This window comes from Monomorium pharaonis, chromosome 7 (assembly GCF_013373865.1).
Source record: "Monomorium pharaonis isolate MP-MQ-018 chromosome 7, ASM1337386v2, whole genome shotgun sequence".
NCBI lineage: Eukaryota > Metazoa > Arthropoda > Insecta > Hymenoptera > Formicidae > Monomorium > Monomorium pharaonis.
In genome coordinates, this window is record NC_050473.1 from 24,186,849 (window position 1) to 24,247,255 (window position 60,407).

Below are 60,407 nucleotides of genomic sequence, written 5' to 3' on the forward strand. Positions count from 1 at the left end.
TGTGTGTGTGTGTGTGTGTGTGTGTGTGTGTGTGTGTGTGTGTGTGTGTGTTCGTGCGTGCGCGCGCGCGCGCGCGCCCCATATGTAAATGTATAACATTGATAAATACTATTATTATATTAATATTATTTTCCTTTAATAAAATAATTTTATTTCAATGTAAAAGATGATTAACAAAAACACTTATTGATAATAAGATTAAAAAATAATATTTTTGTGAGTATTAAAATTAAATAATTACATATCCTACAAATTTACATTATTTTTTACGTTACGCAAAATAAAAGTAACTTCTCTCTTTAATTTCCAATATACGATATTGTTCAATATTCAATTTTTATTTTTGTAATTTATAAAATATATAAAAAAATATAAAATAATATTTACATATACTAGTAGCATTTTATTATAAACTACACACACATGTATGCATGTATATATATATAATATACACCTTAATCAACATATAAATGAATAATGTTTACATTCATTTTTTCTAAATTACATAACATAACTTAATATTAGTCTCCATATTAAAAATCACCCTGTACATAACATAAAAAATATTTCATACGATGCTTAATTGCAGTATTTGCTTCTGTTATACAAAAATGTATTGAATTACACCACATCGTATAATACATGAAAAAGAAAAGTTTTGGTGCGACAGAGAAAGTTTTTAAATAATTCTATATAAAATAATTAAAATAATCAAGTATATAAAATTTGATTCTATATTAAAAAAATATTTATTAATAAAAAAAAAATTCCAGAATAAAAGTTAGAAAAATCGCTTGGGACAATGCTACATGCAAATGGTTCGCGTCGCGAACCCCCTCGACGTCGCCGAAGTCGCCGTTTACCGCGGACGAAGAATTCCCTCGTAAGTCGGCTCGTTAGCTCGTTATTTAGAAGCGATTTACGCGTACCCACCCAGTCTCGTATATAGTTTCGAATCCTTGAGTAATCGTAGCCCTCGCCATTTGACATTTAAATCTGATAATCACGTTTTCCAACGGTGCGCAGGGTAGCCTCGCCTTCGCAAGATGAGGCATACAGTGAGCCGCTAAAAGCCGCCATAGTAATTCACATTCTCTCTTCCATGTTGATTCTTACAAGTGCTGACTGCTAGAGGCTCTTTGTGCGAATATCATCTTTATATCTCAATACAAAAAATCAAGCTCACAATATTTAATTATGGATACGCTATTTATTTTAAAAATTAAATAAGAAAATATTACATTTTTTTATTTTTTAGATTTATCTTTAAAGTGATAAGCTTACTTTACAATATTCATGTATATTTATTATTTAATTAGACTAATATTTAAATTTAATTTTAAATATAAAAATAATTTTTTTTTTTCTCTTAAAATGCATAATGTTCTTTCTATCTTTTAAAATGATTAAACATTTTAATAAAGTTTAGTCTTTTTTTTATATATTAACTTTTTTAAAATATTAACTTTTTTAAAATATTGATTCTAATATTTTTTAAGCATTTTGCGTAAAATAACTCTACTGTTACAATCTCTAATCAAAATTATTACAAATATGCTCATCTGTTTAAATGTCTGTATATCTTGGTAGTCTTCTGAACGATCTTCTGTAATACACATACAACACACATTTATGCCATTATTATCTAGGCATAAAAATCGAGCAATTAAAAATGCGCAATCTTCAATTTTTGTCATTTGCAATTATAATACTCTTCCAAAATGTTATTCAATCTCAATACTAAAAATATCACTTAAAAAGATCAGATATTACACTCGTAATGGCACTAAAGAGGAGAGAAAAATTCGTAAGTAAAAACCATAATCGGAAGGCGCTTCTCTCAAATTCTCGTCACTCCTGCCATCACTCTACCACCCCACTCGACACTTTTTGCATTAATTAAAAGCTCCTGCCTTCTCCAGTAGCACGGCCATCTTGGCAGCAGGCACGCCCCTTCACCTTTGTTTTCGGACTTTTTTAATGATTTCTCAACGTGCAGCCTCAGGACACAGCCTGCCTCTTTCTCTCTATTCTCCCCCCCCCCCCCTCTCTCTCTCTCTCTCTCTCTCTCTCTCTCTCTCTCTCTCTCTCTCTCTCTCTCTCTCTCTCTCTCCCTCTCTCTCTTGTTCTTTTATAAACTCATCCTTCTTTCCTTCTCTTCTACTTCTCCGTTACCAATATGTTCCGTCTTTGTCGAAATTTACGTGGTTACCGTCTCCACCTCTCATGCACGCATTAACATCCGCAACCACGCATCAAGTGCATACCAATGTATAAAAATATGCAGAACGCTTAAATACATGTATGAGTAAATCATCCTCGAGAGGGGTACCGCTACTACCAATTTACGTAAAGTGCACCTTCGATAGCAAAGAAAGATTATAGATCGTGAGACAGATGAAGAAAGAAAAATGCACGAGTAAGTGAAATAATGTGTGAAGAAAGAGAAAAAAGGGAGAATAACAAAGATCAAATAAAAAAAAAGGTTTTAAATGAGAGAGATAAAAAGCTAAGATGGCAAAGAGCTGGAAGAAAGAAGGAAGAGAGAGAGAGAGAGAGAGAGAGAGAGAGTAAAAGTACGCATTTCGAAAAAGTTTATGATTGCTCTCTCCGATAAGCTCTGTTCTTTTCTGCCTTTAGCTTTTGCCAACAATGCGTAGTATCAGTTTACGTACAGTTTACACAGCATTAATATATTCTCCTTGTCCTTTCTCATTTCCCTTTATCTCTTCTTCCTGTACTTGAATGAATCGCGAAAGCTGCTGATTGACGTTCAATACTAGGATGCTGTCATTGGTACGTTTTATTTTTTATTTTTTTTTTTTTTGCTTTTATCTTTTATTTCTTTTCGTATTCGCGTTACTATGTTCCCATACAGAACTTTTACAATTTTTCGTGCTTTATCCTATCATTTAGATTTGAAACCAACAAAGAATTAGATATGATAACGTATTAAATATACAAATATCTCTTGTAAGAAATAATATAAACAATATGAATTAAAAAGAAGATTGAAGAATTTTGTGGAAAAATAACCGATTGGATATCAATAGGAAAATCAGCCGGTAGTTCCTACCAATGTTAAAACGCGTTTTGGCGTATTTCAAAACTTTTGGCACAACGCAAGCGCGCTGCTGAATGAAGCGACGCGATAGTAAAAAGACGAACGAGACATCTGCTCTCGACAATGTTTGGACATGTCGTCGACGACGACACGCAACTTTTGTCCATTGGGATTTCAATGTAGGTGCCTCCACTCAAACTCCGGAAAACATAATAGAATATGTCATAAATATGAAAATCTGAAACGTTCTTTGTATTGGAGAAAGGTGTGATTTGCTGAGAAAAAATATTGAGAAATTTGCGGTACATTTAAAACGTGAATGGCAAACTTAAGCCTTAATGATTTATCAATATTAAATTATTTAAATGTCTAATTACACAAAAGAATAATATTTATGCCTTCCTAGTTTGTCACAATGGCATTAAATCTTTGAAATGGTAGTTTTTGAATTTGTTTTATATTAAGAAATTTAATAAAAATGTATTTTATTACACATAATTTTATTTTATAATTTAATAATGTCCAATTTTTGTTATATTATCTTGCTTGAAAAAAAATTAATATTATATTAATTTTTATGTTAAATATGTAAAAACTTGAATATAAAAATCTAATTTTTTAAAATTTATTACTTATTATTACTTATAATTATATATAATTATATTGTAATTGCTTAGCTTTAATATAAAATGTTTTTAAAAATGTTTTTAAAAAGTTATAAAATATACACAATTTTCTTTATATTAATATTCTACTATTAATAATTCTATAAAACAATATTTTGCATTATTTTGCTATAATGTACTATATATTAAATACTTATGAAATATTTTGAATAAAAAGAAATAAATTTTTAAAATAAATATTTTAACATTTTATAGAGCTTAATATAAATACATTGATTTATCTAAACTTTACTTTGATAAATCTAGTACATATATTAGAAATGTAATACTTATATATGTATTTATAGATTCATATTTGTATATGTGTGTACGTGAACGTGTATTGTTAAAATAGTTATAAACCAATTACATTAATATTCATATATTTAATATATGAAGATATATTATATAAAAAGAATGGAAAAGTTCAATAAATCCTCGTGAATAACATGTAGAAAAGTTTATATAAATTTTAATGTTAACTTTATATATTTTAACATAATTATAATATTGTAATAAATAACCAAAAATATACATATATAAATCCCATTTTTCATATATAAAAATAATACAACTCAAAGCATGCACTTTAGAACCTTCGTTATGCGACGGCACTCGTTAGCCGTCGGCACTGCCGTTACTACATCGTCCATTTCTGTATTTCCCTTTTATTTATAAAATATAATTAACATATAAACATTTAATAATAGATGTTTACTTTGTGTATCAAAGAAGAAAATATCTATGAAATACGGCAAATGCATGCAATAATATTGGTTAAGTTATTCTTCTTACTTGCATTGAATTTATATATATATATATATATATAATTTTAAAAGTTTATAATTAAAATATGTATTTTAATATTGCATATAAATATATTTTAATATATTTTGTATGAATAAAATTAGTTCTCGTTCTCCATGTTCAAGTTTTTAAATAGTACCAAATCTAGTTAATCATAAAATAAATAAAAGATATACTTTATTTAAGTTACTAGTTTAAATATTACTATTACATATGTAATTCTTGTATAATATAAGAATGATAAAAATACCATATAAAATATTTCTTTGCTTTAATATACATATAATTAAATTATTATATACTTAATTCTATCTTTTAGATATTCTGAAATGCACAATATGCTACTTTTGAAAATATTTATTTTGTTCTTAACGTAAAAATTAATAATACTATATAATTTGTAATTAATATTAACATAAACGTATTATAGTTACAAAAATTTTGAGTATTTGTAAAATTTTTGAGAATTATTACGCGTATTATTATAATTTTATAAATACGCAATTCTCTAATAAAATATACTGAATAGTTATATGTAATATGTAATAAATGTCTTTACTGAAATTTTAAACAAGTGATAAAAATTTGTTTTGTGTGAAAGGAATCTAATAAGCTTTCAACCAAGTGGTCCTGAATATTTTTTCTTGCAGCACGCTAAAATTCAATTGTCCAATTTTCCTACCGAGACATTTCGCTTTGCAGTGAGAAGACGTGATTTCATTTATATCAGAACTCGCGATCAGTTTCGATATTTCGGATCAAAAATACAATTTGTATAAACTTGGCAATCCTATAATTGCATTCCTATAATTTATAATTTATTGTATTACTATAAAATTCCAAAAATTTTTTCTTACCAACTTCAAAATTTTATGCACCTTTTTTTAATATTGTACTGTAATTTATATAAGTAATTTTCAATTATTTTATATTAAGCATATGAGAAATAGTAATATTATCTTGTGTGTAGTGAAATGGTTTTCAGTGTGCAATAATACAAGAAATAATACAAGAAATGTATTATAATACAAGAAATGTATTATATAAGTAAAATAATACAAGAAATGTATTATATAAAAATAAAAATATTTTTATATAATACATTTCTTTATATTTTTATTAAAAATGAAATAATGCAAAAAATTTTTTTTTAAGTTATAATATACTACTACTAAAAAATAAAAAAGTTGTAGATAATATAATTAAAAGCATATACAAGTTTTTTGTTCACGAAGCCATCATGTAATATTATGTTTTTTATATGTTATTATACAATGCTTATGAGATTATCGATATAGAAAAACTTATAACAATATTCGTGTGATAACTTTTCAAAAGAAAACAAATTTATCTCATGTTATATAAGTATGTTTGAAAACTAACAAAAATTTGAATCCTTACTTTATTATCGCAGATTACGTGGTAAGCATACCTTTTACCTGACTCGGGAACTACTCTCTCTCTCTCTCTCTCTCTCTCTTCTGTCAATCAATTCAAATCAACAGTACAAAGGTACGCAAGTTCTGCAAATAATTCGATGAAAACGTAGCTCATTCAAAACTTCTCCAATGTACAAGCTAATTTATAGAAAAATTGCATTTTGAAACATGAGCTGTAGAGCCAAATTACATTCTAGGCACCTTCAGAAAAATTGTCACCTTTTCATGTTTGCGTCTTCCCCATCGGTTGGTTCACCATTACTTTCATGCGAGATATTTGATCCCTCGTATTTGTGAAATATTTTGAAATCTTAAATTTTTCTCATATTCAGCGTGACATTGACATGTTTCTTTAGGCGATTCCTCAGACATCAATCAATGAGCTCATCGTCGTCAGAGACATTTTATCGATCAGATGTTTCATAATGATATAACTGAGCATTTTTATACTTTAAGAACCTTAGAAAATACATTATAAAAACGTATTTTTTATTACATATATTGCATGACGGTACACTGAAAAAAAAAAGTAATATATTTAATAAGATATGTTATTGCGAGCTGCCAATTACAGATATACTTAATACAATAATATATGCTATTGCAGTATCAACATTGTACTTGCATTAATAGCAAATATTATTGTATCGAGTATTTTATGTAGTTGGCAGCCCGCAATCACACATGTTATTGGCTATATTAGTTTTTTTTCTGTGTACTATTAAGTTTATTACGCTGTTTCAAAATTTAAAAATGCAAAAGAAGAAAAGAATTACAGAGTAACGATAACTACAATTATAGATGTTAAAAATTGCAGAGTCACTAAAGTAAAAAAAAACCATACATTATGGATATATTTTTGTGAATTAAAACTCGTCTTTCGTGTTAACCTATGTATTTTCGAGACAAAATTCCAAGTCTTTCCGCATGTTTGAGAGAATCGTGCGGTTGCTCGAACAAAGTGCATTCTTCAGAAACAATGAACTCACGTTACATGCGCAACACAGAAAGAAAAAATTATCTGGCTGCCACGTTTCATGCTTGCATAGTAGGAGCATCACAAGTTTTATATTACATGACTAACAATAAAATTGTTCTCATTTAATAGATTCAAGAAATTATTATCACAATTATTCTCCATTGACATTATAATGTTAAAATATTGTTTTCAATTCCACGTAACTTGCTTTTTTTGCACTTAGTCTCTCCCCTCTCCTCCCCCTTACTCTCGCTTAATCTCAACCTTCCTTCGAATGAGCACATCAGGAGTTTCAAGCGAGGAAAACAACGAACCCGTTGTTGCACCTCGTTCCTCTACTTCCTGGGAGTGTTTACCTCGTCGCTACCTGAGAAGCAGATTGGAAGTGCAAAGCAAATTGCGAACGCGAGTCGAAAAGTGTGTTTGCGTCTGTAGGATGCTCGTTGGATTTACTGCTGAGCTCCGAGCGACGGAGTACCGTCGTTTGCGAGCTCTGTGAGTTACAAGCTTATTTCGTATCATACACATGGGCGATGGTAATTACTCCTCGCGGAAGCAAAATTTGTGTTACTATTTTTAACAATAAATTTACTTGTTGCAAGTCTCGCAATGCTTTCAATATTTTAGGCAAAGCAACATCTATGAAAAACATATTCACCAAATAACACAAAATTAACTTCTTAAGATCTTACCTCTTAAGTCGGGTTAGCCATCCTTTGAGCGTTGTTTAGACTTTTTTCAAGTTTTATAATATTTTCCATCTTAATATTTCTTGATTAATTACTGCAGTTTATATTAATAAATAATTGAGAGTAAAAAAAAGAGATTTGTTCCCTTTGTCTTTTTATTATAAAATATTATGGCAAAGTAGATTTCGTAAACTTAATTAATAACAAAATTAATATTTTATTATTACATACACTATTTTCTGTACTTGTTTTCTTTTTAACGCTTTTTCCAATTTACTTTAAAAATTCAGTACAAGAAAGGAGGAATTATAATATAATAAAGAATATAGAGGTTATATCATGCAAAGAATATATAAAAAAGTGAATAATGTTTGCTAAAATCTCCATTAAAAGTAGCAGAATAATCGATCTTTTACACATCACAATTTATATATCTAATTTACAAGTATAACTTTTTTTAACGTTAGATAAATTTATGTCACTATTTTATATATATGTTGTGTGTGTGTGTGTGTGTGTGTGTAAAATAAAAATATATTAACATTATTTCATATTTCAATAATACGTTTACATAATTAGTTAAGTATTGCAATTTTAAAGTAAAAATGTTACTTTTAATGCAGGTTGTTATTTATATTATTACTTTCATTAATAATATAATGAACTAATGTAACGTTAATTAATTATTTAAACAATACATAACCAAATCACTTATTTCCGTGTAATTAATTTTTATTACGTACAGTTGATTTTAAGATATGAGCCAAATAATTCAATCTTAATTCAATTAATATGATGTATTTAATAATCAATTCAAATTGTAACCAACACAATTTTCTACGATTATGTTGATTCTTGATGAAATAAATTAACGGATTTTTTCGTATGTTTATTCCTTTTTCTTTTTCTTTTTTGTTCTTTTACCCTCTTTCACCTCTGCTTTTCTTTCTTTCTTGTTCTTTCTCGTATACCGCTTACATATTTCCATGTAAAGTTTATCTTTGTATCTCGACTATTAACAATCAACTTATTGAAAACGAAGATGGCGTAAAAGAATGGTTGAAGAAACAAAGATGGTTGCTAGATGGTGACAACGGAAAGACCAAGAGATAGGGAAAAATGTATGTGTTGGGCTATTCCAACAGCTCGTGGGAGAGCTCGTTCGATTCTCAGTGTCTGGAAATAATTAGAAGCCGAGGTGGCCCGGGTGTTGCCACGGCAACCGCCAATCACAGGGCAAAGAAAAATTTTTCCCTTTATAACGTGCATTTTTCTGTGCTCGTCTTCGCATGGGCACCCAGCAGAAACGCGCGCGGGGTTCACGACGGTGGCGTTCGTGCGTTTGGCTTGGCGTTGGTACGGGGATCGACAACGACGAAAGCGACAAGTACCACTATGGCGATGAGAGCAAAGAGGAAGCTGGATGGCGAAGTGAAGGGTGGAGGTGGAGATAATGTATGCAGCGGCACGGGCGAAATATACAGATATACAGACACTAAGTTACACCGCAGAATATCAAGGCATCTCGATTGCACGTTTCTACACATGTTTGTCTTCGCGATTTCGATGTCGATGACAATACTACAGATGACGAAAACAATCTTATTTAAAAGAATTCTCAATAATAATAAAAATTAAAATAGTATTTTATATTTAAGGTGATAAAAAATTGGATGACAAAAAATAACTTGAAAATTAGTGCGCTGTTTACTCAAATAATTTATTTCTACTTATCCTGTATTATTATAATTACAAATACGTGCAATTACGACAAATAGATATTAATTTATAAGTATATAATGTAATATAAATGTGTCTATCAAAAAATATTTATTTTTATTAGCTATTTAAACACTACTTTTATCACGTACAATTAAAATATAACAGTGCATACTGTGTATAATGTATGCATGCATAGAAATTATAAATTAATAAATTATTTAACTCATGTTGAACATTTTAAAACATATTGAATTGTTTTTTATTTTTCTTAAAAAATATAAGTAACAAATTATAAACAATACGGATGAATGTGTATAAAGCAAATTGTCAAAGATATTTATACTCTTATCTTGTGCAAAGTCAAAATATACAATCATCTGTTATATTTTTAATAATAATAATTCTTCCCATGTGTGTAAAAGTAAATACGTTTATGTGATATGCTACTGCTTAATTGCTTTGCACTTGCAAAAGAATTATCAAAATTTTTGTAACATACTATTAAAAGACGTGCATCTCAGCAGCCATCTTATCATTAGAATCAAGATGTCGGTTATTATTTTGTTTGCACAAAGAGACATTGCACGTTAAAAAGTCTGCTTTGATGTACTGCTTTTACTCGTAATATCAGCTTTTTCATTTGATGCGAAAGGGAATGTCTTATAGTCTTATAGACACTGCATATTTTACGCTCTCAAAAATTGTGTGCGCACGTATTCGAACGTTTTGCAAGAAATGACAAAGGTATTCTGCATTTTTGGACAAATTTATGATTACTAGTTTATAAAAGTTTATAAAAGTTAATAACATTGTCAATTTCATATTTATACACACAGCAGAAAATTTTGTGTTTTCTTGTTAAAAAATATTCTAGTTAAAACTTTTATGTTAAAATTTAACATATTTGCTTGTTGCTTTAACATATTGCTGTTGTGTTAATTCAAGTAAAGTGTTAAATTATTAGAATAACTAAAAAAAAGTGTAAAAGTAACACAATGTGCACATTATACTTTTAATTTTATATAATATGTTCCTTATTATTAGTGATAGGATTTAGCTATTAAAATTGACAGAAAAAAATGATGAATTTACTCTATAATTAAGTTTTAACAAGAACCATTTCATTTTTGAGGATTTTACTGTCTACCCTGAGATGGCGCATTTCTTGTGAAAAAGATTCACCTATATATTAGGTGAATAAAAAGGGCTCGCTAAGAACAGAAAACTAAGTACGATTGCATTCACATATATTGTAATATTGGACTGGTTCCAATAATACACACAAAATTTTTATCAATGATCCTAGAACAATCTATATGTATGCAATTGTAAAAAATTTTTTCAGTATTTCCAGAATAATTATTATTTAACATATATAATATGTTAAATTAATATATATATATATATAACATGTCAAAGTAATATTATGATTGTGTTAAAATATGTAATATGTTATTGTTACATGTTATATATGTTACATTAACATTATTATAATGTTAAAGTAACATATTACATGTGTTACTTTGACATAATTTTCTCATTAACTTGTTACATAAAAATTATGTCAAATTATAAAATTTACATTTATTTTTATGTTAAAATATAACATAATATTTATGTTGCTATTTAACATATGCTTAATATGTTAAATTAACAGAAAAATTTCTGTGGATCGTTTTGGACATGCAATATCTGTTAAATTTAACACAAATTTTTTTACTATGTACATTTCGATAAAATATTCTGTGAAATATACTTCTGAAATATATTTCTGCAAAATATACCTTATTTAAAGAGATAACATCCAGTGTACGTAAAAATAAATAATTTGTTTACTAGAAATAAAATTATTAAATTCGCCTTATTTAAATAAATCATTTATTAGAGGAAAATAATTAATTTAACTTTATTAGAGCGTAATTAAAATTTTTGGGGGGGAAATAGTGTAGAGAAATATATTTTATTTCAAAAATTTTATTCCTAAGAAATAAACCAATTAATAAGAAAAATGAGATGCATTTTCTAGAAATATATATTTCGTTTTTACAAATAATTTTTTTATAACAAATAAATATCGAAGAAGATCGTTATAAGAAATATTTGGTTCTCAATACTTTGACATTTGTTTCTCAGTGTATTTATTAAACAACTGGTATGATGTAGAAATACTAAAACTTAAGCAAATATATTTTTTAAAGTAACTAGACACCACAGATTCGCGCTTTGCCCTCGCTACTTAACTTTTAACTTTTTACTTTTCAAAAGTAAATTACGACGATAATTGTATAGATAATATCTATACAAATTTGACAGGTGTCAAAATTCACTTGCAGTGACAGCTAATCTTGGAACACGAAGTAAGCGCAGTGAGAGAATCAATTGGTATCGCTAAAAAAAGGCAACAATACATTTCGAGACTTTCAAGTATCGATTTAACATCTCCTTTTTAAGACTCTTTTTTAAGGGTCGGTTGTTCCAACTTCTTTGTAAATTTACCTATCAGGTAAATATATGTTTGTCTTTATTTATTTAAGAAAAGAAATGAAGATAGACTGCACATGCTTACCTGGTAGGTAAATTTTCCAAGAAGTTGAAACAACCGACCCTGAGACTTTTTAAGATAAAAGAAGAGAGAAGAGAAAAGAGACTAGCACGTAGCGCGCGCTTTGCGCGCGCCTGTATTAACTAAATTGTCAAATTACAACTCTCGTAACGAAGTGAATCAAGCATTGCGGAAAACCAATCAGTATTGCGAAAAAGCAACAATACCACTCGACCATGAGCGAACTTCTTGCGTTTTCATGGTCTTTTTTATTATGGAATGGATAGATGGATGAATGAATGAAAAATATTTTTCTTATTTTTTTGAATTATTTTATCTTGGCCTGGTTTTTGTTGTTTAAGTGTATTAGTGTTTTAATTATAGCGCATTTTATTTCACAGTAAGTTACAAAAATATGAAACGTTGAGTACTTGGAAATGTAAGTTGGTAGTCGGTAATGTGTATGCCGCTATCGAAAATATTTAATTGGAGAAAATAATAAATTTTGTTTAGAAACATCTAAATTAATCATGGAATTGAAACAAAATATGCATATTACGAATATGAAGCTTAATATTAAATAAATTTATATTTGTTGTAATCTTTTCGGTAACAAAAAACAAAAAGTATTAATATAAATAATTTGTTCATTATTTATTATTAATTTAATTATTATTAATAAGTTGCGTTCTGTTTATAATGTTATTGATTTGAACGAAATGATTAATAAGTTGTTAATTTTATTTAAGCACTTCTTACATATGTATTTGTTACTTTAAATGTTTTTTTAAATAGAATTTAGTTATAATAAAAATCAAAATGTGCTCCTAAAGCATAACAACATTTATATTTTTAAAATTCTAATAAATTTTCTTGTCATTTATAATTACCTGTACAATTTCTCATGCACTATGACAACATATTTGCTAAAAAATTTTTTTGAAGAAATTGCTACACAGTAAAAAAATTTGTGTTAAATTTAACAGATATCGCATCAACAGATATTGGTCCAAAACGGTCCACAGAAATTTTTCTGTTAATTTAACATATTAAGCATATGTTAAATAGCAACATAAATATTATGTTATATTTTAACATAAAAATAAATGTAAATTTTATAATTTGACATAATTTTTATGTAACAATTTAATGAAAAAATTATGTCAAAGTAACACATGTAATATGTTACTTTAACATTATAATAATGTTAATGTAACATATATAACATGTAACAATAACATATTACATATGTTATTTTAACACAATCATAATATTACTTTGACACGTTTTATATATATATATTAATTTAACATATTATATATGTTAAATAATAATTATTCTGGAAATACTGAAAAAATTTTTTACAATTGCATACATATAGATTGTTCTAGGATCATTGATAAAAATTTTGTGTGTATTATTGGAACCAGTCCAATATTACAATATATGTGAATGCAATCGTACTTAGTTCTCTGTTCTTAGCGAGCCCTTTTTATTCACCTAATATATAGGTGAATCTTTTTCACAAGAAATGCGCCATCTCAGGGTAGACAGTAAAATCCTCAAAAATAAAATGGTCCTTGTTAAAACTCAATTATAGAGTAAATTCAACATTTTTTTCTGTCAATTTTAATAGCTAAATCCTATCACTAATAATAAGGGACATATTGTATAAAATTAAAAGTACGTGCACATTGTGTTATTTTTATACCTTTTTTTAGTTATTCTAATAATTTAACACTTTACTTGAATTAACACAACAGGAATATGTTAAAGTAACAAGCAAATATGTTAAATTTTAACATAAAAGTTTTAACCAGAATATTTTTTAACAAGAAAACACAAAATTTTCTACTGTGTATATTTCGTTTTCACAAATTAATTTTCTTATAACAAATAAATATGAAAGAAAATGTCACAAGAAATATTTGGTTCTCAATACTTCGACATTTTTCTCTCAGTGTAAAGCAAATAATAAGCAAATTTAATCATATTTTCTTGTAGACAAATGTCATCGTTTCTTTAACAATGAAAACCTCACCGTGAGCAACGTGTGGGTGTCACTTGAATGGCTCTTATTTTGATTAAGTTTAGTAGTGAACGCTTTTGTTTTGGACCAAATTGATGAAAGCTGTACCTGTTTTAATTAACTTATTCAAAAGATACCTGAAGCCGGATATGTAATGTCAGCATTGTAGACGTTTAAATGGACGTTTTGAGATACATGTCAGATCATACAGCGATCCCTTATTATATCAGAACATTCAACACGTCGTCGATTGTTTTATTGAATATCTATGTGGCATCTATGCTATGTGGATTTATCAAGGTTTATTTTATAAGAGTAAAATTTATAAAAACTTCTTCATGATTCAAAATACTTAATAATATAAAAAACCAATATTAAAAAGATAAATATTTAATTTATCTTTCAGTTAATATATGTCAGATGTTTTTATTTGCAATTGTTATTAAAGACACGTATTTATATAAATTGTGACTTAACTAAATTAAAACTAAATTAAATTAAATTATAACTAAATTGTAACTTAAACTAAAATGAAATACTAAGCTTGTATAATTTAATATTATTATTTTTTACATGTTAAATACAATATATAATATGTAATATTTTTAAGTATTTGCGTAATATATGTTACAAACAATTAAGCTATTTTCTGACATTTTAATGATTTAGTGATTACAAATAAAACTGCGCTTTAAATCAATCATATTAATAGGTTTTGCTCTAATTTTACACAATTTTATTTGAAAAACAACAAATAATTCTTTTTAAAATTTTCAAAACCTATACTTTTATTGAAGCTTTATTTATACCTAATCCTTCCACATTGATCGTCGATTGACATGATCTCGATACGAATTATAAATCAGAAGTAGAGATCTTTTAGTATCTCAGGTTTCTTGTGGTCAAAATTTCTTCCGGTACTCGCGAGTCGCGCACAAAACACCGCGTAACATGACACGTATCCCTTCTACGCAAGCACGTGGGAAGAAACCGACTGAAGTGTATATGTGCTTATAATAGAATTCAGAAACTGGAACCCAATGAAAAGGATATGTTTCAAAACATGTCAGCCTCAATATCGATCCTAGCCATCGATCCAATTCACGCTCAATAGACAATATTTCACTTCCGATAGCTCAGCACTTCAAATAGGCGATATGTCGCGACATTTTTACGTAATACCTTTATACGTAATATAAATAATAGTAATTCTTAAATAAATTTATATACAAAATCTCTTTATATATAAAAAAATTTAAATTAAATTAGAAATTAAAAATAAGCTTTTTGAATGTTATCTTAATTTCGTGATTCTGTATTAAATCCAACAGTTAATTACTAAACTAACCAATTATTTCATAATTAATTAATGTTGCTGAGATTTATATTGTCCTGTTCCAGATACACATACAATTCACATTTACATAACATTATTAATATACCCGCGTTAATAAAAGCTCTTGGAGTCAACATGTTGCAAATATTTCGATATTCACCAGTGTATGATTTACATTCAGAAACGTATATTTATGCACATTACATTTCTCTTGAAATTTTTAAACAAATTGTATATGTATAGAAATAAGTACATGGCGACTGAATAAACTTGCTTCTCAAACTTCTAAACGATTGCTATGATTTTTGCAGTTCTGGGTAATATGTAATATTTTTAATATTGAATTCTCTCTCTCTCTCTCTCTCTCTCTCTCTCTCTCTCTCTCTCTCTCTCTCTGCTTTCACATTCCCAATCATCACACCACTTCTTTTCGTAACTCTTTCCATCTCTCTGGTATTTACTTCTCGCACTCCCTTCTGCTTGCTATCACCTCTGAGTCTTCTTTCCGTTCTTTTAAAAAGCATTTTCGACTATCTGTACTCACGTGAATGCGCTAATCAACTGCGAGTCACCATGATTGACCTTAGCTCTTGATTGCTCATTAATAGCTACTTATCTTTTTATTACTATTATTATTATCTTCCATTTTTATTATTGCTTTTATCTTTGTTTTATCACTACTGCTCTTTGTTTTTGCTACCCATACAGCACAAAAGCTTGCAGCAACATTGCTGCAACGTTGCAACATTGCATATTGCGATGTAATGTTTTAGAGATATTGCAAAGACATTATTTTACAATATTACTTCAGCAATGATGCAGCAACATTTTAAAATATTATTAAAATAGTGAAAATAGATAAAATTAATATTCAATACAGTTTGAATAAATATATTACAGTAACTTTTCAAAAATAATGTAAAAGTGATCGTTCTATATTATTTAAAATTTTTCATCTATGGAGATACATGCATTCTGGAGTAGTTTTAATTTGTGTGTAAAACTATTATTATGTAGATTTGTGTATAACAGAGTACAAGGTTATTCAAAATTATTTTAAATAACTGTATTTTTTAATTTAACAAGTACAGAGTGATTATAGTGACATCAACCAAACGATCATCCGATCAATTCTAACTATATTTTGAATTTAACAACAGAGTGATTACGTCAACCAAAAGATAAATTTTGTAAGTTTTGTCTCTCTCATCTTATAATGTACTTATATCAGATAAAAGACAAAACTTGCAAAGTTTATCTTTTGGTTGAAGTTTCACTAATCACTCTGTATTTGTTAAATTCAAAATAGTTATTTAAAATTAGATGAATTATTTTAAATAATCTTTTTCTGAATAATATTGCATACATATTTTACTGCAATATTGCTAAAATATTACGTAACAATATTTCTAAAAGCGGACATTTTACCATTGCTGCAATCTTGCAGCAACCTTGCAGCAACATTTCACAACGTTTATGCAATATTGCAATCTTGCGTTGAAATGTTGCCACAATGTTGCTGCAATCTTTCTGTGCTGTATGGGTACTACCTTATGTTCACTCTAGCGTTAACTTTCATTCTTAGTACACTGTGATATGCTACAGCTGCAGTATTATTATTAAGACTACGTCTTGTATTATACCCTTTGTGTTTTCAACACTTATCCAAAGCTTATATTAGTTAAGTTACTCTCGCAGTATCACTTTGTGCATGATGGCTTCCACTTTGACTTACTTTAGTGCTATTACTTTCTGAGAAAAATATCTAATGAGATTAACCAGAATTCTGGCTACACTGAAAAAAATATCTGGTGAGATTAACCAAAAATCTGATCACACGATTATTCACCAGATTTCTGGTTAATTTCACCAGATACTTTACTCAGTGTTAGTTTTAAGTTTACTGTATTCATTTCTTATTTCTTTTTTGCTAGTTATCTAGGGCATTAATAAATTCAATCAATCGTTCCCCCCTCTCCCTCCTTCTCCCTCTACCACTCTCTTTCTTGCTGACGTATGTATGTACGTACACACGCACACGCACGCGCGCACAGAGAGAGAGAGAGAGAGAGAGAGAGAGAGAGCTCCATGTATTCCTCCTCTTCTCTTCTTCTAACAAAAAAAAATTCTCAAAGCTCTATCAAATCACTTCACTCATCTTGCTCCAACGAAGCTTATATAAAATGATATTATTAAATAATAATCAATAATGCATTAAATAATAATTGAGTAAATTGTATATACACTTTAATTTTGTCTGAATAATTAATATCTCCGTAATAATATAATAGTTTCTAATGACTAAGGTTATTAGGTAAGGAAAATGATGACTCTGCATTTTTTAAAATAATTTTAAAAAATGGAGTTAATTAAGTTACACCTGCTTTGATTGACGTTAGGTTTGATATAATTTGCTTTTAACAGCCTTTACCTTTTTAATTTCTGATAGAATTACTATAATAACTAGATATTATAAAGAAATATTAAATATTGTTATTTTTACTTGAAAAAACTTGAAGAAATATAATTACTTAATGCTGATATTTGAGTAACAACTAAGTGTATTATACATATATTATTATAGTATTTTTTATAAAATAAATGTGCTCTATAAAAGCTTCTTAATGTAATAGTAGAGAGAGAGAGAGAGAGAGAGAGAGAGAGAGAGAGAGAGAAGAGGGAAAGTGAGGGAGGGAGAAAGCATAAAATTTAAAAAACAGAGAATTAGATTAATATTATTAAATATTACTAATTTTATTGCCCGGTGCAAATTTCTCAAATTTACAATGTATTCTGTTGTATATCTTCACTTAAGTATTTATTAAAATACTTTAGTAATTTTTAGACTACACAAAAAATTAGTGTGCCTGGATTTAAATCTGTTATAATATTCAGTAAACAATATTCAAATAATTTTAAAAATTAGTTTTTGTATTTTATTTACGTCAAAAATTTATTACAATTTGTAATGTTTGATAATTGATCTCATCTTTTAAAATTTTAAATAGATAGAATTAAACGATGTATACAACAAGCAAAATATCTAAACATGAGCACAGTCATTATTCTGCTAACAAATCCTCAAAAAGCAGGCTGTAATTTCAGATCTTGATAGTTGATTGTGTGAGAAACGAACATCTGCCAGCAGCCATCATAGGTGATCTTTTAGATAAGCATCTTCAGTGACTAACAAAACATTGCATCATTATTTCGAGCTACAAAGAATGCTGTCAGCGGCTTTTAGATTATTCTCGATAAGTATTAAAGGTGTGAAGCGATGCAACGATAATGTTACGATTATCTCTGTGGTTCTTCCGGTCGAAAATCTCATATGAGACCCAAAACTTTTTCTAGATTTAAAAACATTAAGTATACTGTAAAAATTATACTATAACATATATACTATAAAAATTAAAGAAACTTACGTTGAGAAACACATTATACACTGTTATGTTATAACATATAATGCTAATAAATAATTCGTAGAATAATTTATTTTAGTAATAATTTAAATAATCAATAAGAACTAATGCAACAAACTAAATGCAAAAAATTAAAAAGTATTGTTTTTATTAAAAATAAATTGTTTTAAATAACTTATAATAGTATATATTACACAATTATATTCCTCAATTATATATTATGCATTTTTTAATTAAAATTTTTTTTTGGCATTTTATATAAAATTATCTTAAAATAGTGACAATTGCAATAAATGCAGTTAAAACTTCAAAATTTATTGCTATATTTGGAATGCTTTTTCCTTTTTATTTTACTTTTAAACACACGTTACTTTTTTATACGCTTTCTTTATTGTAGTTTTTCTTACATATGTAATTTGTATTGTTAACGTCTACCATTTTGGACAATGCAGGCGTTGTTCTATTTTCGAGGGGTTGGTCTATAGATCCAACCCTTGGTTGACACCCTTCACAGTGTGACATTTATTTAACAAGGTAACGGTGTTAGGTTGTTTGGTCGAATTAGGGGATCCCTCGATGTGAATTCAAAAACAACCAATAGGATTTACTGTTACTAGTCCCATTTTCAGCTGCAACAATTTCTCATGATGGCTACTAGTAGACTTTGTTACATCATCGTGCAAGTAAAAGAATCACTCTTATCTTTTTTAGTTCTTTTTACTTATAAAATAAAAAAGTTACTTTTCATCTTTTTATATCTTCAAAATATATACATTTCTAGTTACCATCCGCATATCTTCTGCATACTTTATAAAAAATATTAATTAAAATATCAATGTATAAATAAATAAGATTATTTCATATTCTAAGTCTATTTTTAATTCATTTTTAATTTCGATACATATTACAACTCTCAGAAAATTGATTAAAAATTTAATCCGCATTTATGTATATTTATCACAGACGAAGAACAACAACGAAGAAACTAAATATATAGAATATTAAGAAAAAAGGTCTAAAAATTTGACTTCGTACATATATGTATCTAACAATCTGTTCTTTGTAGCTGCACTACTAAACTGATGCAATAAGTTAAACTAAGATAAGTATATTTTTTCCTCATTCTAATTTATTACATCAGTTTAGCAGTGCAACTATAAAGAACAAAATTTAAAAATAAAATTGAAGATAAAAAGCAAGTCGAAAAAAGAATTTTATGTTATATTTAAGCCGCAAAAATAATATGCGTCGCATCGGTGCAGGATATCATTATCATTTAATTTCTGCTTTCGTCAAAACATTTTTCGTAGTCGTTAACATCACAGATTGATGGCTTCTCATTGTTTTGGCGCTATGGCGCGTGAAATTTAAATATCCCTCTGATCGATAATCCTTCGATACCTGGATCATTATTTTTACCGAGGTGCGGACGAGATTAATATCACGCGCGCGTTTACTCTGGAAAAAAAATCAGGTTTTTATTATTTTAATGAATCTTTCTATGAGTGCGTATCGACTATGATAAACGCATGAGAGAACTCTCAAGAATAATATTCACTTGATTATTTTTATTGTGATCGTTTGAGAACAAAAATATACATATATACACAGGCATTACACTTTACACTACATACACATATACCACACACAGTATGTGCAAAATCCAATCGAGCAACTGCGTACATCGGGTAACACAAACGTCGATGGTATCACGAAAAATCTTATAAAATACAGGGATAACTATGAAACTCGACTTCTAGCTATGCTAGAGCAACATTCTTTGTGCCATTTTAAAGAGAAAACTTCTCATTTCAAAACCTAGTGACATTTTTCATCGCATTACTACTTCTTTCCATGAAAGACTGCAAAGTCATAAAATTTCCAAGATTTTTTCAACACCGGGTATTAGTCGTCACAAAAGAAATAATTCGATGAAGTAAATAATAGTTGCTTATTTTTCTTAAAATCAAGGCTTTACAATTTAAAACGCGCCAAAGAACATTGTCCTACAATTACCCAAAGCTGAAATATGGGTTCTTTAAATCCAAAACATTTGCAATTTTTTAAGTGCTCCCCTAATCATTTTACGTAGTATACATATATATGAAATATCGTAAATTCTTATTAAAACAATAATTAATATTGATTTGCAAAATTTGCAAAACAAGTATTAATGTATAAATATTAATGACAATTCAATATAATAATGTTTCTTCTTTTATAACAATATATGTAGATCTTTGTCTTATTAGAAACGCAATATCAACTTTTATCGTTATTTTTTTCCTTTGTTACAATTATTTCTAAACGTTTAAAAGATTAATAATAGCCAATAATATTTTACATTACAAAAATAAGATATTTTAGCGACCATTTTAATAAAACTGTATAGTTGCTTCCTCTACATGTTAGGATTTAGAACCATATTATTTTAACCAGCCGACAGTAAAGTAGTAAATCTGAGCTAAATAAGGTTTCAAAATCTTCTTCGAATCTTTATATCATTACAGAAAATAATTGTAAATTTTACATTTTTTTATTTAAACGATGCTTCTACAAAAATAAAATTTACAATAAAGAAATAAAAGATACTATTTTAATTTAATTAAGCTGTGCTATAAAATAAAAAGTTAAAATTTAAAGACTAAAACTGTACAGATTGCGTAAAACATATATTAAAAAATATATAATGAATCACATTATTATATATAATAATAGATGTTTTATTACACATTTGTTAAAAATATTCGTTCATAATGAATGTACCATCAGAATTCTGAAATATTTTCCACAGAAGGTATAATAGTAACCGTCTAAACTCTAAACTCAGTAAAAAGTTCTCTTTTATTTATTGAATACTATTTATCAGTATTGTGAATCTGTTTCTGAAGGCTTATGAAAAAATTACATATACATGTAAACACACACACACACACACACACACACACACATATTATATATATATATATACAGGGTGAGTTTTAATGGCTGTCCCAACTTTTTACCATAAGAGATGGAATTACCAACTGCAATCTTAGTACACACATGTACGGCATTTGCACATGCATATGTCGTACATGTGTGTACTAAGATTGCAGTCGGTAATTCCATCTCCCATGATAAAAAGTTGGGACAGCCATTAAAACTCACCCTGTATATATGCATTTATACATCATTTATAATCTTTGATTTTATCTACTGACTTTTTTATCTATAGTCGATAGAAACGTTTTGATACAGTTTGACCTGTTTTAAGGAAAAATATAATATATAAGAATATTTCTCTCTATTAATATTTCATATGTAAACATAAATAAAAAAATTATTAAAAATTATAACTAATTTAAATAATATGACGGTATGATAATAAAACTCTGATAACAAAAATATATTGTTATAAAATATTTTGAAATATGATGTTTTACTTGCCACATGTTTATTTAATTATACAATAATTCAACTAAATTCATCCTCAATTACAAATACTATTAATTATAGATACTAAGTAATACCATTAAAAAATTATTAAACGTTACAATTTTTTAAAGTCTCAGTTTTACTCTCACTATTTATTTACATTATTTTATCCTTATTTTTAACATATTGCATATAAATAGTATTATTAACTTATTAATATAAACATATATGGATGATCAGCATGCCCAATACTTTTTCATCAGTTTATTGATTAATTATTATTTCAAAGATGCTCTTCAAAGCCATTTTACACTGTAATCGATCTTCAATGGTTGAGAATGTTGTAAAAGGTGTTTTCTTGCGTTTTATTTACTTATTGTCATAAAACTTACACAATACTTCTCGTTGATGAGCTTATCAATGATAAGAATAAATTTAAGTCATTGAAAGTATTTCTTATCAGACAGCTGATTCTATAACTGACAAACGGGGGGGCGCAACCAGCGTCTCTCTCTCGCTATCCTCCATTCCTCCCTCCTCTTTCTTTGCTACCACCGCCTACGTTCAAGCTGAACATTGACCGTCGCGTCGACATACGAGCTTCGCGCAGTGCAAAAGGCGCGTACGTATCGCGCATTAATATGGAAAAATGAGTCAGGACCTACGCGCCGTTATTTTCTCGCTTATTGCACAGATATGGAAAACGTAGTCGCGTGATGCAAACATTACGTTTACGAGGTGCTGGGATGCAGCGTTAGCATGAGCGTTTCTCAAGACAGCGTTGCTACGATCGTGTGCAGGGAGGTTTTCGACGAGACATCTCATCCGACGAATGAAGGTATGTAAAAATAGCTAGACATCTTCGAAGATTCTCTCCTACATTCTATCTTCTTTATCGTTGCTTTCGAGCATCGACATCTCATTGTGGATAAATAATATGTTGAACTTGTCGATTATTGGAGCAACGCTCAGGAGTAGGGCGTTCATTGCCAAACTGATCGATGTTCCGTCGTTTCCTCCAGTAACGCCCTGTATCTTTCTGCAGTACAGTAATTCTACATAGTTCTTATCAAGGATAAGAGTTTTATTATCTTTCCTACGCAAATAATTTGAAGATTTGTTGTATGTCGCGCATTTGACTAACAAATCAAATTTGAAACAGTATTACCAGCAAACTTAGCCATTGTGCGTGATATTTGCGTTTGTGCGTTATGTACAAAGTTAATTATCTCTTTGAAACTGGACAATAAAGTCTAGATTCTTTTTACTGCAATAACGTCATCTAGTATTTTAAGACACGATAATTCCATTTTCACTTCCTACATAATATGCTTCATCTCTCTTCAATTTCTTTATCTCTGTCTCTTCATATTTCGACTTCTCAACTTTTTGCAAATATATAAAAATGCTGCCTCTATTTTGCTAGAAATTTTCTGTCTTATTATAGAATATTAATAATAAAAATTGACAAACTTTTTAAATAAAATTGCCTACTGAGCTATTTTAGTGTTGAATTTTACTAATACTTTAATGTAACAAATATAACTCCTTGTTCAAGTAGAAATATTTTAAATTCCAAATTATTTCTTTTATTTTACAATGTTTTGTGTGTGTGTGTGTGTGTGTGTGTGTGTGTGTGTGTGTGTGTGTGTGTGTGTGTGTGTGTGTGTGTGTGTGTGTGTGTGTGTGTGTGTGTGTGTGTGTGTGTACATAATTGTTATAGGTCAATGGTCGTTTAGATTTACAATAAAAAGCAATCAAAAAATTTCAGAAAAACAACCACGTAGAACGTAATAAAGTAGACAAGCAACGTTCCTAAAGAAATCTCAAAATCAATCTAAAAGCAAAGAAAAGTGTAAAAGAGACCAAGTAGCAAGTTTTCTTGTTTATTTACATCACGCCTGGCGGGAATACTGAGCCCGTTCCCCAGCGCGCTCCACAAAATCAATAATTCGCAGTGCGGCGAAAGTTTTGTCACAACATTCAACTGTCTTTATGCTATTTCGGTCAAAAAAAACCCATCTTATCTATCAGTCGAAATTTTTCAAATTGTCGGCAGAATTTGAAGCAACAATTTCTTCGCTAGAATTTTCGTTTGTGAGGATCAGCTCATTACATTAGCTGATATAATAATGGACTAAACTGACAAAATGAGGATCAACACTTTGACTAGCGACACGAGGACAGATGGTAGCTCGACTTGCCCCCATACGACAGCTACCACCACCACCACCACCACCACCACCACCACTACCACCTGTCCAGTCGTGGGGACTGATGGAATTTTGTATTTAGTGTCTTATGCTTGAAATACTTTCTCGACGCCTTACACAGACTGTAATTTTGCATTGATAATCTCACAATATTTAACCCCAAGCCACCACAGATTATTCTTGTTTTCCACCCAAGTTTTTAATCGCTTTTAGTTCCTTCAAAATGATAGTTCAGGTACAAGAGCGTTTCTAACAATATTATCAGTATTTATCGCAAGTATTTAACAATAGTATACTCTTATATTGAGATTCGTCTTAATAACGAATAATATTAAGTGGCGTATCACAACACTTTCCTTTAAAAAAAGTAGCTTTGCGCTTTAATACTTTTAACACGGTTAACTATGTGATCAATGAATTGTACAATTTACGTGAGCTCACATAATAAGACAGGGATCTATTCTTTAGTGATTAAAGTTTACAAGGGTATTATTAATAAATCAGGCTATATTGGATAAAAGTATTATATACCGTAAATAATTTAATCAACATTACCTCGAATATACCGGAAATTTTCTATCCCTTTATTGATCAAGAAAATAATTAACATAATTATACAAATTGAATCATAACCACTACATTATTTATTTTACAAATTAGATTAGAAAGCTTTCATTTCAATACATATTTCTATTTTAAAATATTTTTATAATTTATATAAAACTAGCCTACATTTTCAGCGTAGCTTAATTTTTTTTACTATAATTATTTTTTCACGGTTCTTTTAAAATAAAAAATATCGTATTAAAATGTTGATTTATTAATGTATGATTAATGTGTGACGATTAGTATTATTTTTAGTGATATACTAATAGACAACAACGTAATTCCAGAGTTATTGGATTATGCAAAACGTTTGGGAATTGATCCCGATGCGGAACCACACCTTCTGGACTTGGCCCGTGAGGGTCTTATGGCAGCCCTGCCTAAGGGATGGTCTCCGTGCTTCCATGAAGCTAGTGGTGCCTGGTATTATTACCAGGCATCTACTGGCACCACCACTTGGGAACATCCCCTAGACGCTGTTTACAGAGAACTTGTGGAACAAGCAAGATCTGGCAACAAGAGACAAATGAGCCTTGGTATGCGTCATATAATACTTTATTTTATAAATCTCTTATTTAAGCAAAAGTACAACAATTAAAAGGCTTAAAGAAGCCATTTCTTTACTTAGGCATTATTTTAATTAACGTAATATAATGATGTTTTCCACAAACTACTTTTGTCATGTATGATAACTACTTCAATTCCCGGGACATTAAGTAATTTAATCACGCGTGTCTGCTATACGTTTCTCATTTATACTCAGTACTATTATGACGCGCATCGTCTAAATGTTTCATGATAAAATCGTACAACTTGGCAGTGTAATGCTTTGGCTTTACATCAAAATTACGAAAAGTGCGTGCGTGCGTGCGTGCGTGCGTGCGTGCGTGCGTGTGTGTGTGTGTGTGTGTGTGTGTGTGTGTGTGTGTGTGTGTGTGTGTGTGTGTGTGTGTGTGTGTGTGTGTGTGTGTGTGTCCATATTTTTAGATTCTTCTATAATCTGTTGGCCGTAGATATTGCACTGCAGTTGTTAGTAGTGAGAATTTAATGTACTATTTCTCATCTTTGTATAAAATTTTATGATATTGCTGAAACAACATTCAAGTTATATATGTAATAATTTATGTTTAACTATAATTAAATCCATAATTGGAACCCATACTTATTTATAAATATTTGCAAATATTTCTCCAAAAATTATTATCAATTTACTGAATTCATAACAATCTTTTCTTGTTATGTAACCTTATGTTATGTAAACTTATATTATATCAACTTTTTAATTTAAATGTTCAATCATTAAATTTACACAAATTAATGAAAATAATTTTAATCCTAAATAATCCATAATCGGCGACCGTTACCTTATACATATACAATTTAAACTATTTTTTGTATTAAAAAATAAACTTTTTAAAATACGAAAAAGTAAAATTATTTAAATATTAGAAAATTGCTTGTTTTGATTTGTATTACAATTATAAAGAAAAATAAATAAAAATTACAAGTATCAAAAAAATACTATCCTTTTGCTGCTGTAAACATTAATGTTCAATTAAAATCTTATAAACAAAAATTGAAGAGAAATTATCTCAACGACTACAATGATTGATTACATAAACATGATTATTAGAAAAAGTGAGGAGCGATTTAAGGGGATCCGGGAGTGACAGAATTACCGACATTTTTAGGGAACTTGGATTTTTGAATTGGAAACAGAATGCAAAATCCTTTTACAGGATTAAAGTACGCACAAAAATGAAGGGGGCGACGTACGATTTATTCTGATAAATAAAAAAAATGTTATTTATTAGTCACCTAACGACAATATTTGCTTTATACGAAAAATCTGCAGTTTATATGTATAAAATAATCACGTCGCCCCTCTCCCTAGAAAAAACTCTCAGGAATAATATCGTACAATTAGAAATAAGAAGCCTAGAAAAAAAAGATTCACATTCCACAAATTGTAAAATAAAAAAACAAAAATTTAGGTTATAATATGTACACGTAAAAAGTCGATAACTAGAGCAATATGAGAAAAATTTATTTTGTTCTTAATATAAAATTCAATTCATAAATTGATATTAATATGTGTACTTTAATTCTTGAAAAGAATTTCTAAATCTATACAAGAAATACATATGAAATCTCATTAATGATATGCATGAATGACTCTACATTATCGACCTCGATCAAATTTCAAAAGCACTCCAGAATCCCCTTAAGGGGATGCTAAACTGCTCGTCAAACTTGATCGAGGTCGATAATGTAGAGTCATTTGGGCACGTTATTAACAAAATTTTGTATGTATTTCTTTTATAGATTTAGAAATCCTTTTCCAGAATTAATTGTGGAAAATTTTTAATTCTGTAAATGCAATAAAAAGTTGTACATTGGAACAAATTGTACAATTCTGACGATAAAACAAATAGGATCCTTTTAAACACCGAAAACTTTTTTTCTAAGGTTCCTAGGCTCATTCTAAAAGCACAGTATTGTTCTTTGCTGAAATGCCAAGTGCGCCCCATGCTTATTTTATACGTACAAAGTCTAAAACTTTTATACGCAGCCAATGTTTTCACGAGTCGACTACAGAAGTCGATAACAAAACTATAATTTTCTAACTTTCTTTCGTTTTTCGTATGAAATTGATCGCAGCGCACCGCGTTATTATCTGCATTTTAATTTTGGAGAAGGATTTTCAATTCCATGCAATCAATAAAAAGATTTCGGTGTCCGAAAATTAATGATAAAACAGAGCAGTTTAGCATCCCCTTAAGGAGATACTAAACTGAGGAGCCTTAGAAAAAAAGTTTTCGGTGTTTACCCAGTGAACACATTTTATAGCGGCAATATAACATGGAAGTTACAAGTAATTTAACATTGTTATTCTTGTAATATGTAGGTGCTATATGACATGGAAATAACCTATTACGTAATATTTGTTATACGCAAGTGATATAGCTGTTATACATCGTTTTGGCGTTATAGTTATTCAACAAAAATTGTATAATCGTAACATAACACGTTCGTATCAATTTTATTACGGAACGATGCGTTGTAGTTGACTCAGAAATCAGACAACATTATAACATCCTGAATAATAGATCTATTTGATAATAAAAAAAATTATTATAAAGATAATGTTTTCAAAAATAACGGTTTGTCTACAATTACTGCGCACAAAAAATGCACAAAATCTAAATTCATGTGCTGAACAAAAACAGAATAATAAATGTATACTATTCAATTTTTCTTAGAATTACGATCTACATAGTTAACCATCTAATTAATCATTTGAACGCTTCAAAGATTAGTGCTAAATAGATTGCAATTTCCATCAAATTATTAAGGTTATGGAAAAAGATAAATTTAACAATGAAATTAATAAATAAATAAATTAATGTTATTTATTTTTAATATTTTGCAAAATTTAATTGCTTTTATAAAAAATAATATATAGTTGCGTCAGTTTATAACATATAGGTATATGTAGACAATAACAAGTACCCATATCGATGAGTCAAATTGGCGTAGCAGGTAGAGTACAAGGTTCGTCATCCTAAGGTCCCGGGTTCAAACCTAGCAACACTGCTAGGTTTGAATCCGGGACCTTAGGATGACGAACCTTGTACTCTATCTGCTACGTCGGCAAGTAAGAATAAAATAAAAAATTACATAATTTAAATTTAATTAATTAATAAAAATTTATTCTAAATGTAGTATGTGCTGTTAATAAAAATAATTTTTTAAAAATGAAATTTTTATTTTATTTTATTTTTCTTTGTAACTGTTGTGTAACGGTTAGATAACATGTAATTATAACATTTACATGTTATATTGCTGAGTCGGAAATTGTAACTTACAAGTAAGTTACGTGTAATTTTAGAGTAACGTAACTTGTTATATTCGGTTACATTGCTGTTACACTGCTGCTATATTACTGTGTTCACTGGGTAAGAGGATCTTATCTGTTTTATTGTCAGAATTGTACAATTTGTTCCAATGTACAATTTTTTATTGCATTTACAGAATTAAAAATTCTCCACAATTAATTCTGGAAAAGGATTTCTAAATCTATAAAAGAAATACATACAAAATTTTGTTAATAACGTGTCCAAATGACTCTACATTATCGACCTCGATCAAGTTTGACGAGAAGTTTAGCATCCTCTTAAGTATATAAGCATTTAAAGTCAGTAATTTTCAAGATTCTGAAGTTGTTATGCATTTACGTAACACTAAGGGGAAATTCACACCTTGACAGAAAAGCAGAAAACAAAACAGCAGAATACCAATCAGAACTCGCGTTAGTAGTCGACAATTTCTGAAGCAGAAAAGCAGAGTGCACTATTTGCTACAATTGCTACCAGCACGAACTTTGGTTGGCTTCTGCTTTTCTGCTTTTTGCTTTTCTGCCAAGGTGTGAATTCTCCCTTATGAACTGTATTGTATCTGCTTTTAGAGTGAGTTGATTTAACTTAATCCATGATTTGATGTAGATAACAGAGCTGTTACAAATATTTCAAATAAGAAGTATTTGTAATTATTTTTTCCTTTACAATGATTTTAAAATTAAATTTTAAACAATTATTATAAATATAAATATTATTTTGGTTTTTATTATTCTTTTTCTTGATAACTTGATAACTTCAACAAATTGTATAACTTTATTAAATTTTATTTAAATTTTCTGACAAATATACGAAAATTTAAACAAAAATCATATCTTTAATACTAATTTTATATCTGTAATATTAGTTCTGTATCTGTATGTTAGTGTAAGCTATATAATCAAAGTGTTTTTAAAAAACATTTAAATAAAATTTTAAATAAAGTTTGTCATGTGTGTGTATAAATTATATATTTTTGTATAAAAACATTAAATATTACATATTTGTTATCTTAAGTATTACATACATCAATGTATGTTATTGTATGTTTAGTGTATTAAATGCAATTTATAAAAGTATTATAATTATAAAAAATTATTAAAGGAATATTTAGATTTGGAGAACTTATTAAAGAGATTATTAAATTTTTCGCTTTTTTCTAAATATTACTTAAGATTGAGAAAGTAATTTTCTATTATATTAGTTTTAACAAAATTAAAGAAAATAAAACAAATCTGTAATTTTATTAATACATGTATGTCTGTAAAATATTTAATTTTGTAAATTTAGTCCATAATTAAGACTATCTTCTGGGGACCTTGCATGTATTTTGTAATTCCATTTATTACATTTGCAATTGTGTTCGCGTGTCATGAGCGTTAATATTTGCTTTAATACACTTACGTATACTAGCATTTATTTTTACTTTTATTTTTTGTTTTATATATATACCAGCATTAATACATAGAATATTTAACAGTAAAAGATTCTGTTAAACATTACCAAAAAGGTAATAACAAAATAAAAATTAAAAAATTATATTTTAATGTCACAGAAGAAGATTCGAAGACTACGGCAAAAGATCTTGAGTCCCACGAAGATGCAACTTTACCGAAAGAAAATATTATTCCAAAAGAAATAGTTAAAGAAACTATTTATGCAAAACCTGGCATGGCCGGCACTAAAATTCCTATGAAACTGGCTCCTTTACGAAAAGTCGAAAAAATTGACAGTTCGCGCAAAAAAGATCGTCCCTCTTCCTTTGATAGACTTCAATCAAGAAGAGAAAGTGATTCAAAATCCGACAATGCAATATCTTTGTCGAGCGATCGAGCCGCAAGGGATTATACAAACTTAAAGTTTCAAGATCCAAAATTTTATGAATGTCCTAAATTGCTTGAGACAAGAGATACAACCGCAGCAACCACAACAAGCACATCATCGGCCAAAAAAGAGCTTGATTTAAAGGAAGTACTAAAGAGATCTGAGTCGCTGAGTCCATGGCACGAAAAAGATTGGGAACAGCTCTCCAGTAAGTTCAGTTCAGAAGAAAACATAATCGACATCGATAAACTCAGCGCCAGTACGTTGGCAAGGCCAGAAAAAGTTGAAAAATTCGACAAAGAAAAACATCCGAGTCAACTGGGTCAACAAAAAGAATTAACTCTTAGTGGTGGTGGTTCCATGTTTTTAAAAAGTAACAGGAGCAGAGATACCACACCTAGTCAAGATGGCGGCAAGTTGGAGGACTTCCGGGCATTGACGATCTCCGACGAACCTAATATCACTGTTGGTGACAGACCCAAATCCATTCTAAGGGAAAAACAGCTTGAAGATGGTAAATTTGTGCGATATATAAATTTGTGTATATATAAAATTTTTTATTTTAGAATATTTTTTACCTTGATATTTATTTTAATCTTCTGTAACTTATATGCCGAATATATACTACTTGTCTTTAACTTTTTTTTAAAAACAAAGATATCTATATTTCATTATAAGTAAAAGCAGTAAAATAATAATTTTTAAGCGTGTAAAAAATAAAAGTACTCAAGTATTTTTTCAATTCTTTAATCTTTAGAGGGTCGATATTTTTCTATTAAAATGAAAAATTTTTTTCACGTAAAGTTTATACATACAATGTAACCTATATGTCCACACAGTTTCCAAGTTTGTTGCTGGCCCATATATGGGCCACCCCGGCCCTCTGAAGGTTAGTATTAACATTTACCACTATAACCTGACTTTAATTCAATTGTCGATAGACGATCGACCATTGGATGAGGAACGCAAAAGCGTGCGCTTTGACTTGGAAAAGGAGTTCAACGTTAATTTCACATATTCAGAATCCGAGGACGACTGGGACTCCGAATCTGAAGATAAAAACCTGCGAATATCAGCTGTAATGAGCGATAAAATTACTGATTCCATTCTATCCAAATCAACCTTGCAAAATTATGAAGACAACAACGACGATAAAAACGTTTATTCCATTGAGAAAGAACAGGTTAAAATAAATTCAGAAATCAACAGGCAGCATTTGTCTACGGAAAAAACCAATTCTATATCAAAAAACCCAAAAATAGTTGGCAAGAGATTTCTCGTGCAAAATGTTTCAGAAAATGAACATCGTAATCAAATAAAGACTACTCTCGAAAGGGACAACAGTTTTGATTACTTATCTAATAAATTAGGTGAGAAAGTGAAAAATATTGATATAGTGTCAAAAAGTGAAACAGATTGTAGCACTGCAAAAAGTAGTGATTCCGACGATATACATAAAACAAAATTAATTTTTGAAAAAGCAAGACATGCGACAAATCGCTTGTTGAATCGACAATTTGAAGATAATGAGTCATCTGATGTGTCGAAGTTTACCACGCAGGATTACACGCAGAAAGAACGATTTGTCCGTCCTAAATTAGAATACTCTCGAAGTATTGATGATATGAAGGTGAAAATGAATAGAGAACATGAAGAAGAAATTGAAGCATTCAAGATTGAACTCGATATTAAACTGCTAGAAAAAAAGAAGAAACTTGAAGAAAACTTTGCACAACAAAAAATTTTAATACAACAATTTTTGGATCAAAGATTACAGGAAATGAAACAAGAAATGGCACAAAAGGTATTTTTATTGTTATTGTAACATAATATTAAAAATTTACGAAATGTAAAAGTAGAAATGATAAATTATAAACTCTATTTTTCTTAAAGATAAAAATATAATTATTGTTTATTTTTTATTATTAATCTCTTATATCTAAATATTAATTTTATTTCTATTTTATCATGACCATTTATTTTTAATAAAAACATAATGCAATTAATCTTAATAATTATAAACTAAGTATTGTTTCGAAACAATTTAAAAAATGTATTTTCAACTGAAATAGCCAAAAATATTTAACACATTAATTTACAATAAAAGTTTACTCATCAAGAAAGTATTATAATTTTTTATAGGAAGAACAAGAAATACAAACATTGATTACTGAAATGGACCAAGCTAGATTGGAAAATTTGAAAAAGGTTCGTACGGAGCTAGAAGTCTGCTATGAAAAAGAAAGACAAGAAATATTAACCAATTTAAAGACAGAACTCGATGAGAGAAAAAAGGAACTTCTAGAGTTGAGGAGTCAGGAAATGGGCAAGCTAGAAAATGAGCATGAACGTGACCTTGGCGAAGAAAAGCTCGCAAAACTGAATGAATATGAGTTGAAAAAGCAACATACTGAAAGAATTGAATCCTTAAAGAAAGAACTAGAAAAGGAATTTGAAGATTTAAGAAATGAGTTAAGAACACAACAACGAGAAAAAATTACTAAATTTACTGAAGATCACGAGCAATGTCTAACTGAAATTCTTCGTGATTTTAGAATGGATGTAAGTATCTATGATACGTATACATTAACATATATATTAATATAAATAATAGTGTTAATTTAATAATAATCATGTGTACCAATTCTAGAAAATAATAAATTATTATTATTAGACATTTTAATTTTTTATTATTGAACACAAACACACATTTTTTAAATATACATTTATCCATTTTTTAAAGAATTCTGATTATTCATGAAAAATACCTAAATTTATTCGTTGCGATTTTAGGAAGCTCTCGCTCGTAAGATGTACAAAGAACGGTTGGAAGAAATCCGCGCGGATTTTGCACGGGACGCCGAGAAGGAAGCAAGAAAACTAACCGAACGGGCTCTTCAACAAGAAAGTATTGATTTTGAAAAAATGCGTTGTGAAAAGCGATTGTTGCAGGACAAATATACGGCACTTAAAGAAAAATATATTAAATTGAAAAATGATGTTCGCCTCGCAGTCGAGAGAAGAAGCAGAAGAAAGGAAGGATATACCACGGCCTCGGAAACTGAAAGATCGACATCCACTAGAACGAGAACGGACAAGACTGATTCGTCAGAACAAAAGTGAGTTGTCTCAATGCGAGAAGTCAAGATACTTACTATCTGAAGTATATTGAACACGTTGAAATAAGCTAATAACGTATAATGATAGAAAAGAACTTTAGTACTAATAATTTGAAGAGTTTAGAAAAAAAATTTTTTTTATTCTTTATGCGATTTTCTCTTTTACATTAATGATTAAACAACTTGAGAGATAAAAAAAAGTAATATTATTTCTTGTTAGGAATAACAACGTGCAATAATCAAGCTCTGCAATTCTTAATATAAACACGCTCGGCGTATAGCACAAGCATGCCGTTTCATATTACACCTCATTAATATTTTCTACTTTTTATGTAATTATTTGATGTTTTTATAGTAATTAGCGGGAATTACTACACGCTACATTTGTATTACATTTTCTCTGCAATTATTTATATTAGCAACAAAATTCTTATTTATGATTGAATTGAACATTTTACGAGAAGATTATACCTTTCGAATCAAAAACGCATTTTTTACCTGTTTAAATGATACTTTATATGTTTTCTTATCATATATCTTATTATTAAACTCAATTTGAATAATTGATTACCAGAAAAACCATAATAATTGTAATAAGTATACTCTCGCTAATTTCTATATGTCAAAACACCAATATTGCATGTTCATTGACGATATCACATTAGTACCATCACATTAGTACCTTCGCAGTCTATATTTGTCAATCTTTATTTGTCGAGAGAGAGAGGGGGGGGAGAGAGAGAGAGAGAGAGAGAGAGAGAGAGAGAGAGCAATGCGGGGTGCGTATCCTTGTTAAGAACACGAACAAGCTGTGAAGGTACTCTGTCATGTTCATACAATTCGCCCTAATGTCTGGCTATAGGCCTTAAATCGTGCTCGCAGTACTCCGCTGAAGGCGCGCTCGAGCCCAGCAACAAACGCAAAATCGCAGGACAGCCAAAGCGCGAGCGAACTAGTCGAAGAGCAAAATTCTCCGGAAAATTCGAGGAGTCAAAAAGTGGCCGCGTTTCAGAAACGCGCATCCGCTACTGGCTTAAAAAGTGCAGCAAAATTTGAATCCGATGATACTACCACCGCCAGCGAAACGAACATGATTACGAAGAAAAAGAAGAGCTTCAGTAAAAAAGCTACATCGAGTGCGGGTCGCTCGAACGGTAGTAACAACAATGTGGAGAATTCAGTGGAAAATATTAGAAAACAGCTGAAGAAGCTGGAAGATCTCGGTGATCAATTACCGAGCAATGAAACGGCCTATACAGTGCGATATCCTTTTCAAGATAAAGGTGATTATTTTAAATTTAATTTGCGCAGTATGTTATTCAAGAAATGAGTTGCTTTTTTAAGAAAATGTACTTTGGAATTTTGCAAAATTTAATTTAGATTTAATCAAATCGTGTCCAAATTAAGTTTAAAAAATACAATGTTATGTATATTAAAGAGTGATATAGAACTCTAAAAATGAAATTTACTCTGTTTCTCGTAAATGCGAACTCTATAAATAAATATAAAATCATATATAATATTACAAATGAGATAATGAGAATATAAGAATCTGTTAAGTTAATGCACAGTTACAAAAAGAGGAAGTATTATTAGTCAATTTTTTTTATTATGAATAAAAAAAGGTTTATTTTAGAAGATCTCTCAAAATAGTTTTACACCTTTCTAAAAAATAAAATTTTAAAAAATAAAATATTACAATATTTTAGAAAAAATTATGTAAATAATTAATAGAATTTTGAGTGAATGTTTTTTTTTACAATTGTAAATAAACATACTTTGTATATAGATATATTTTTTTATATATTGTTTAACTTTGTTATAACGTTTCTCTTAGATCACATTTTACATTCTCTTTTCTATTTCAATTTCTGTTAAAATATATCACCAAATAATTTTATTATTTATTAAATATTTTATTTTAAATATTTTTATAACATAATATATATGTGTAATTGTTATTATTAACAACATACTTAGTAAGAAATGACTCATCGAAACAATGCTAAATCAACCTCGAATCGAGAAAACATTAATTCGAGGTCGATTTAATACTTTTTGATCATTATTTCTCACTAGATATTTATTTGAGTCTGTAAATATATAAATAACTTGACAAATTATTTTCTTAAAGTGAATTATTATATATCATTATTTGTATTTATTATTTCTATTGAGATGCAGTATAATCATAATTGAATTTTATTATTTCTTTCTTAGGATTATATACACTTTATTTTGGTTAACAACTTATGTTCTGATCCGTAAGTGCACCCTTAGTTTTTCTTTTGCTTTTGCACGCTGTTTTCATAAATACATTTTCTTATTCTCTCTCTCTCTCTCTCTCTCTCTCTCTCTCTCTCTCTCTCTCTCTCTCTCTCTCTCTCTCTCTCATCTCAAATTTCAAACATTGAAGGCTTAAAACTTTAGATATAATCTATGATTCAAGTTAAAAGCAACAATACTTTCTTTCACAGCACCGGCGAATGTCTCTTCAGAGCTAGAATTCTTCCGACACCGAATGCATGTGGAGAAGGATTCGGTGAGGAGAGCTTGCGAGGCGTTGAAACAACAAAAAAGTGCCTTTCAGGGTAGGCAAAGAGCTTGGAAACAACGAAGCGGGAGAGCCACTCTGGAACAACTGGTGCAGGTATCGCTGTTAATTGCAAAACAAAAACTATAACTTATTTAAAAAAATACCTTTTAAAATTTAGTATAGTTTTATATAAAATATATCTTAATAACCGATTAATCTTTTAATATGCGTTTTTATAAATTGTGTCATTCAAATAATGTGCAAGATATACCCGATATGCGTGATATCATTCTAAAGAAATATCTCTATTGTTTTTAATAATATAAGAAAATACATTTAAAGACATGTCTGTCCGTTCTTAATCATCTCCCCCCCCCTCTCTCTCTCTCTCTCTCTCTCTCTCTCTCTCTCTCTCTCTCTCTCTCTCTCTTTCGCTCTCTCACTCTCTCGCTCTCTCTTTCAAGCAACTTTTAATTATGTTTTTATCAAAAAGATAAATAAAATATATTTATTTATATTCAGGAAGAACGCGAGCTTTCAGAAATGGAAGTGAGTTTGCATCGCACTAAAAGTCTTTTAGGTGAAAAAATTATACATCTAAAACACTTGGAACAATCTCTCGAGCGAGTAGCAAACGATAAGCGAAATGAAAACGATGTTAAGAACGATGAACTAAGTGACATGTCGAGTGCCAGCAGCGGTTTTAGTTCGACTGATTTGGGTACTGATACTTTTATAGGTGAGTTGCAAATAAAAAAACCTTTTAAATCATTAACCTATTATTATATTACACAATTTTTAAAACAAATATAAACCAAATAAATTATATACTATTAATGGTAACAATAATAATAGATAATAATTATTATGTCTCTTTAATTTGTAATATTTTCTATAATTTAATATTTAAACAAAAAAGATTTATCATTTTTTCCATCTATTATTAATTTTTATTAGTTTAATTATTTGCGAAAAGAAATATTTAAATTTTTTATTTACATAGTTACTTTCTTGTATCTCATATTGATTTCATAGATTTTATCAGCAATTTTATTATTTTTATATTCTTTAATTATATTTAATTTAAAAAATTAAAAATAAAAAGTTATATATTTCATTTCCCAAAAATAGATTAAAAGACGGTAAACGATAAACTGTGTACTTATGTAATACATAACTATTATAATTGACAACATAAATTTGCATTACATTGTATAGTTTGTTGTTGGAAATCTAGATAAACCGGATTATTATCAAGAATCTACTGAAATCATTGCAAGTTTAGAGAATTTAAACTCAGAAATACGAGAAATTTGGGACGTCTTAAATAAACGTCAAGACAGTAATATACCTCCAACACCGACTCTTATGTATTCTTATTTGCGTTGGTTGCGATTTCATCATCTCACCACGCAGCCTAACAGTATGCAAGGTAAAAAGAAAGAATATAACTTACATTAAAAGTTATTATAGGCCAACATAAAATATCTTTAAAATTAAGTAATTGATATTATAAATTACATAAATTGAACGTGTATTTTAAAATGATATTATATTAAATAATAATTGCCTTTTTGAATAATTTTTTTACAAAGTATTAAAAAATTGTTTTACTAAAAATTTTATCCGTACAGAAACTGTAAATATGGGCAACTTTTATTTTTTTTAGGTGCCTTTGGTACGCCCAATATACAATCTAACATCTTATCTCAATTAACTCCTACACAACCTCCTATTACCACAACTCAAAATATTATCGCTCAGTATGGCCCTAATAGCGGCTTTAGCACCAGCGTTGGTACAGTCGAAAGGAATGCCTCAAATTTGATGGAAAGGACCAGAAACCTCAGGGATTGGTTACGCCAAGCTCGCGTTGAAAATACTGACTTAATTAGTCCTGGTCAAGCGACTCTTTAAAGATTTACGTCTAAAATAATTTTCTATTATTATAAATTTATCTCTTGTGCAAAGTTGATTCGTATTCTCAAATAATTTTGAGTTAATGATTGAATTAGAAGCATTGTCATTGCTGTTAAGTAATTACAATTCTTGAATACTTTGTTACTTTTGTAGAATAATCTATGAATTGTGCAACGTATTTAATTAGATTATTTGTTTTATGTGACTTATAATTAAGAATTCGTTAAAAATAATTTTGTAAAATCTCTCATAATTGAAAATAATCCTGTTCAAAACATGAATGTATCGAACTTGTACGAAACTCAAATCTAGCTTGTCGCTTAAAATCTAATTTTTCTTCTGAAATAGTCAAAACTGTCAAGAATATAATATGTATTAGTATGTGTGATAAACAATTCACATATGAGCGAGAAGTAAATTCGACGTAATAATTATGATATAAATATACGTAAGATCCAATAGACATTTATAACATTTGTAATAATTCAAGTTTAAATTATGGAGAATTGATTAAAATTGAAACAATTCTATTGATAATTTTAATTGAGAGTTTCCCAAATTCTAATTAATAGTAGCAGATCAACTTAATTGTTTTATACATGTAATTATATTTTATCGTATACGGAGATAGAAACTATACAAACATGCCAGGTGCAAAAATATAGCCATATAGAAATTTTTTACGTATATCAATTTAAATAAAAATGAAATGCTACTGCACTTTGCAAGACTTTCACTTTTTTTCGACGAATTCTTTAAAACAAAATATTATACAGAAATTATACGAATATTATTACTACATGTAAAAATTGAAAAAATTATTATAACATAGTTAGTAATACAAATTTTAGTTTCCACATTTGTCTTCCAATTATTTTAAATTTATATACACTTAACACCTGTATATTTATGTATATTTAGTATATTCGAAATAAGAAATACTTTGACATTTTTGATTATTAAACTTTATATTACATTGTATGTAAAAGATTTATAAATTAATAATACAGGGTTAGCGTATATAATTACTAATAGAATCTGATAGATAGTCAAATAGTCTTTTTTTGTAAATACATAATTCGCTATCAAAGTTTTCACACTATTAGTGCGATACAATGCATATTGTAATGAGCGGGTGATTTCTTTGATACTTTGTTGATTCTCTGTATATTTTCGGGATTGATTTTTTAATTAGTATATAATATGTTGTATAAAATATAAAATGTATAACTCATATAATTATATATTATATATTAATCTAAAATTAACTACATAAGGAAAAGTATAATATTGTAGTGACTTATATGCGATATTCTAACTACTAATTGTGATTTTATGAAACTTTAATCAAAAACATAAATATTCCATCGTAATATTTTGTAGAATACTTTGCAAATTTCTATAATTTGTATTTTTTGTTATATATCTAAATCAAATTATCAATGTTTGCGTTGTATATATGCCTCACAAGAAAAATATTTACAAGACTTATTATTATTCACAAAACATTTTTAACAAAGTTGTACAAAATATCTTTATATACTCAATTTTAGTCATTTTTTAAATGCCAAAACTTTCTCTTAATTAGTAAATGATTAAACATTGTACTGTATACATAGATCATGTAAAATATATTAAGTAAATTGAATATATGCCAAATGTTTATTAGTCGCTGAATTTTAAACGACGACCATTCTGATATATTGATTAGGATCAACTTCTAGAGAAAGGTGATAAAATAGCGTTGAAAAATACATATATAAACATATAGCGTTTATAAATTGTCACAATATCGTGATCTCATTAGATGTATAATGTAAATGAATTGACGATTGCACATTTTGAAATATAAATCTAATGTGTATCTAGTTAATTAAATAATTACTTTATATAATTTCTCTATAATTTAAAATTATGAAACTATACGTGGACAAAATGTTATTTTATTTAAATTATACAAGTAGTATAGTATTGTAAGTCACAAAAACATTTTTTTAATTTGAGATAAATTATAATGAATACATGTAAGAGAGATGTAAAATATCATATAAAATAATATTATATAAACTTTTATAATTTATTTATGTGTCACACATTAATAAAGACAATTATTAATGATAATTTAATGAGGATTTTTAACAATTAATACACGAGAAATGAGCAATATGAATAGACAATCTATATAAAATGTACAATTATATTTATATATATGTAATATTTTGTTTGTATTTCTGTCATTATATTGTTATATGAACTTAAATTATTAAGATTGACATAATGTGTGCGTCAGTAATCTACTAACAAAAAACTATGTAAAATAATTTATTTAATTATAACAGTAGATAAATCAATATTAATAAAAGAAAGAAAGAAATAAAAAGATAAGTTAGATCATATACTTTATACTTTGTAATAAGAGTTAATTAAAATTAATTATGATTTAAAATAATACAGATAATAAAATTCTAGATATAAAAGTATAGAGATCCTTTATATTATCGCCGTCCTTATATCGTAAATATTTTTATGCATTTAAATAAAGTATTAACAAATTAGTATTAATTATGAAGTAATTACTTGATTTAACTTTACAATGTTATTTCTATTTATATTGTGTAGTCGATATTGATTTTGTGAATACATGATTATTGTGCCATAAAAAGTAATATATCAACATGAATCTTCTGTGGTAATAATAATAGATATTAATGTAAAGGAAAATTTGCACGTATATTTATAATTGTATACGTACTCCAATAATTAAAATGTTCTGTGTTTTGTTTTATATAAAATAGAGTTCAAATATTGTTAATCTTCGAAACATTTTAATCTGTAATATAAAAAAAAAGTTTAATAATATCTAAAAGCAAAACACATTGTTAAAAGTATATTATTTATTGTCCGTCTTTACCATAGAAATATATTTTTGAGTTTTCTAATGAAAATATTTCCTAGAAAATACTTCCTTCTAATGAAAATACTTCCTTACAGTGGTAATACTTATTATGAAGAAAATAAACGACAATCAGTATGTTTCTCTTCACATTCATCGCTATTTGTTTCAAATTCTTTTTTAGATGGTAACCACGCAATAATTCGATGCATATAATTTTGCGATTTATTATTAAGAGAAATTTGTGCTGCTTTTATGATTGGAGATGACTTGCATAATAATAATCGAATGCAAGCAGAATCAGAACCAGTAATTCTCGCTATCAATTGATTTGATAAATTTGGATTCCTTGCTTGGTCAATTAAATTTCGAATCTGTTAAGCATAATTTAAAAACATGCATAAATATAATTATATTTTAATTATATATACAAATGTATAATTAGAATGTTCAAATGTGAACATTTTAATTTTTATATTAATCTCAAATAACTTTTCCTTTATTATTTTAATCAAAGTTTGAATCGTTCTCTTTTATATATTATATATTTTTTATATATAACAACTTACATTTTTATTTTTATTTTCTAAAATAAATTTTAAAGGATGCCAAGCCAGCTTTCCGTCGTCCATATTTCTGGCGATATTACTTTGCGATTTCAGTCCAAAAAGTGTACTTATCTATCAAAAGAAATAATCAAAATTATATAAAATTTAAAATAAATGTCATTACTATATAATTTATATCATGTTTAATGTGTATATAGCTATATATTTACCATCTGTGCAAAAAATATAACACTATTAACTGCGATTGCTGCTACTTTTCTTGAATCAAATCCAATGAGTCGAAAGAATGTTGAAACAAAATTCGAAGGACCAAATGATTGTTTGTCATCGTTTCTGTCTTCTCCTTGTTTTTGTTTTTGTTTATGGCCTAAACTTTTAGACACCAAGTCGGCAATATCTTTTGCCATTTCTAAATAGTTACTTGCATACTGTAATCCTGCCTTAATCTTATCTAGAACATCTGAAATTAAAAGTACACAATTGTTTTCTTACAAAAATTTATTTTAATATCAGCAGATACCAAAAAATATCTGAGATTTACAATGAATATTTAATTCTTTGAAAGAAAAAAACTCACCGTCAGTTTTTGCAAGTCGCACTTTGTCAAATATAGTTACTAAAAAAATACAAAGAAAAAAGCACGAGACTCTAGACATTTTGCCGAATCAAACTGTTCAGCGATACTGAGACTACTACTACTATAGATCTTTGTAAAACATTATAACGGGTGTTTTGTGTTAATTGTGCATTTATTTCTATTCCGTTGCTTGTCTCCGACAAAGTCCTCGTTGAGTCACTTGTTATGTGATTGTTACTCTTCTTGCTTCGTCAGCCAAGCATAAGAAAACGGCATCCGTGTTTCGTAGCACGATTTAGTCGCGTTCCTCTTAGAAACCAGTAAAAAGGTTTTGAGTGACAAAAGTTCTAGAAGTATCATTCAAAATTATATAATATATATTCAAAATTTATGTAGTTATTATCATCAAAGAAATTTTAAAAAAACTACTAAGCATTTGTTCCCAGTAATAACCAGATTGTTCAATTTGTGCTACTCCAAGTTTAAATATTTACAATATTTTTGCTACATAAAGTAAGTTATATTACAACATGTGTATATAATAAGAACTAAAGTACGAATTTATATTTATATTTTAACTACAAATTTTAGATCTCAGCTATGTATTGCGGTTTGTTAATATTTTGTGCATTTTACATTTTAAATCTGACATTTGGAGATCAATCATCTCTATATCTGAGTGAAATTCGCAGCTTAAGCGAATTGCCAATGAATAAACTAATTCATATAAAATCTTCGCTTGCAAGTAATAATGGTAAATTTTTAATTGTAAATCTTTCATTAAACATTAACTATTATTATATCAAATTATCAGAGTGTTATTGTGAGATAATTAATATTAAAAATATAGATACATTTAGATAATATTGTAACACTTGTCTCTTTATAGATATTACTAACGAATATGAAGATATCGAGATGTCTAGAACATTACCGTTGACACTGCCAATGGCATTGAAGAGAAATAATAAGAAACCTATAAGACGACACGAAGAACACTATGATGAAAAAGGCAAAGATACGAAGATTTCAAAAATCTTTCAACTAGCAGTAACTGCACTCTCTTTTCTTGCATTTGGTGGTTATCTTCTTACACTCATAATTACAGCAATTCGTCGCAATACGCCCAATGGAAATGGAAATGTCCTTATATTTTCGGTAATAATTATAACAAAATTTTTTATGTTTAAATTAAATAATATATAATAAAATATCTTTAGTGACTATTTAATTAATACTTACTTTTGTGGATACAAAGTTTATTAAACAGTAATTTATTTTAAATTTACTAAAAATAAAAAAATAACATTGCTTCTTCGATTAAATATATAACTATTAAAAGAATATTTTTCATCATTAAATTATTATCCTATTGAAAGATCTCTTTACACTTTTTATAATTTAATGGACGATTAGTTGTTATATTTTAAGAATTCATACGTTTCTCTAAAAGACCGTTAGATCAATCTATTGATACTTTGTTTATAACATTCTTTTACGTATCTAAGTTGAATTTTTATTAATGTTTCATTAATCAAACAATTACAATTAATTACTCTTTTAGAATCTGCAAAGTCTACAGAAATTGAACCGCCCTAAACGGAATATTTTAATATTCGATCCAATGGAGAATAACTTCGAAATAGACAAACTCTATGAAGGAATGATTATGCTTTCGAGAAGTTATGCCTTGTACAATTGACCACAAATCGTGTAAACTTAGCATTTTCTAAAAAATTATTATTTATATATAATTATATTAGCAAATAATAAAATATACAAGCAATAATTTAATATATAAATACAATATAGATGCAATAAATTAAAACAAATGTTTTATAAAAGAATACAACAGGATTTTAAATGTAAATGTTACAACAAATGAATTAATAAAGTTATTATGTCCCTAACAATTTAGAAAAAAACGACTTACTTTTATTACAGAATGAAGGTACATAAAATATCGTAATAATCCAAAAAAACAATGAAATAGAAACAAATAAATTAATAGATCCTTAAAGGAATTTTTTATGTTTCTTATCATATAGTTAAAAATTATAATGCCGATCAATTAACTTTATTTAAGAACTGATTATCACACAAATCTACAGATTCTTGAAAATCCTAAAACCTAATAAAATCGAATAGAAGACCGCGCTGTGTACATATCTCGAAGAATATTCTTGGCGTGTGGGTAGAGAGGCAGCTTCAAACATGGCTCTTCAAATAAACATTTAAGTGGCTGTGTACTTCACAGACCTATACGTAAAAGATAACCATATGGCTCTTGCAAAGATATCATCGACCATACATACGTCTCTATACCATTGTTCCATCGATAGAAATATGCAAATTTTTATACCTGCAAAAAGCTCTTTGGAATCCAATCCGTTTCTGATTACATGGCGTTCATGTCTGAAAGTAACAATTATGAGACGTAAAATGTAATATATGCCACTATTATAGTAATTTGATCAACTTATTTAAACACACATTAATTAGAGAATTATATCAAACATAAACGTATTAAAACATGTTTAATAATACTAAACGTTAATACAATAAAAATGTAAGTATTATATTAGTAAAAATATTCAAATATTTAAAAATAGAATAATAATATTAATCTTTCACACATTCTTAAATTTTTAAGATTATAAGATTATTTATAAAATAATTTAAAATAAGAAATATCTTATATTTTACAATAATAAGATACAAATATGATAAACTGAAGAAATCAAAAACAAAATAACACATACTTACTCATAGAATTTAATATATTATATAAAATTAATAATTTAACATATATTAAAGACAATTTTTGTTTATTATTATTATCATTATCCTTATCATTGCTACTAAACACAAACACGCGCGCACACACATTCTTACGTGTAAAATCTTTCATCTTTTTAAAACATATCTTATAGAAAATGTTACTTGAGTTTGACATTTATATCCGCAGCATCCAACTTATCATCTTGGTCAGACCAATCTTCTCATAGTCCCGCCTACCGGTATTTTCGTGGACCAATCCAGTTAATCCAGCTAAATCACAACTAGCGGTGGTGATTTTTTTCAACCAGAAATTTCTGAACATGGCTCTCGTTCACTCATTCACTTTTATGCTGTTCTGCAGTACCCTCAAATATTTTTTTTCAACATTGATAATTTCTTGTAATAAATTAATTCAGTCTTAAGACTTCATTCTTAAAGTTTTTTTCCACTGAACTTAATATGTTTAACATAGTTATGTGCATTAAAAAATAGTGTTATAAAAAGTGATCAAGAAAGTGAATTAAAATGATGTAATACAAGTGAAGTAATTATAACTTGACTTTTGTTACTAAAATCCGTTTTATATTATTTTTAATATAAATTCTTTGTATAAATTTGTATTTTGTATAAACAAACATGCATTTTCAAATTTTATGAATACATAATGCAGATACCGTGCAGATTTTTGACAAGTTCATAGAAAAGACGATGAACGACATTAATATTTTCATCATGGATAACGCTAATTGTTCTAAACAATTGAAATTTGGAATGGATCGCATATTATCAAATGAAATTTGCACAAAAAAAACAGGTAAAAGTTGATATAGCACTTGAAAATTATAATTTACAAAATATTAGATAGAATTTTTTCCTTTTATAATTATCATTATTAACTTATAATTTATTACACCAATTTTTTTATAACTTATATAGTAAATTACATTTCCGTTTAACCAAATATGTATGTATCAATTTTCTTACACATATCTTTAAATAAAAATTATAATTTTTAATTTCAATATCTCTTTATAATGCTAATACTGCTAATAAAACTTTGTACTATTTAATTGTATAATGTATATATATTGTCATTCATATACGTTATAAAAATTTATAAAAATATGTTGACAGATATTCTTAAGCCACTTCCAATACAACTTCCATCAATACGTTGTCCTTGTATTGATAATTGCGAGCGATGTGAAACTGTCACAACTTGTACTTTATTTCCACATGCCCATCATTCATCATTATCGTATTATGAAAGCATCACATCTGCACCTTATACTGGATTAATGGAGAATTTAGGAACTTTGTATCGACCAGCAGCATTACGTCCGGTACCAAGAGGTAAATTATAATAAATTAGATATATTATTGCATTATTTGCTCAAAATTTGCATTAGTAAAAAATAGAAATTTTACCCTACATAATGTTCCAATCAATGTACAACTAAATGTTTCGTAGAAAATAATCTACTCTCAAGTCAGAATCAAAACAAATTTATTATTTACTGCATCTTTCTGATGTTTAAAATTGTACGAGTTTTTAATTAATTTTTATACGTTCTATAAAGTCTAATTGAAATTAATTAAATATAACTTTGTCATACAGTTTATCTCTTAAAGTTTAACTTGTTAGACTTGTATTGTTTAATTAAATTTTAATATATAACAGAATATTTTTGCTTTTCACAAAATTCGTAAAAATATCTTTAAAAGATTCAACTGAGCGTTGCAGATTACGTCATTGACAAATGTTACCATATGGACGTATCTTGTCCTGATATTCAGGAGCAAGTAGAACAAAATATTTACGTATCAGTGTATTCACGTGTTTCCTGTCTGTGTTTAAACGACATCTTAAGTGCCATCCAGCGTTTATGCAGGGCGTAAATAGCGGTTTCAATACGTATTTTCTCGGTTGGTTAAAATCTGGTAGCGCCTATATTTTCCTTTTTTTGTTAGAATTTATTTAGAGCGCTCTCCCCCCCCCCTCCTTTCCTTGTCCATCACTTTTCTTTGCTACCCACAAAATTAATAATATACTTATATGCTACTTTTGTATAAAATAAAATTAAAAAATAAATAAGTAGGTAATACATAAATTTTAAAAAGTTTATATTTCATAAATCTGTTTTGTAAGTAATTATATTCATAGCCTAATCATTCATATTTTGCAAATTGTATTTAAGCAGAAATAAAATAATATGTAGATAAAATGTAACATAACAATATAAATCAATTTTCAAGTTATTATAAATTTGCTGTAATTATTAAAGATGTAATTTTTTTTGTTATACTTTATATATTTTACATAATATCAATACATAAGCTATAATATATTATATCTTCACGGAAAAAATTTTATATAAAAATTACTATAGTAAATAATAAACGCAGATCATAGAGGAAATTGTGAAAATTTTTGTTTTTCATCAAATTTTATAATATTTATAACATATTTCTCTATTTATAATATAATTCTCTATTTCTTCTCATGGTCCGTGGCTATTATCGTACATAGTAATTTTTTAAATTTTCTCCGTGCTGTTTAAATTGTTACATTAATTTTTCGCACAGCATGAAGAACCCTATCAAATGTAGCAAAATCTACAAATTAGAAATGTACGATCAGAGATCAACACAAAAACCCCAAAATAACTATGATGTTAAAGTTATCTGTTCGAACTTGTACGGAGATTCAGTTTGAGTGGAGGTACCACACTGTTTAAATACATACAGATGTTGTATACTTTCATACGATCGTAAATCAGTCCGAAGTACCCCATCTCTGAGGCTTCTTCAGATCAAGATCCGTAGAAACTGACACTCATGTACCTAAGAGTAGCATTTGTCTTTCATGGTGCTTCTTCATTTCGTGTAATTAAAAATTGTTTTAACTATTTCCCTTGTAAATATATTTAGAGCCGATTGCTTCAACTTTTCAGTAAACTTACCTACCAGGTAAGCATGTGTCTATCTTCATTTCTTTTCTTAAATAAATAAAAACAAACATATATTTATCTGATAGGTAAGTTTACCAAGAAGTTGGAACAATTGGCCCTTAATCTTTTCAAAATATATCCTCTCTAAATTCCTCTAAAAGAATTTTTAATGCATTTTTATAATAAATATTTTTTAAACAAAATTTTCAATATTATTAGATAACAGAGCAAAATCATATTTGTGCATTAAATAAAATTAATTAATTAATCAATAAATTTAAGAAATTTAAAAAAATTTAAAAACTCATATCTTCTAAATAAAGTAATTATGAAATAATTTCCGATAATATTCACTTTTCAGCACTTATTTCATCTTCCTCAACAGTGAATTCTTCAGAAACAAACACACGAAGAAAAAGATCATGGTCCAGAGCTGTCTTTAGTTCTTTACAACGAAAAGGTCTGGAAAAAAGATTTTCTCTACAGAAATATATCACAAAACCAGATAGGCGACAATTGGCAGCAACATTAGGTCTAACCGATGCACAGGTTATAAAATAAAATCTAATGTCTCTTTCTTGCGCAATAAAAAAATTTTAATATTTGCACTTGCATGAAAATAATATTAATAATAAAAACATCATTTTTATATTAAATATTCTTTTACATTATAACAGAAAAAATACATTATTATAAAAAAAAAATTACTCTTAAATTGAAACTTATGTATTCAAATTAATGCGATCCTTGTTTCATATATAAGCAACAATATATAATATTCTTCTTAAAAGAATTTGAAAATCTTGGATTTCAAGATATTATAGTCTTATTTCAATACTATAAGTATTATTTTAAAAATATGATACAATTGTTTTGATAATTTTATTCTAAGAAAATTATAATCATCGATTTAAATATGTAGTATTTTCAATATTTTTTTTCCATTCAAGAAAATTCTTAAATAACAAGAATATTATTTTCTTGATTAAACTATATAAAATTTTGAAATAAATCTTCATTCAAGTAAATCTTTTTGTTTTACCCCGATATAATCTCATTTCAAAATTTCTATTTTGAAACTGGAGATATTGTCAAAACAAGAATATTCTTTTTTTCTGTGTAGGTTAAAGTTTGGTTTCAAAATCGTCGAATGAAATGGCGGCACACAAAAGAAAGCGAAAACACTACGTTGACCGGCCCAGATTCTACTCAAAAAGATTTTCCGCAAAAATTAATTAAATCTATCACCAATGATACAATGCAAGACGAAGAAGATATAGAAATTGATTAGATTTATAAAGACCGTTACCCAAATTGGGTTCAGTTTGTCCATCAATAAAATCTGGGGGAAATTAAATCTTTATGAATAATAGAAGATGTAATAAAAAATGTATTAGCATTTCCCTAAATAATCTGGCAAGACTTAGGGTATCTAGTGTCGTTAAAAGATTTGAAAATAGCAAAAAGATGGATTATATTGGTATTGACGATAATGTCCTAAAATCGCGTTCATATAGGTGATATTAGATACAATTTCTGGTTATTGCATCAAGTGCTGCAAAAAATTAGTGGTCCACACCCTGTGTATTTTTGGGCAATATTTCTTATAAAATTTTTATATATAGCAAACAAATTTATTTTAAAAAGCTATAAACATTTGTCAAAAGTATAAAAATTGTATATATATATATATATATATTACGAGGTAATTATATACTATATAATAAATATAATATCAATGTAGTCATTAATATGCCTAATTATATACATATATCTAACTGTTAAAAAAAAACTGATGCATGTTCAATCTCAAAAATAAATAATAAAAAGCTTATTGTGAGCATAATAATAGTAATTTACGATAAAATTAAAGCTTATTAATAATTTACTATTACCTATAATTAAGAAAATTTTACATATTTTATATATATCCCACAAAACATAAAAATATACTTAGTACATACATTGTACATACATTTATGTATATTACATATTCCAGGTATATACATTCTTAATGTAATGTATATACATTGGATGTGAAATGTATGTGCAAATGAAACCGGGTTAATGTACATAGAAGATTCATAGTATATACATGTGTATATGATATGTATATTGTATGTATGTATATTCTGTATATACATTATTATATGTAATATCCCAGGCAACCAGCTGACGTCGAAATGACGTGAATATAACGTCAGTTTTTGACCCGTTCGACGTCAGTTTATGACGTCAAATTGACGTAATGACGACGTAAGTTTGTCTCGACGTCAAAAATGACGTCAGGTTAATGACGTTTACTTACGTCATTTTTATGACTATCCCAGGTAGTAAAAGTCGCCGTTATTTTGACATTTTAGAAAATATTTTGGGCACATGTCCTATATGTGCAGTATACTTGCATTGTGAAAATATCGAAATAACATAATTATAATGTAAAAAAAAATTTACGTTGTTTCTCAACAAGCATCGTTACCCACCAAACCATAGTCACATACAGAAAATCATACGCAACCTAGCACTTTGTGATGATCCATGAACACTTGATGCTCATGAATACATATTTGTTATAGATCAGTTCATCAATAGATGTCAAAAACATGAAACTTGTAGTAACTTGACGTTTGAATGTACGAAATATTTACGCATAATACATAAATATACACAATTTTTTAACAAAACCGTGTTATTTAAATAACCCCTGATGAGTCGTCGAACGGGTCAAATATTTTATTGAAAATCTTTTTCAATTGATCCATTTCATTGAAATTTATTAAATTCATTAAAATTTATTAAAACTCATTTAATTCATTAAAATTTTATAAAATTTATTAAAATTTATTAAATTCATTAAAATTTATTAAAACTCATGTATAAAATTTGTTAAAATTCATTAAAACTCATTTAATTCATTATAATTTTATAAAATTTATTAAATTTACTTTAGTGTTATTTAACAAAAAAATAAATTATATGAATTTTAATGAATCTTAAAGAAACCTTAATAAATTTTAATTAATTTCAATTAAATTTAACGAATCTTACTGAATCTTAGTGAAAAGGGGTCAATTGAGAGAAATTTTCAGTAAAAATTTTAGTAATATAATATTTCCATCAGAGACGTCATTTAAATAACGTCATTATGACGTCTTATTTACTTTTTCGGACATAATGTGTGTGTGTATACACATACATAAATATTCTAATATCTATTATATAAAACTTAAAAATATTGGAATGAATTTATCATTAATACGATTTTCTATTTTTTCGATATTTATTCTTCCATAGTAACGATTTTATTATTTCCTTTTTTATCAGTGCAAACACGTGTAACTCAATCGTTATTATACAATAATATTTAGCAATCTCATTTAGTCTTTCTAGTCTTTTCTACACTATATTTACTAGCAGGTATAAGCAAAAATTTAAATTTCTATATTATGTATATGTTAATGTATTATATATACATTAAATAACTTACATTTGCATTTTTAAATAATCTTACATATGTTTAATTAAATTTTTTATTTAAGGTATAAAACCATCTTAGTGTTATAAAAATATCAATTGCAAAAATGATACGTTATTTAATGAAATCCAGCTTTATTGTTCGATATCTTTCATTACAAACATACGGAAAATGTTTCTATCACTCAACGATGAAGCTGGCAGATACATTAGCAGCTAGTGAAGAAAAAAAAAGCGTGTCACTGAATTCCAATAACGTAATAAGTAAGAAAAATGATACTTTACAATTCAAACAATCACATGTTTAATAGTTTCCCAATAAAAATTACATAAAATAGCATACAAATAAATTAAGTTGCTGGAAATTTTGAGAAAGAAATCATATTTTGTCATAGTCTTAATATTAATATAATTGATATTTGGCTATTAATGTTATACCAAAATTTTCTCTAATTTAGCTGCCTCTGTGGCACAATCACATACAATTCCGATGATAGATGCAACTATAACATCAACAAAGACAGCGCCATTATTGGAAACATCAAATTCTGAAATAGCAGAACGTATTAAAATTACTACATCTAAAGCTGTACCACATATCGGTATAAAAAAAACACCATTACCATTTGAAGAAATTCCTGGCCCATTGATTCTGAAATTATGGGAAAAGTATTGGAGATACGTGCCACTTTTGGGTACGCAACTGTTTTGCAGTCTACTAATAAGCAGACATACCCAGGGTATGATCCCTTGAAGTTCAATTGCTTGAAATTCGAAGAACCATTTTTGCATATTTATGTTGAGAATTCTCTCTCTCTCTCTCTCTCTCTCTCTCTCTCTCTCTCTCTCTCTCTCTCTCTCTCTCTCTCTCTCTCTCTCTCTCTCTCAAGAATATGATCAAAGTTCATAACAATGTACATAGAATATAAATTAATTTTAGTTCTTCAAATTCTGAGCAAACTGCTTTCAGCAATTAAAAAAAATAGACAAAATATATTAAATCGTTTTTAAAATTTAAAGATATATTTATGTATTTGTGTCTTTATTGTAATATATATAAAAAATAAAAACATACTTTATTATATTATGTTATAAAATTTTCTCTATATAAAAAAATATATAATAGCATATGTGTATAAAATTAGTTTTGATATATCCCAGAAAATATAAAACAAATTTAACATAACAAATTTTTCAAAGTAATTCTTGTAATCAATAATAAAAATAATTAAACAAATTAATTATTATAAAAAGGGTAACTATATATAATCTGATATTATATACAATATAATATATTAAGAATAATATGTTACATTCACAGGACGATTATCCTGGAATCGCAACGTCACGCCAATTAAATACTTATTTGATGAATATGGTTGTATCGTGAGAATTAACGGACCGCTTGTGAATGATATAATTATGATTCACAGGTGAGATATCATAATCTGCATGTTTTTTCAAATAATTGACTCATCAATCATTTTAGACCTGAGCATATAGCAGAAATTTTCAATCAGGAAAGCAAATCACCTATACGTAGTGGAATTGATATCTTACAACATTATCGCCTTAATCATCACAAATATCGTTCCGCCGGAGCGTTTTCTTTGTAAGTATAATGTGATTAAAAATTTAAGAAATAATAAAAAACTTAATACAATTACTAAATATAAACTGAAAAATGTAATTATGTAACAGTGTATAACAGTTTAAATTGATATCCTAAAAAGATGTTTTCTTTTTTGTCTATATAAGAACTTTTGATTTTTATGAAAATATAGCTTATATTTGCAAAGAAAATATTTTTATTTACATATTAATTATTTTGCATAGATATATAATATTCTCTTTCTTTAAATAATATTCCCTTTCTATATTCTTGTAATTTTCTTTTTTTTTGGCATACAAGATATTTCGTCACTTCCGAATAAAAGGACGTTAACTCAAAGCCGATTGAAAAGGGGGTTAATTCGGAACCCGATTAAAAAGGACGTTAACTCGGAAGCCGGTTGAAAAGGCATTAACTCGCGCCCTCAAATTTTTCGTTTCAATTTAAGTTTTGACAGCATTGTCAAAATAATTTTAGTGCTCTACCTGTATGTGCATATTTATTTTTGTTTCAATATGTTTATGTTTTAAATCAAGCACCAAAATTATTTCAGTAGCTGCAAAACTAAAATAAAACGAAAAATTCGAGCAGACGAATTAACGCCTTTTTCAACCAGCTTTCCAGTTAACTCCTTTTCCAACCGGCTTCCTAGTTAACGCCCTTTTCAATCTGCTTCCGAGTTAATACTCTTTTCAAACGGCTTCTGAGTTAACGCCCTTTTATTCGGAAGCGACGATTTATTAGTATAATAATTTAATAATAAATTTTATGAAACCTCCAGACAAGGTTTGGAGTGGTTGGAAGTAAAAAGGAAAGTTGAGCCGTTGCATGAAACTATTTCTGACAATATTGAAAAACTGGATTTAGTAGTTGGCGAGCTTATTAATAAAATTCGTAATATACGTAATCGTCAAGATGAGGTATGTCACTGTACAATAAATAATAATTAAGAATTTACATCAGTAATATCAAGTGTCTTAAATTTAACTTATACTTTTTTTATAATAATTTAAATATAAAAGCAATATTACAAAAGTAAACCTCACAAAATTAGATCTCACAAAATTAAAATGAGCAAATTATAGTAAGTAAATTTAACAGGATAAATAAACATATTTTATTATATATAATTAATAAAAATATAAAGAAAATAATACAATTATTATTTAAACAACAGGTGCCAGCAAATTTTCATCAAGAACTTACCGCATGGGGAATGGAATGTTTCTACGTGATAATGTTCAGCAAACACTTTGGTTTTCTCGATTCTACCTCAAAATCAGCTTCAGAAGCCACAAAAATTATTAACGCGTTAAACACAGCCCATACTTATATGAGTCGCTGCGAAACCGGATTTCAAGTGTGGAGATTCTTTGAAACTCCATTCGCCAAAAAACTTTATGCAGCTTGTGATGTTCTTGACGAGTAAGTCAACAACGTTTAATAGGTTCAACGAAGTTTATTTTAACCATACGTTTCTATTTATACAATAAATGTATGTGTAATTATAATTTTTTATAATTAAATTATATAATATACGGTTGTGCATGTGTGTGTGTATGTGTGTAGGTGTGTGTACACACTGATAACAAATTTTGTCAATTTCAATATTATATAATAAATGTATGTGTAATTAAAATTTCTTACATAAATTATATAATATGTGGTTGTGCATGTATGTCTATGTGTGCATGTGTGTGTGCACACTGATAACAAACTTTGTCAATTTTAATATTCTACTAATTTCTCAAATAATATTTACTTACGGATTTAAACTCCAGAGTTATTGGAAAATATATTCACCAAACTCAAAATAAGCTGCAAACTTTGTCGCTATCAATACAAGAGGAATCTACAAATGAAGAGAGAAAATTACCATTACTCGAAAAAATGATGATTCAGCGTATTCATCCAGACGACATTTCTATTCTTCTGATGGACATGATTATTTTAGGCGTTCAAGCTGTAATAATTTAACATTACTAAAATAAGATTGTAAATGGTAATTATTGTACATTTTCAGGTTATTAATTGCGAGGCATTCCTACTTTATTTCCTAGCAAAAAATCCTAGAGTACAGAAACGATTATATAATGAAATAATCTCTGTTTTATCAAAAACAGAATATACTCTGACAAAAGAAAGCTTGGAAAATATGCCATATCTAAAAGCATGCATAAAAGAAAGTCTTAGGTAATAAAAAATATAAAAATATAATTATTTTAGTATTTTAGAATACATTATACATACATTTAAAATTTAGTTATAAATTATTATCTACAAAAAGGCTAAGAAAGTTAAATGTGTTAGTTATTACATGTAACGCACTATTTTTATAAAAGATTGCGACCAGCATTTCCCTATTTGACAAGATTATTACCATCGGCAATTTCATTACACGGATACACAATACCAAAAGGAGTAAGTTAAATGTTAGTTTAAGTTTTTAAACGTAATATAATAAATAATTTTATTTTTTTAGACTTTCGTTATAATGGCAAATCAAATAACATCACAGCGTGAAGAATATTTTGAAAATCCTGAAAAGTATCAACCAGAAAGATGGTTGAATCGAGATGAATATACGCATAATGATTATCAAGAGTATTCATGTCTACCTTTTGGCTATGGTGTACGATCCTGCCTGGGAAAAAATATGGCCGAAACACAAATGATGTTACTCACTGCAAAAGTAAATAGGTTTGACGCGTAATAATAGATTTTACTTAAATGTAAATGTAATGTAAAAGTAATATAAAAATTTATCTATTTTTTCAGTTGGTACAAGAATTTACAATTGAATATGATTATGCTGAGATCCAAAGTCGATTTCTTATGATAAATGTACCAAATAGATCATTACGTTTTCGATTTGTAGATAGAAATTAAAAAATAATAAGAAGTATGGAATTTACATAAGTAAAAAAATCTAAAGAACAAGAGAATTATTAGATTTGAAGATGTATCTTTATTAACATTATATTATAAAAATTATTAATATTATTAATATTATTATTATTATTATTATTATTATTATTATTATTTATTAATTAATTATCAAATGATCAGAAATAAGATTATCAGATTATTCTGTACAATAAGCTGTATAAAAGGAAGAAAGAAACTTAATTATCAATCGTATCCTTTTTCTTATGTCAAATTACATTGCTTAATTATTTTATTGACAAATTAATTTAGAAGTTGCAATAAATTAAAATGTGTTTATGTTTGTATCAAATGAGTTTTAATTTGCTCGAAACATATAAATTAGAATATATAAATTATTTGAAAAAAGAAATAAAATTAATAATTTTTGTTTATAGATTATTATCATATACAATTCTATTAATAATTTAATTGTTTATATATAAATGCAATAAGATCTCTCTATATAAATAGCTTTTGACTTTTTATATAAATACAAATACATATTAATATTATGCTAGTACAATTCTACATAGCACAGATATTTCAAAAAATATATATTTAATTTTCACCTTAAATCTGATTCCTTCTTTATTCTTGACCCATTACGATATGTGCCCGTACAAATGCCATGTATGAAAAAACTGTCGAGATATACTGAAAATAAAATAAATTTTTTAATTAAAAGTAGTAATCAAATATAAGAAAAAATGCCAAAAAAATGCAGTAAAAATAATATATAAAGAAATACAATTTCTTACTGATGCATAATAATTCATGGACAAATTTGGTAATGCGCATGGAATTGAAACGGTGACTGGACGTTGACTTCTTAATATAATATGTATCAAAATTTTTCGCGTTCTAGTTAGATCATCATTATACCATAATGATTCGTAGACCGCAGACGCTATGCCACTACTCTAATAATTTTTTTAACGCAGAAAAAAATTAGATGTTTGTCATCTCTACTACTGTATATAATATAATATAATTATGCATTTCACTTTATATAAATAACTAACCGTGCTCATAACGTTGTCAGCTGGCCAGGCATACATATAGAGTTCCACAAAGCCACAAAAAGCTATCATAAGAAATGTTGATTTCACCGTCCATGGTATATCGCGCTGATATATCGGTTGACGCGCATCAAGAAAAATATCAAGAAAAAATAATGGTCATGATGTATATAAAATATTATGTAATATGTTGCATTAAGGAAACAAATGTTTTAAGTTCCAAACAATTTGCTTTCCATTACTAATAAATGATAAAATCATTTGGCATTATTATAAAACAATGTTTTTACAGAATATATAACAGCTCACAATAATTCACACAAAAGCATAGTACACTATACTTACACTCATAAAAGTAAGATAACCAAATATTACCGCGCCAGTACTAAAAGTCACACATAATAATGCTACGTAACGAATTGCACGCGTCACTTCTTTTGCATATCTATAATTCAGAATTTAGAAGAGAAAATATATTTATTCCTTTATTATTACATTTAAATTTTTTAATTCTCTTTTTTTCAAATCTATATTATATAGGTACCCAAGTAATAGCCTATGTTCATGCGTATATTTTGTCAGTTCTTTCATATTCTTCATTGTACGAAATCGAATGGACAGAATGTCGAATCTGGCGGCTACAAACCAAAGTAGAAGAGCAGGAAAAGTATTGGTGCTAACTTGTATTACACTTTGATAAGCGATTAATACATGATGTGCATAAATGATAATTTTTAATGGTTGAGAGTGCATGTTAATTGGATACTCCGTTTCACTCGGAAAGGATTGTGACGAAAATAAAGGTGTAATTATAACACTGATGCCTGTCATCGCCAACCAACAAAGAATGCTACCTGTAATAATCAACTTATTAAAAGAATTGTTTTAATAGCTAAACCTAATACTGTACATACCATAAAATGGTTTACATTTGTCAATATATAGTTGAAAAATTTTTTTTTCATATTCTTGCGCTTGTTGATAGTAACTCTCCATTTCCAAAACAATAAACTGCATTGTCAAAGCATATATTAATAGGTCTTTTATTAATTTTATAAATACAAAATATTAATAAAATGTATTAATAAATTTCTCCTTAGAGCATCATATAGCAATTATTCATTATTGGAAGCATTTTAAAAGACAGCATGGAAAAAAGTAATAAATACTCATATATTTCTATTTAAAGAATATATTTATCTTACAAATTAAGTGAATAGTTTTAACGTGTTATTTCATGATTTATCTTATAAATATAAACAGTTTTTATAAGTATTTAAACAAAGATGCACAGATTTTATTAAATTGTCAGAAATTTAAGATTTTCTTGCAATTTAACATAAACAAAAATTTTACCTGCAAACGTTTGTTTTGCATCGCAAAGAGTATCATTTGCAATGGAATTTGCACGATGGCGCTTAATTGGCATCCTAATTTTATTACCAGAAGTACATCGTCACTGTGCTTGCAAAGTGTCCATATCGCTGCAATGGCAAACACTATTGAGTTCGTAAGGCAGAAACACTGGAAAGCACTGCGAACAAGTCTTTGAAGCTTCGTTGCATTCGGTGGAAGAGGCCAACAGCAAGCAAATGTCAAGTATACCCTTAGAAAGGCAATTACTCTATCCAGTGTTATCTTTCCCTCCATGTCGAAGACACAATGGAAATTCAAGCTAGCATAATATAAACTGTAATTATCTTCGCAATATCGCCAAGACAATTTGCCAGCGAGTAGACGCTGTAATAACACTATCGTGAGGCGCCAAATAATTGTACATGCGGTACATATGATATAAGCAATGTTATAGTCTACCCTCGAAGCAAAGTGTATTGATTCTCGAGGGATTTCAATATGTACAAGACATTAAAAAACCTCGACATTATATTAATATTGTTTATTATAATTTCATTAGAAGTCATAACTATTCAGTCAAGTGGTTGCATTAGGTATATGATAGAAATATATATATATATATATAATAGAACTTTAGTTTAATATATATATTGCAAAATTTACATATTAATAATTTAAGCAGTTAATGTTTTAATACTTTAGTAAATTGTATGCATTGATACTGTATTCATATTCGCGGAATATTACTTTCGGAAATATCAAAATCTTTATAGAATACTGCTTGAATTATTACTTTATTTGAATTGTTACTTGCATTAACATTGTTTTATCAAAGAGATTTCAGAAAAAGAAAGTTCTACAATAAACTAAAATTTCTAAGGATTTCCGTTTTCACATTTACTATAAGTTACTACCAGGAAAATTAATAGAGGGGCAATTTTTATAAACACTTAATACCTTGCCTTTGACAGCATTTCCCATCGTGTAGGAAGACAAAAACCACTTAATTAATCATATACATCGAACACAATGCTGCCGCGTATTTATAAACACCTTTAGACGCGCTGGTAATTGTCTAGTAATAATTAAACCCAGTACAGTGAAGTATAATTAGAAGTAAAGTGAAGTTGCACGGTTTCTCGCGAGATTGTCTACAACGTATATTTTGTAATAAGAGTATAGACGAGGTAAGACAAATTTAGCAAAATAGAAACATGATGTATCTAAAAATATTCTATATAATTTATTAATTAACATTTATATTTTTATTTAATAGTTACAAATTGTATAAATTGGTTATCTTATTTAATTTTAATTTTTTTATCTTGTTATTAATTTTTTTCGAATTTGTATTCCATAATCAGGTTTAAATTAAAATTTTTTCTACATACAATTATATTTCTAGTAATGTACTTATATATACAGATGTATGTACATACATATTACACCTCACCAAACACCAAGTTACATCCCAGGTAGTAAGCCCACGTCATTTTGACGTCCCAAAATGGTCATATCTGGTCATATGTCGTCAAAATGATCATTTTTTTACATGACCTAAAATTGACGTCATGATGATGTCATTTCGAAGTCATATTTCAGTCATGATCTGACGATTATTTTCCCAGACAGCACACATCTAAAATCATAAGGGACATAAAGACGTCATTAAGACGTATTTCAGACAAGGTCTAAAGCGGTGTCTATACAATGAGATTTAAGGCGTAAGGCATAAGCATATTATATAAGCATATTATATTCAACTTTAAGAGAACTTTTTTAAGAAAATATTTAGATATCTTGGAAATAATTTCAAAATGGTCAAATTAACCATTTGAACGCTTCAAAGTCTTAATTCCCAGACAACACGCATGTCTAAAAGACATCTTTAAGACGTCTTAAAAGAGACGTCTTTGAGACTTTACGAAAAGACGTCTTTATGACGTCTTAAAATCGTCTTATTTTAGACGTCTCTCTTAAGACGTCTAAAATACGTCTTTTTTAAGACATATTCTTTGAGAC

General features: G+C 27.8%; 6 protein-coding genes across 10 annotated transcripts; 4 read left to right on the plus strand and 2 right to left on the minus strand.

Moving 5' to 3' along the window:
- Positions 1-22,657: 22,657 nt before the first annotated feature.
- On the plus strand, positions 22,658-38,991 carry LOC105832970 (centrosomal protein of 164 kDa). Of its 2 annotated transcripts, XM_012674328.3 has the most exons (11): positions 22,658-22,949; positions 25,218-25,466; positions 30,382-31,164; positions 31,592-32,454; positions 32,793-33,212; positions 33,444-33,769; positions 34,652-35,052; positions 36,247-36,419; positions 36,828-37,044; positions 37,543-37,737; positions 37,975-38,991. In XM_012674328.3, exons 1-11 carry the CDS (start codon positions 22,871-22,873, stop codon positions 38,220-38,222), a joined length of 3,954 nt encoding a protein of 1,317 aa, XP_012529782.1. In that variant the 5' UTR covers positions 22,658-22,870; the 3' UTR covers positions 38,223-38,991. The 2 variants fall into 2 exon arrangements, with proteins under 2 accessions (XP_012529782.1, XP_012529783.1); XM_012674329.3 differs by lacking the exon at positions 37,975-38,991 and having other exon boundaries at positions 22,659-22,949; positions 37,524-37,652.
- Positions 38,992-41,067: 2,076 nt separating this feature from the next.
- Positions 41,068-42,363, minus strand: LOC105832977. The gene is made up of 4 exons (XM_012674339.3): positions 42,265-42,363; positions 41,897-42,147; positions 41,688-41,798; positions 41,068-41,492 (listed from the first exon to the last, which is right to left on the minus strand). Exons 1-4 carry the CDS (start codon positions 42,341-42,343, stop codon positions 41,229-41,231), a joined length of 705 nt encoding a protein of 234 aa, XP_012529793.2. The 5' UTR covers positions 42,344-42,363; the 3' UTR covers positions 41,068-41,228.
- A 71-nt stretch (positions 42,364-42,434) lies between these two features.
- Positions 42,435-44,246, plus strand: LOC105832978. Its single transcript, XM_028190528.2, has 4 exons — positions 42,435-42,777; positions 42,856-43,018; positions 43,154-43,422; positions 43,829-44,246. Exons 2-4 carry the CDS (start codon positions 42,865-42,867, stop codon positions 43,964-43,966), a joined length of 561 nt encoding a protein of 186 aa, XP_028046329.1. The 5' UTR covers positions 42,435-42,777; positions 42,856-42,864; the 3' UTR covers positions 43,967-44,246.
- An 852-nt stretch (positions 44,247-45,098) lies between these two features.
- LOC105832969 (H2.0-like homeobox protein) lies at positions 45,099-49,662 on the plus strand. 2 transcript variants are annotated; one of them, XM_012674326.3, is made up of 5 exons: positions 45,099-45,589; positions 45,716-45,859; positions 46,180-46,398; positions 48,358-48,545; positions 49,120-49,662. In XM_012674326.3, the coding sequence occupies exons 2-5, from the start codon at positions 45,754-45,756 to the stop codon at positions 49,285-49,287; spliced, it is 681 nt and encodes a 226-aa protein (XP_012529780.1). In that variant the 5' UTR covers positions 45,099-45,589; positions 45,716-45,753; the 3' UTR covers positions 49,288-49,662. The 2 variants fall into 2 exon arrangements, with proteins under 2 accessions (XP_012529780.1, XP_036145289.1); XM_036289396.1 differs by having other exon boundaries at positions 45,099-45,859.
- Positions 49,663-50,968: 1,306 nt separating this feature from the next.
- Positions 50,969-56,081, plus strand: LOC105836758 (probable cytochrome P450 12a5, mitochondrial). 3 transcript variants are annotated; one of them, XM_036289979.1, is made up of 12 exons: positions 50,969-51,413; positions 51,536-51,734; positions 51,929-52,210; positions 52,792-52,903; positions 52,960-53,082; positions 53,864-54,002; positions 54,260-54,507; positions 54,864-55,047; positions 55,106-55,275; positions 55,425-55,503; positions 55,565-55,774; positions 55,861-56,081. In XM_036289979.1, exons 2-12 carry the CDS (start codon positions 51,578-51,580, stop codon positions 55,969-55,971), a joined length of 1,815 nt encoding a protein of 604 aa, XP_036145872.1. In that variant the 5' UTR covers positions 50,969-51,413; positions 51,536-51,577; the 3' UTR covers positions 55,972-56,081. The 3 variants fall into 3 exon arrangements, with proteins under 3 accessions (XP_036145872.1, XP_036145873.1, XP_036145874.1); XM_036289980.1 differs by having other exon boundaries at positions 51,929-52,165; XM_036289981.1 differs by having other exon boundaries at positions 51,360-51,413; positions 51,604-51,734.
- A 91-nt stretch (positions 56,082-56,172) lies between these two features.
- On the minus strand, positions 56,173-59,650 carry LOC114255373. Its single transcript, XM_028193890.2, has 7 exons — positions 58,386-59,650; positions 57,944-58,040; positions 57,574-57,883; positions 57,375-57,474; positions 57,033-57,137; positions 56,769-56,930; positions 56,173-56,664 (listed from the first exon to the last, which is right to left on the minus strand). Exons 1-7 carry the CDS (start codon positions 58,677-58,679, stop codon positions 56,599-56,601), a joined length of 1,134 nt encoding a protein of 377 aa, XP_028049691.1. The 5' UTR covers positions 58,680-59,650; the 3' UTR covers positions 56,173-56,598.
- Positions 59,651-60,407: the final 757 nt, after the last annotated feature.

Coding starts and splice junctions, on each gene's coding strand:
- LOC105832970 (XM_012674328.3), top strand. CDS start 22,871: ATGAGCGTTTCTCAAGACAGCGTTGCTACGATCGTGTGCAGGGAGGTT. Junction 31,165..31,591: donor GGAAAAACAGCTTGAAGATG/GTAAATTTGTGC, acceptor AATTGTCGATAG/ACGATCGACCATTGGATGAG. Junction 36,420..36,827: donor CTCTGGAACAACTGGTGCAG/GTATCGCTGTTA, acceptor ATTTATATTCAG/GAAGAACGCGAGCTTTCAGA.
- LOC105832977 (XM_012674339.3), bottom strand. CDS start 42,343: ATGTCTAGAGTCTCGTGCTTTTTTCTTTGTATTTTTTTAGTAACTATA. Junction 41,799..41,896: donor TTATATTTTTTGCACAGATG/GTAAATATATAG, acceptor TTCTTTTGATAG/ATAAGTACACTTTTTGGACT. Junction 41,493..41,687: donor TAGAAAATAAAAATAAAAAT/GTAAGTTGTTAT, acceptor TATGCTTAACAG/ATTCGAAATTTAATTGACCA.
- LOC105832978 (XM_028190528.2), top strand. CDS start 42,865: ATGTATTGCGGTTTGTTAATATTTTGTGCATTTTACATTTTAAATCTG. Junction 43,019..43,153: donor TTCGCTTGCAAGTAATAATG/GTAAATTTTTAA, acceptor GTCTCTTTATAG/ATATTACTAACGAATATGAA. Junction 43,423..43,828: donor GAAATGTCCTTATATTTTCG/GTAATAATTATA, acceptor TTACTCTTTTAG/AATCTGCAAAGTCTACAGAA.
- LOC105832969 (XM_036289396.1), top strand. CDS start 45,754: ATGAACGACATTAATATTTTCATCATGGATAACGCTAATTGTTCTAAA. Junction 45,860..46,179: donor AATTTGCACAAAAAAAACAG/GTAAAAGTTGAT, acceptor ATATGTTGACAG/ATATTCTTAAGCCACTTCCA. Junction 46,399..48,357: donor ATTACGTCCGGTACCAAGAG/GTAAATTATAAT, acceptor TTCACTTTTCAG/CACTTATTTCATCTTCCTCA.
- LOC105836758 (XM_036289979.1), top strand. CDS start 51,578: ATGATACGTTATTTAATGAAATCCAGCTTTATTGTTCGATATCTTTCA. Junction 52,211..52,791: donor AATAAGCAGACATACCCAGG/GTATGATCCCTT, acceptor TTACATTCACAG/GACGATTATCCTGGAATCGC. Junction 54,508..54,863: donor GCTTGTGATGTTCTTGACGA/GTAAGTCAACAA, acceptor TTTAAACTCCAG/AGTTATTGGAAAATATATTC.
- LOC114255373 (XM_028193890.2), bottom strand. CDS start 58,679: ATGGAGGGAAAGATAACACTGGATAGAGTAATTGCCTTTCTAAGGGTA. Junction 57,884..57,943: donor CAAATGTAAACCATTTTATG/GTATGTACAGTA, acceptor TGATTATTACAG/GTAGCATTCTTTGTTGGTTG. Junction 56,931..57,032: donor CTGACAACGTTATGAGCACG/GTTAGTTATTTA, acceptor AAAAATTATTAG/AGTAGTGGCATAGCGTCTGC.